The following is a 53,035-nucleotide window of genomic DNA, read 5'->3' as shown; positions in this document are numbered from 1 at the left end:
ATCTTTTGGCCATTGTGGATAATGCTGCTATGAGTATGAGTGTACAAATATTTCTTCAGGTCCCTGATTTCAATTCTTTCGGGTGGAATTGCTGGATCATATGGTAATTCCCTGTTTAATTTTGTGAGGAGTCACCAAACTGTCTTCCAGAGTGGCTGTCCCATTTTCCATTCCCGCCAACAGTGCACAAGGGTTCCGATTTCTCCACGTGCCTGCCAACACTAATTTAATACCCAGCTTTGAAGACGCTGTGAACCTGAGGTGGTTACCTATTGCTGCATAGCAAATTACCCCAAAACACAGCAGCTTAAAACGATGAGCCCTTATAGCCTCACATGATGACTACAATGGTGGGTCAACAACCTCCCTCCCCCAGCAGCCCCCCAACAACCACTGATTTGCTTTCGCCCACCATAGATTAACTTGCGTTTTCTAGAATGTTACATAAATGGAATGATACAGTGCATGCCGTGTGTATGTGTGTGTGGCTTCTTTTGCTCAGCAGAATGGTTTTGAGATTCGTGCCTGTTTTGCGTGTCTTGGTAGCTGGTTGCTTTCTATTGATGGGGGGTATTCTATTGTAGGACACACTTTGCCTTGTGTATGCCACCTCCCTGTTGATGGATGTTTGAGGAGTATTTTTATAAGTGGGTGGAGTCCAGATCCAGAAGAAATGCAGGATGCATTCAGTGTAGACTTGGAGGGACGATAGAAGGCAAGAGGACGCTGCCGGTGGGTGGGTGGGTGGGCAGGGCACCCAGGCTGCTGTCATGCCAGTGTCTCACCCAGTTGACACTGGGTAGACCTGGGGAGGAGGTGAGGCCTAGAATGATCCAATCCAGAGGGCAGTGCCCTGGGGGGCTGTGAGGGGGCACCTCTCCCTGGCAGAAGGGAGAGTTCGTGGGGAGGACGGGATCTGAAGATGGGCCTCCACTGGGCAAAGCCGGGCTGACCCCACCATGTTTTTCACTCTTCCATTCCTGAAACCTCAACTGTGGGCACAACTCCTCAAGGCAGAAGATCCAAACCCTTGCTTCCAGCCACACCCTAGTTAAGCTTCTCTTCCTTCCTCCCAGGACAGGTTCACCCAGGTGTCACGTGCCACCCTTCCTTGTCCTGTGTAGTAGCCCCCTGGGCTCCAGGTGGAGAAGAGCTGCTCCCCTGTGTGTGTGTAATGGGGAAGGGGTGGGGCAGAGGGAGCGGGTTCTGCGGGATGGGGCTCGGGGTGGCTAAGAGACTGCAGAGATGAGGCATGGAGGCTGCAAGCAGTGCGTGTGGGGGGACGTGGAGCTGCGGGAGGGCTCCTGGCATCCCTCGGCTGGTGCAGGGCAGCCGAGGTTGGTCATCTCCCTCTTCACCCTTCCACCCCCTCAGTCCCCTATCGAGTTCTTCCCCTGAGGCTCCTGCACGAGTTGGCGTTGGCGAAGTCACCAAAATGACGCCTCCCACTGGCGCCCGCTGGGCTGGGAAACCTCGGTCGGGATCGCCTCTGCACCTTCATACACCTGTTTTGACCCCCATAATCTTGGCCCCTCAAAGCCAGGCTTTGCCGAGGAGCCTTGCTGGCTTGATCTCACCTCTTCCTGTGACCCAGGGGGGTGTGGAGGATGAGGGTGCTCTGCCCTGCAGAACGCGGGGTCACTTCTCACCATACTCTCTCCCTCCCTCTCGTCCTTCCTTTCTTTATGTTCCCTCAACTCCGGGGTCTACCCCTAAATTCCCAGGGCTGCATTCTCACAGTAGTCCCCTCTTCAATCAGGTAGAGGGTTTCCTCGGGCCTGGGAGAAGCCTTCAGGTATGAGAGGGACACAGGCACCAGGGACCCTGGGGGGCCCGGCTTCCGTGGTCGTGAAGGCGGGGACAGGGACCAGGACCCGGAGCGGCCGGATTGGTCGATCGGGCCCGAGGCGCGATGGTCCCGCCCCCTGGTTGCCAGGGCCCAGCCTATCCGCGTCCAGGTGGGCCTTGGTCGCCAGGTGGTTGTGTGTGGGGGGTGCTGGGCAGGTGTGTGTGCGCGGGTGGGGGGAGGCCGGGTCAGGGACCCCGAGGACTTCCCTTGAACCCCCTCCTGTGCGGTGTCTGAGGTCCTCAGGCGCAGCCGCGGTCACAAGCCTCCCCGGACCGCCGAGAAGCCGCGCCTCCCCCCAACGCGCGCTCCTCCATTCCCAGCGCGCTCCCGCCTCCTCCCGGGTCTGCATCGCGCGCGCGCGCCCCTGTCTCCCCAGCCCGCGTTCGAGGGGCGGGCTCGGCTCCTGGCGCCGCCGCCCGAAGCCCCCTCCCCTCGCCTTCTCGGCGCTCTCGGCCTCCGCGGCGCTCGCACCCAGCCCCACCCCAGGCGACCCAGTGTGGAGCGGCGGGAGCCGGAGCCGGAGGTGAGCGCGGCGCCAGCAGGTGGAGGGGGCGACGCGGGCCGGGGCCCGGCTGGGGGAGGGGGACGGGCTCGGGACGCGGCTCTTTGTCTCCCCGAGCCCGTTCGCGGGCAGCCGGAGCCGCTCCTCCTCCCGGCAGGTGCCGGCATCCCTCGGGAAGGCCCGGGGAGGGCGCTGGGGGCTGGCGAGAGGACCAGGGCGTGCGCTCGCGTCCCCCTCATCCGGAGCCTCTGGCAGCCCCTTGTCCCCAAGGCTAGTCGTCTGGGTCCCTGAAGGGGTGAGGGGTAGGGGCGTGGATCTGGGGTCCTGAAAGGGAGCGGAGGCGGGAGAGGGGGGTGGGTGGGGCAGGCAGGGCCTGGAGGAGAGCGGTGGGGGTGGGACTTTAGGGACAACCATGAACAGCTGGGTTGGTGAGTGGGTGCGGGTGTGGGTAAAAGGGAAGTGGATCGAGGTTTGGGCGCCCGTGGGTGGCGACGCTGGGGAAGGGGACGCGAGGTGCCAGGACCCAGGTCCCTGCAGGCAGCATAGCGGTCCAAGACCTCGGATGCTGATCGGTCTGTTTCATCAGGTGCGGAATGGACAAGAGGGACAAGGCCAGGGCAGGGGCCGCCGCGCGGACGCCGGCTTCTCGCCCTCCTGGCCTTCCGACTCCCAGGCCCCCAGGGTCTCCTCGACCCCCTCCTCCCGTAACCAGCGCGGCCCTCCGAGTTCTGGGGGCAGCGGGAGCTGTGGGGCGAGGGCCCCTGGCGGAGCGAGCCGGCATCCGGGGAGCCGCTCTCCCCGAGGCTGCTCCCCGCGTGGGACCAGCGCGGAGCGCCGGGACAGGCCCCCGGAGCCCAGGTACCCCGGCATCTTTCCCCGATTCAGACCCCATCTTCTTGCCCCCCTATCCTTCTGAGGTTCCGGGATCCCCCTTCTTTCCGGGGAACCATGTTGCCTCGGCCTTCTCCCCGCAGCTTCCAGGGCCCCCGCTGCTGGGAGAGGGGAGCGGACCCCTGCCAAGACCCCCGGCCCAGTCTCTGTCTCTAGCCCGGGGCGCACCAGCGGGACCACCAGGTAACATGCCCCCCTCCCCCCTTCCCTAGGCAGGGTTAGTGTCACTATCTGGAACCTTTTAATTTCACACATCAATTTGGGCGTGGGAGCACTTGAAGATCACCGGGTGCAAATTGTATGAAAGCCATTATTGGTCCACAGAGAAGGCACATGTCCCATTTCACAGATGGGAAAGTGTAGAATTGGGAGATGAAACAAGGAGCTGGGGCTCTGCCCTTAGCATGGCCCCTCCTGTCCCCAGGCTAGGCCCTCTTGGGCAGAAGGGCCTCCGGCCCCCAGCTGAGGAACCTGCGGCCAGAGGAAAAGCCCCAGAAACGCCTAGAAGGAGCGCCCTGAGCGCCGGGGCACGGAGAGGTACGTGACCTGGAGAGGAGTGGGCTTCCTGGGCAGTGAGGGGGACCAGCCCAGAAGTATTGGTCACCCTTTGGCCTTCTGTTTTGTCCCCAGACTCCTCTGGGTCCACCCCAGGCGCCCCTTCCCCGACCATCTCCCGTCGGTCCCGGGCTGCGGGCGCTGAGGTGGGTCTCCCTCGGGCAGCTCCCAGTGCCCGGCCTCGGCCTCCCACCGAGGCCCCCAGGAAATCAGTGAGCAGCGCCCTGGAGCGCAGCACCGCGGAGTCGAGCCCTGCCGTCAGGAGGCGACCCAACGCCGGCGGAGGACTCCAGAGGCCAGTCTCGCGCCCCCTGGGCTCCAGCGCCACCCCTCTGTCATCCCCAGCCCGCTCCGGGGCCTCGCTGGGTGGAACACCGCGGGCTCTGGTGCATCCCTTGCAACCCAAGACGAAAGGGCTGCAGGCTCTGCGCCCCCCACAGGCCACGCCCCCAAGGAGGGGCGTAGCCCCTGGGCAAGACCTTTCTCCTCCTCTGGCCACACCCACTCCAGCCTGTGCCGCTGCACAACTGGCACCGCCTCCCCATATCACAGCCACGCCCCTCCCGGACGCGCTCCCTCTGTCTCCACCGACCACGCCCCCTTCCCAGGTCCTTACCAGTCCTTTGGCCACGCCCCTTCCACTGGCCCCTCCTTCTCCCTCTGCTCCACCCTCTCTGCAGACCCTCCCTTCCCCGCCGGCCACACCCCCTTTGCAAGCTCCACCCACACCCCTGGGTACATCCTTTCCGGAGGCATCTACCTCTGCCTTGGCCACGGCCACTGTTCAGGCTCCATTCTCTCCATCGGTTTCACCCCCTCTGCAGAGTATGCCCCCTACTCAGGCTTCCCCTGCTTTGCCCCCTCTTCTGACTCTCCCCTCTCCCTCGGCCACACCTTCTTTCTCGGCTCCTCTACCACCAGCCGCGCCCCCTCTACAAACCTCTCTTTCTCAAGCAACGTCTTTGCGGAACCCTCCTTCTCCCCTAGCCACACCACCTCTGCAGGGGCTTTCCGCTCTGCCCACGCCCCCTCCGCGGGCCAGTCCTTCCCTCTCTCCGCCCCCTCTTCGGGCCACGCCCCATACATTGGCCACACCTCCCACACAGGACTCTCCGCAGGCTTCTCCCTCTTCTCTGACCACACTATCTCTGCAGTGTCCTCCTCCTCTAGGCTCTCCATCTCCCTTGGCATCACCACCTCCCTCTCCTCTGTCCACGCCCCCCCTACAGGCCACTCCCTCCCCTCTGACCCTTCCCCCTATACAGGCCTCACCTTCCCTGGCCTTGCCACCTCTGCAGGCCCCGCCCTCTCCATTGGCCATGCCCCTTCCACACTCTCCACCTTCTCGGACCACGCCCCCTCTACAGGCCACTCCCTCTCCTCTGACCCTGGCCCCTATACAGGCCCCACCTTCTCTGACCTTACCGCCTCTGCAGGCCACACCCTCTCCTCAGGCCATGTCCCCTCCGCAGGCTCCACCTTCTCTGGCATCTCCCCCTCTGAAGACCATGCCTTCTTACCTGGCTATGCCCCCTTTGCAAACCCAACCCTCTGTGGCCTCCGCCGGTCTGCGAGACCCTCCGTCTCCCCTGGCCACGCCCCCTCCACAGGCTCCATCTTCTCTAGCCTCGCCACCCTTGCAGGCCCCTCCCTCTCCCCCTGCCTCACCTCCTCTGCAGGCCCTGCCCTCTGCCCTGGCCACGCCCCCTCTTCAGGCTCCACCTTCTCTGGCCTTGCCTCCTCTGCAGGCCCCTCCCTCTCCCCCTGCCTCACCCCCTCTGCAAGATCCCCCCTCTCCCCTGGCCACACCCCCTCCGCAGGCTCCTCCTTCTCTGGCCTTGCCCCCTCTGCAAGCCCCACCTTCTCCTGCCTCACTCCCTCTGCAAGACCCTCGCTCTTCCATGGCCACGCCCCCGCCGCAGGCTCCACCTTCCCTGGCTTTGCCTCCTCTGCAGGCCCCGCCCTCTCCCCCCGCCTCACCCCCTCTGCAGGCCCTTCGCCGTCCCCCGACCCCAGGCCCCGATGCCCCTCTCCCGGGCCCACGGCTGACCCTGGCGCTGGCCCCGGGCCCACCGCCGCCGCCCTCGCGCAGCCCGTCCAGTACGCTGAGCGGCCCGGACCTCGCGGGCCACAGCAGCAGCGCCACGAGCACGCCCGAGGAGCTGCGCGGCTACGACAGCGGGCCCGAGGGCGGCGCCGCGGCCTCCCCGCCCGCCGACGCGGAGCTCGCCGCCTGCCACCCGGCCGCCTGGAGCCGAGGGCCCGCTCCGCCCCTGGCCGTCCGCGGTACACAAGGTCAGCAGCCCCCAGGACCCCGCGGAGCTGTGGGAGGGGCGAGGGCGGGGATGGCAGGAGGGCGGGGTCGGAGGCGAGGCTTCGCAGCCCGGGGGCGGGGCAGTTGGGTATGGGGCGGAGCTAAGGGGCGGGGCGGGGCTCCCTCGGCCCAGCCTGGCCTCTCTCCCCGCAGGAGCGCCCCTGCCTTGGCCTCCTGCTACCGGGTCGGGCTCCGCCGACGGCCTGTGCACCATCTACGAGGCTGAAGGGCCCGAGTCGGCGACCCCCGCCCCAGGCGCCCTGGACGCGGGGCCGGGGCCTGGCGCCGGGGGTGGGAAGGCGGGGGCGGGGCCGGGGGCCGGGGCTGCCTCTCGGGGCGCGAAGCCGGCGCGCCTGGGCGAGCTGCCGCTGGGGGCGCTGCAGGCGAGCGTCGTGCAGCACCTGCTGAGCCGGACGCTGCTGCTGGCGGCCGCCGAGGGCGCCGCGGGAGGCAGCGGCGGTGGCCCAGGGGGCGCCGGGGCTGGCGGCGTCGCGGGGGGCGCCCGGACGGCTCTCAGCGACGCCGAACTGGGCCGCTGGGCCGAACTGTTGTCTCCCCTGGACGAGTCCCGTGCCAGCATCACCTCGGTCACCAGCTTCTCCCCTGACGATGTGGCTTCCCCGCAGGGTGACTGGACCGTGGTAGAGGTGGAGACCTTCCACTGAGCCAGAGCCTAGCCCCGCCCACCGCACCCACCCCTGGCTTAGGGCCCGCCCCTCCGGTTACGCCTGTCTTAGACCCCTCTCCCCTCCTGGAGTTCGGCTCCGGGGTGATCGCTCTCAGCCCCCTGGAGCCCTAGACTTTTGGCCCAGGCTCGCGACCCTCCCACACCGTTGACCTCGGTCCTCCCCTCGAGCCCCGCCCCCTCGGCTTAGGCCCCGCCCCGTGTCCAGTATAGTGTCCACCACGCACGCCTGAGTTTGCAATAAAGCTGGGACACTGCAGCCTGTGCGTCCTCGCCGTTGCCGCGGGGACCGGGACTGTGGGGCCTCCCGGGGGCCGAGCAGAGGGCAGGGCGGCGCGAGGGGAAAAGCACAGGCAGAGTTGGCGGCTATGCGCGAGCAGATCGTAGCTGTGGCTGCAGGCCTTTCCGCACGCCCGGCCGTGCGGCTTCTCCACTGAGGATGGGGCGCGTGAGGTGGAGCTGGGGTGGGACCGAGCGCTGCCGAATCTCCGTGCGTGAACGTGGGCGTTTTCACGTCCTGCTTCTGGTGGAAACGTTAGGCGCAGGAGGGGCTCCCCGTGGGGCCGCGTGACCGAGTGGACAAACGACCGAAGCTTTTCCCACACTGGGCCAGGGGAGCCGGCGCTCCTGGAGGCAGGGGGAAGGCACGTGGGGAGGGCTCGCTTGAGTTGGAGGCGAGGGTGGGGACCCTTCCTGAGGTCCCTCCTCACGGAGTGCACCCCCCCCCACCCCCGTACCTTGCATGCCCTGAGATGCGGGGGCGGCGATGGCGATCTGGGTTCCCTCCCAGCCTCCCAACCCTGCGCACACTGCCCTCCGCTCCCCTAGGAGGCTGCAGTGCAAAAGGCAGGCCTGCAGCTGGGCCCGAGGCTCGTTAGAAGGACCCGCTGTGGGGTGTAGGGTCCTCCCAGGATTCCTTGTCCCCGGGGGCCAGCTGCACCCAGAGAGGCCTGTAGACAAGGAGCAGCCCCTCCCAAGGCTGGGTGGGAGACCAGGAAGTCCTCACATTGCCCCCTCCTCTCCAGGTGTCCTCTCTAGGTCCCTCTGTGTCTCCCAACCCATGGGCTTCCCCTCTCCCCTCAACTTAGGGTGTCCCCCCCAAGCTCCTCACTAGAGCCGACCAATGTCGTCACTTGTCTCCCGTATCAGAATTCCTTGCCCTTCCTCCCACAGCCCAGTCACCTTGACCCTGGAACCCTCAAGCCCCAGCCAGGGCCGTCCTCCCCAAGGGCCCCCGCTGGGCCTTGCTCCCCGAGGGTCTCCTGCTTCACACCAAGAATGATGCAGGCCCGGCAGGGACCACGATCACCAGGGCAGGTAAAAGGACAGAGTGGGACCCGGTGCTGGGCCCTCGGCACTGTCACTGCCCCTAGATCCGGGCCCCGCAGTGCACTCTGTAGCCAGGTTTCTGTCAGACACGGATCACCAAGTCTTGCCTGCCCCCACCCAGACGCGGCCACCTCCCAGCCTCGGGTCCAGGGCGAAATCAGCCCTGTCCCAGGGGGGCACTGCCACCTCCACCCTGGGAGCCGGTGCTGGGGGCGGGGGCAACAGCATGCTCCCTCACTCCAGCTCCGAGTTCGGTGGCAATCCAGAGGGTCCCTTCCTAGTTGGGCCCTGGGGAGGACCCAGGTGTCCTTGTTTCCAGACTCTGAGACAAGCCCAAGGGATCGGGTTGACCCCTGACACACTGGGCAGCCGGGCTCTCAAGGCCAGCCCCCAAGAAGGAGCAGGGCAGAGCCTCAGATGTTCCCCCCTAGGACCCTACCCCTCCCTGGGGAGCCAGCTGGGACGGAATTACTCCCTGGGGCAGGAGAGACAGGTGGCAACTGTCGGGGTCTCAGTGTTCAATCTGTGAGATGTGAATGGTGCATGGGCCCATAGAAGCTGTCACGTGATGGGACAGTACACAGGACTTGGGTGTCCCAGTGCATAGCCAGCATCCTGCTGGCTGAGCAGAGTTGGGGGCACTTTGTGGGCCCACATTGGGTGCAGAGGGCAGGGCCTAGCTGGCATCTGGCTGCTCCCAATTAAGTTGCTTCCCCTAGGAAGCCTTCCTTTGCCATCCCGGGCTGTGTCCCCACCACCCCAGCCAGGACGCTGCCTCAGCTCAGATCAGCCCACTCACTGCCTCCACTGCCCAGCTCTGGTGGGTCTCTGCCCTGGCCTCTTCATGACCCCCTACACTGTGGTCTATCTGATGATGCCCCCCTCACCTAAGCCTGCCATGGCTCCCCAGTGCCCTCAGTTCAAAGCGCAAACTCTGGCTCTGGACTGGAGAAGCCCCTTTGTGGCCTGGCCACGCCCACTCTTCTATTCCTTCTTCACAGGCAACATGTGCCTCCTGCTGGTCTCTGCTCTGTCTCACCTTTAAGCGTTGGCCCTTGGAGATGGCTGACACCTGCCACCTCCTCCAGGAAGCCTTCCCTGATCTCCCTACACATTCATCTATTGGGCACTTGCCCCACTACCCTGCGGGACCCCCCCACCCCTCCCTATCTTGAGAGCCACGCTATCCGGATCCATCTGTGAGCCTAACATCTGAGGTCCACTGTGACTTGTGCCCCCATCCTGTCTCCCCCTTTCCCCCCACTTCTGCTCAGACTGAACCAACAAATGCTCTTCTTTCCCCTCCCACTCTGCACCCCAACCCGGTGGCCTCTCTGGCCCCCTGCTGGCCTGCTGTGACCTCCACCCCTGATTCTCTCAGGCTGTGGGAGGCTCCCAACGGCCAGGCCAGCCCACTCCCCTCCTCACTGCTTCCCTGCACAAGGGGCTGGGGACCCACAGCTGCTTGCAATTTGCCCACCCCTAGGCCTGCGTGCTCAGCATCCCTTGTCCGTGACTGTGTAAATACACTTTATTTTCCATCTTTCCCGCCTGGGCGACATGTGGAGTGTGAACAGGCAGTGTGCAAAATGGTGGTGGGCATTGTGGGGGGCACACGTGAGAGCCCGAGATGCCCACACTGGTCCCCAGGCTTTGTAACACTGAGGAGCGGGCGACCGGGGATGGGGACTGAGCGCGGATGCCCACCCTGGAGGTGCCAGGGAGACTGCCGTGACGTGGCTCGAGGCTCCAGGAGCACCGAGAGGGGCAGCCCCGAGGGTCACGAGGCCCGGGGACAAGGGTCTGGGGGGCATTGCTGGACTTTGGCACCGTTCTCGGCTCCGGCTCCGCAGAGACCACGGGGCCACCACGGGGAGGCTCCGGGAGGTACCCGGCTGGCAAGCCTCCTCCCCTGGGGCCTGGCCTGGGCTGGAGGGTGGGGCTGGGGACCCAGGGAAGGAGGGAAGTGGAGGCTGGGACGCCCTGGAGAGGAGGCTGGCCTGGGCAGATGGAGGGGGAGCCCCTCCATCACTGGCCATGCCGGGGTGATGGGATGTCTCACAGAGGGAGAGGGGGGCACTGGGGAGGGGGTCTCATGCCGTCCTCCCAGCCGCTCTGGGCCCCGAGCAGCAGGGCCAGCCAGTGCCCAGGCCTGGGCTGGTTCCTGCTGGCCACACACCCCAGGTGGCCCTGCACAGTAGGGGGGCTTTGGTTTCTGCTGCAGGGGCCACGATGCCTGCACCAGGCAGGAAAGCACAGCCTGGCCATCTGTCCCCAGCGGCCAAGGGTCCCCAGGGGCATTGGGGGGTGGGACTGTCCAGCCCAGAGCTGCCCTTTCTTCCTCAGGCCTCCTTTAGCTCCTGGGCCCTTCCCAGCAGGGCCACCCTTGTCCCAGAAAGAGGTCTGCTGGGGGGAGGGGACTTCCTGCCCATCCAGTCCTGGGACCCCTGGTCGACCCTGGCCCTCGCTGTTAAGAGGGGCGGGCCCTCCGGGGAACTGGGGCCGAAGGGCCACGACCAAGCTGGGTAAACACTGATGGGGAGGGTGGGCCTGCCGGGGACCCTGACGATCCTCGGACTCGGGCCCCGCCCTCTGCGCCCTGGCGCGCTGGGCCTAGCCCTCGGGCCGGGCGGAGTTTGTGACGCGCGGCCTGCGGCCCCCTGGCTCCGGGCACGCGGGCGCGGCCTCAGTTGTCCAGGCCCTGGCTGTAGGGCGCGGCCAGCTCGTCGGCGTCGCTGTCTGAGCTGCCCTCGCTGTCCTTGGCCGGCCGCTCCAGACGGCGGAAGAAGCGCGCGTCGCGCGGCGACAGCGGGTAGAGCGAGTCCTGCAGCGCGGCGCCCACGCCCACGCCCAGCAGCTCCTCGTCCGACGACGGCAGCGAGTCCTCATCCAGGTGCCGCGCCAGGCCGAGCCCGTCGAAGGCCAGCGGGTCCTCGAAGGGCGGCGGGCCCTTCAGCAGCCGCACCTGGGGCGGGACCGGCGCGCTGGGGGCGGGCACCGACCCTCCCACGGACCGAGTCCGGCCGCCGGGCCCCCTCTCCCCCGCTCCCCGAGGCCCCGACGCCCGGCCCGGCCCCGGGCCCCTCCCGCGTTCACCTCGGCCTTCAGCTCCTCGATCTGGTCCTTGAGCTCGCGGATGTACTGCGACGAGTCCGAGTGGTTCAGCTGGCCCTGGATGCGGCCCTCCTCCCTCTGCGGGCGGCCAGGGCGCGCGGCGTCACGGCAGGGCCCCCCCACCCCGCTGCCCGCCCTCGACCCCGGCCCGGCCGCTCACCTGGATCTCCAGCTCGGCGATGCGCTGCCGCATCTCGGCCACCGCCGCCATGCTGTCCGCCTCCCGCAGGCGCACGGCCATCACCTCCTCCTTGCTCTGGGGGTAGGGGAGAGAGGGCGGTTCAAGGGGCGCGGCGGGGCGAGGCGGGGGGCCGGCGGACGAGGGGCGCACCTTGCACTCGGCCTCCGCCTGCTTGCGGCGGCTTTCGCTGAGCTGCGTCTGCAGCCCCTTGTTCTGGGCCGCCAGGTACTGCAGCTTCTCCTGCAGCGCCGCGCGCTCCGCCTCCACGCGGTTCAGCAGGTTGCGGTGGATGTGGTCCTGAGGGAGGAGGGAGGGCCCACGGACACGGGTCACGGCCGAGCCAGGGCCGCGGCCATCCAGCCCCTCGCCCGGCCGGCCGGCCGCAGCCCACCTGCGTCTCGAGCTCCACCACGCGCTGCCGCAGCTCGCGGCCTTCGGCCAGAGCCTGGGCCTCGCGCAGACGCACGCTCATCAGCTCGTCCTGCAGCTCGCCCAGGACCAGCTTCCGCGGGGACTCCTTCCAGCGGCCGCCGCGCGACAGGTGGGCCTGGGGGGACAGGCGGACGTCAGCCTCCGCCGGAGCCCCGCCGACCTCGCGTTCGTCCGGCCGCCTGGTGCCCGGGGGCTGGGCCCGCACCTGCCAGGTGTCCGAGAGCTCCTGCAGCTGCAGCTTCAGCTCCCGCGCCGAGGCCACGGCCTCGCCCTCCCGCACCTTGAGCGCCTTCAGCTCCTCCTGCAGCCGCGCCACGTTGTTCTCGTCAGGCAGCGAGCTGTTCCTCTGCGGGAGAGAAGAGGTCAGAGCCCGGCATGTGCAGCCGCGCCTCCCTTCCCGCAGGGCCCGGATGCGCGCCCCGCGTTTCCTCTGAGTCCCACCTTGGGCGGCCCTGATGGGAGAGGGTGCACCCTGGACCCCGGAATAAACTGGGAACGTGGGCCAGGCTGGAGGGGAGCAGACCGAGATCCTTGTCGGTCAGATGGATGTGATAACAGCACTTGCTCTCTCCCCATAACCGGGGGACCTCCATAAATGTCACTGCCCATCACACCAGGCCAGCTGGGGGAGGGGGGCAGGTGCTCATCCACCCGGGAGTCCGAGATCTCTGCCGCTCCGGCACACGGCCAGACCCTGGACCCCCCTCAGCAGCCCTCAGAGACGGTGGATTCCTGAACCCTGGCCCCACCCTACCCCGGGCAGCCCCTCTCCCTCGGGACAGGCTGAGGGCCAGCTGAGGCCCTGCCCTTGCCTCCCAAGGGCCCAGTGAGGAGGGATTTGTGTTCCAGCCTCTCGGTGACCATCCAGCTTGCTGTACACGGTCCTCATGACCCCTATTTGGCACTGGGAGTTGGGGAGGGCGGAGGGTTGACTGGCTGCACATTCCCCTCCGAGATGGAGGGAGGCGGGAGAGAAGCCCTGTTCTCGGCTGGCCGATGGGGACTGAGAGGCCAATGGCCTCAGCAAGGCTGTGGCAGACACACCCCACCTGGGAGGGCACCCCAAACAGTGCAGGCTCCCGGGGGTGGGGAATGGCTCCTGCCAGCCTGGCAGTGGGTCCTGCTGCCCTCTGGTGGCCCAGGCCCTCCCTTCTCCTGGTGGCCCCGTGGGAGCTGAGTCTCTACCGAGTCGGCAGGAAAGCAGGTGAGGGGGGACCCAGGAGGCCTGGTACCCCCTGAGGCCTGCAGGCAGGAGAGGGTGGCCCCAGTCGGCTCCCTGGGTGGTGTCTCCATGGCCGGGGCAGCCTGGATGGGCTGGGTCTTGCCTCCCCTCCCTCCATCCTGGAACCCGGGGCCAGGGGGAGACACACACAGGTGTGTTGGCCTGTCAGGAAGCCCATGGAAGCCACCGCACTGTTGGCCCTGTGCCTGGTACATGAGGGTGGCTGTGCCCCTCATGGTGTCATGCTGCTTCGTGTGTGCTCGTGTGTGTGTGCACGCATGCGCGCACGTGCGTGTGTGTGTGTGTGCCTGTGCACCTCCAGGGCTTGGGAGGGTCTGGGGGTGAGGGGCCCAACTTCCCATCTGCCCAGACCGTCCCTTGGAGAGCATGGGGAGGAAGCAGGGGACCAGGGTGCCACAGAGGGGCCGGGGACTGCCGGACAGGGGGCTCTGACTCCAGGACACGTCCCACTGGTCCTGGCCGCCCCTTCTTGCGCCTCCTGAAGCACGCCCAGTCCCCCGGCTCCTCTTCTCTGAGCTGTCCCAGCAGCCGCCCGCCCCCTGCCGCACCTTCTCCATGTCGAGGACCTTGTCTTGCATCTCCCGCAGGGCCCCCAGCGTCTCCGTCTCCCGCAGCCGCGACTGCTCCAGCTCCGTCTCCAGGTGGGCCACGAAGTCCTCGGTGAGGCGCGGGTTATCCTGGGGCAGGCAGATGGCTGCGTCGGCCCGGGGCTGTGGCAGGACTGGGGCAGCCTTCCCGCCAGCCGGCTGTGGGCCCAGGCCTTGGACCCCACTGTAGGGTCCCTGGGCTGGGAGGAGGGCTCAGGCTGGGGAGGGAGAGGGGAGCGAGGAGGAACCCTGGGTCCCCCTGCTGCGCCGTCTGCCCTACTGGAGGACAGCTGAATGCCCTGGGGGCCCTGAGGCTCTGTGTCCAGGGGTCCTGATCCCGGCGCAGCTGGCTTAGCCCGGGCTCCTTCCTGGTAACACCACACAGAGGGACCTTCTGGAGGGGACCTTCCATGGCCTCTGGGTGCCCGGAGGGACGCCAATGACTGGTTCCCAGGATGGCTGGGGTAGGGGTGGAAGATGGGTTGTTGGAGGCGCCCTTCCTGCTGTGTGGTCAGGGGCCTAACCACACGGTGGGGGTGGGGTGGGGGCGGGTCTAGGCACTCCTGCCCCCCTTTCTCTGCCCCCTCCTCTCTAACCCCTTTCCAAACAGGAAGGGATGGGGAAAAATTGCTGGGCACACTTTCTTGCTCAGTGCCCAGGAGGCTTCTCAGAGGTACCCCCGTGGGGGGCTCAGGGGTGATGGGTGCCACCTGGGCCCAACAGCGGAGCCTGGCCGGTGGGTGAGGACAGCTCCTGAGGCTGGAGCCAAGTCCTCATCTTGGGGACTCTCTGGGAGAAACCCCCTTCCCCAGTGATGGGCTCCTTCCCTGGTTTCCTGCCCAGGCTTGCTGGCTGCCCGTGACCCCTGTGGGTCTCTGAGATCCATGGGTGTCAGACGGGTGCTGAGCCCCAGCCCTGCCAGGCTGCACCTCCTCCAGGAGGCTCTCCCAGAGACAGAGAGGGTGCTCAGGGCCATCGCCTGCACTGCTTCCCTCTGCCTGCGTGGCCTCCTTGCCTCACCCGTCTCTGCGTCCCTTAAAGGCCGGCGCTCAGGGATGGCAGGTGGCTGTCTGTCTGACTGGCCTGAGTGGGGGCATCACGCCATGGGTGGGATGGGCCCAGCCTCAGTTTCCCCACCAGCTGTGCTGCCTCAGCTGGAGGCGGGGCTACAGCACTCGCAGGTGGGGGGGCAGAAGGTGGACACTGCGAGAAATGATGAGGTGCTGCCTCTCTGTCCCCAGGAGCAGAGAAGCCACCGGAATTCCTCAGCCGAGGCCTGGGCCAAGTCCCCAGTCTGGATCGGGGTCCTCCTCAGCAAATGCCCCTCCTGCTTTCCACCCACTGTTTCTTGAGCACTCTGTGGCTTCTCCAAATCAGGGCCCCCCACCTGCCTGCCAGGCCCTGCTGGGGTCGGCCCCGGATGGCAGGGGCTGGGGGACCCTGGAGCATCTTTCCCTGCCCCTCCAGGGCATGCGCTCAGGCCCACACGCTGAGCTTGGGGCCTCAGCGGCTGGCAGGTCTTCACAGGAGGGAGGCAGCCTGCTGGGGACGCTGAAGGAGACCCCAAAGCTCCCTCTGGGAGAAGCGGACTCTTCATGCCGTGCTCCGGCAGGTGTGCCCTCCCACCGTTGATCAGGAGTTCACGACCTCACAACATACTTGGGCCGCCCCTCCCCCGACCCTGCCAACTCAGAGCCGGGGGCACAGACCAGAGCCTCTATTGAGGGCAAAGTCCTGGCCACGGGAGGAGGGCGTCCCCTCCCCTGTCCCCGGTCCTACCTCCTAGCCTGCATGGCTGACCCCCGGGGGAGCCCAACCGTCCTTCAGACCTTGGGGAGACGCCAGGGTTCCCCCAAGGAATCAGCCCCATGAGCTGCAGGAGAGGAGACCTGCAGGCACACCCTGGTTCCTGGGGCCCTTGCGCTGAGGCTGGGGGCCAGGGAGGCCAACTGCTTGGTCTCAATGCAGCAGGCCAGACACCCCACTGGGAGGTGGCAAATGGACACAGGGTTCCCCCCACTCCTCGTGTGGGGCTGGGGAGCATCTGTGCTCGGTTTTTCCTCCCCTTTCCCGCGCCCCCAGGAAGTAACAGGAGGGCTGATCCTGAGTCAGTTGCGCATGAGCCCTGCAGGTGGCGGGCGAGTGGCGAGGGGCGAGAGCGAGGGGCGTGGCCCCGGCCAGGCGGCCCCGCCCACCTGGCCTGGTACCTGCTGCTCCTGCAGCTGGCGGATGGTGCTCTGCGCCTTCTGCAGGTCCTCGGCCGCCGAGCTGCACTGCTGCCGCACCACCGCCAGTTCCCGCTTGATGACGTAGTTCTCCTCGGCCTCCTGCGCGCGTGTCACCTGCCCCTGAGCACAGCGAGGACAGGGTGTGGTGACTCTCTGCTCACAGCCCAGGCCCTGCCTCGGGCCTACCTCAGGGAGAGGCCCAGAGCGGGTGGAGGCCGGGCAGAAGGGAGAGGGCGAGGCCACCCGCACTCAGAGCCTGGGATGGGGTGCCCCACGGGGCCTGGGGATGTGGCTGGGGAGCAGGCAGGTACAGGACACCCGAGCAGCCTGGAGGAGACCCACAGGGGCCCAGGCTCTGCGGGGCTTAAATGGAGAATGGGGGCACCAGGATGGGGCTGCAGACAGCGCCTTCTCCTCCGGGCACCCCTCTCCGTCTGTCCCAGGTGAGGAGAAATGAGTCCTTATCCAGGGCTCTGCTGGTGAGGGTGGGGCTCTGGGGGCAGCCAGGTCCCAGAGGCTCAGGGCTGGTGCTTCCGGGGTGGGTTGGGAGGTGAAATACACCTGTCCCAGGGCCTTCTCCAGTCCTGGACCCTGGGGCCTCCACCTGCCTGGGACTAGGACCCCACACCAGCCTCGCCCCCTCACCCCACCCAATGTGGGCCCCCCATTCCAGGCTCGGAGCCACCAGGTGGCAGGCAGAAGCTTCCAGAAAGAGCCATTCACGATAAGGCAGTAGCAGAAGCAGGTGAGTGAGAGAAGATGGCAGGCCTTGCAGGTAGGAGCAGAGAGGAGCTGAGGGGCCAGGAGAGGTGTTGTGTGTGTGTGCGTGCGTGTGTGTGTGGTGGGGGCTCTGCGCAGCGCACACACCAGGGCCTACTGCTGATACACCCTCAGGGGCCCTGAGCCCTCCTGGGTCCCCACCTGTGTCCCCCGGAGGGAGGAAGCTTTCCGGACACGTGCGTGCACACACATTCACAGACACACTCACAGATGCACCCACACGTGCAACCCCCTCCCCCAGAGGAAGGCCTGTCTTCCCTGAGAAGCGGTCCCCAGCCGCCCCCATGCACAGTGCCAGGCCTGCCCCCCTTGCCCCAGGGATGGTGGCAGCCAGGGAAGAGGTGGCTTCTGGCTGTAGTGTGCGGGACAGGAAAGAGGTGGGAGAGGGAGACGAAAGGCTACAGTACCTGGATTAACCTATCAGCCAGAGCAGCGCTCTCCTACCCGGCGGAGGGGGTCCGAGCGACAGGGGGAGGAGCAGAGCAGAAGGCGCGGGGACAGGAGAGGGGGAGAGACAGACAAGAACCACTTGTCACTAACGCAATAGACTATCTCTAGAAGCAGGGAGACAGGAGAGAGACCGGAGAACCAGCAGGAGAGGACCCGGAGGAAGACCAAAGCCAGAGCCAGCTCCGTCCTGGAGAGGGGTCCGTGCGTGAGGGGGGAGGCAGGGTGCCACCCTCCGGGGCAGGGCCACCCCCCAGGGCTGACCAGGCTGGGAAAAGTGAGGAGCCATCCCCGGAGGGCGCGGGATGGGGGTGGCAGCACCGGCTGGGTGGCTGCCTTTTGATGTGGAGGTGGGACAAGAATCAAGGCTTTGGGACAAGGACAATAAAATCCTGTGGATGACCTGCTCTCTGTGGTCAGTGGAGGGTCATCTGAGATGGAGGGAGGGGCAGGAAGTGCGGCCTCCACCTTTACTCTCATCTTTAAAAACCCGTCAGGGGCCAGGGTCATGGCGGTGGCACCCCACCATGGAGCCTGGTGCAAGGCCGCTCCCTCCTCCACTGTCTCCTTTTTTTTGAGGGTGAGGCTTGCAAATTACAGGGTGGGGTGCCTTGTGGCCCAATTCCAGGGCACCTCCGTCAGACGGACAGTCCTATCTCCTTCTCCCCACCCCAGGCAGCCTGGAAGGACACACAAATGGACTGTGGTGTTTGCAGTTCACTGGGTTGTAACTCAGCCCCCAGCCGCGAGCCAGGTTTCCCCGGGGCCCCGATTATACGGCAGCTCAGATCTCAGCGGGGCTCGGAGGAGGGCCCGTGGGATTCACGCCAGCCTCCTCGGAGCCCGCTGGCTCAGGGTGGGGCCGTGGCAGGGGGCTGGCTGGCCCTCTGGGTGCTGGGTCCTGCTAGGGGCCTGGAGGGTTGGGTGCCACGCCCCTCACCTTCTCCAGGGTCTCAATCCGCTGTTTCAGGAGCCGGTTCTCAGTGCGAAGCCTCTATGGGGGGAGAGGGGAGAGCATGTCAGAACCCACCTCCCGCTCCTGTGCACACAGAGATCTGTCCCCTTAGGGCCCAGGCCACCTCCAGGCAGGACAGAGCCAATGTCTTACATTCTGGGTCAGTGATTCCAGAAATCAGGGCCAGGTCCCGTTCAGAATGGCCCATTAGATTTTTTTTTTTTAAACAAACCTTGGTTCAGTGAAATAATGTGCATGCTTTCATGGATAGGCACTGTGTGTGTGTGTGTGGGTGGGCAGACAGCACCCATGTCCTCTGTGAGAGTCGGTTTCTGCCCCAGGCTTGCCTGTCAAGGGCCAGTGTGACACCTACCACAGGGCAAAGGCCTCTGTGTTTTTGGGGGGGCTGCTGTCACAAGTCCCCACCCCTCACTGCTTTGCCACGAGCCCCAGGGTTACGTTCTCAGAGGACAGACTCCTCGCAGAGTTTGGGGTTCCTTGTGTGACCCACCACCAGCCAGCTGTACCCAGCAGTTGTCACTTCCCCTGGCCGGATGCTGGAGATGGTCTCCATCCTGCACTGACGGATTTGGGTGAGATATCTGTCGTTTCAGCTTCCCCCACAGCCTTCTAGGAAGCAGGTGAGGTTTACAGACGCCCTGTATCTACCCTCTACCTATGTCCCCCCTGAGAATTAGCCATGGAAAGAGTTGTGATCGGCAGAGGAGTGAGGGTCCTGCCTCCCTGTGGCTCACACAGAACATTTCCTGGTTTCTTCCGGGGAGAAAAAGCGATGGAAACATCCAGAACACTCCCAGGAAGCAACTGTGGTCAGAGAGAATGGCAGGCTTGCTTGATGGTCACTGACTCATGTCGTGGGTGGGGAAACCGAGGCGGAGTGGGCAGTGTCTTGCCCGAGCCTCCCAGCACAGGTCTCTGTCCCTCATAGTGATCCAGAACCAGAGTCCTGACCCCTGACCCCTGGATTGCTCTGCCCCCTTTCTGGCCTGAACCCACTGCTGCACCAGCACAGCCGTCCTTGGAGGAGCTGACGTGCCCTGACCACGACTCCCCTCTCTCCTGCTTCCTCCAAAGGGAAAACGAGAAAGAGCGAACAAGAACGACGAGAGGCCAGGTACTAATCGGGCTTTTTGTTTGTTTGTTTAATTTTCTAAATTTTTGATGCTTGGGCCTCCTGTGGCCTTGCTGATCCTGAAAAGACGGCCCCTGAAGTTCTAGCTAATTCCTCGAGAGAGTGAATAACCTGCCTGTGAGCGCACCTTCCACACGCAAACCGGCCAGTCCAGAGCCCGCAGCCCCAGCCGCCTCCTGTGTCTGACTCTCGCACACCACGCCAACATTCTCCCGGCCCTAAATTGTCCCAGGACAACGAGGGGCCACTCCTGTGGCCCCGAGCCCCTGAAATTGTTCAAAAACACCTTGCTCAACCTTGCCTCCCCTGCCTTGCCCATTTCTATTCTTGGAAACCACAGTAAGCCTCCTGCCCTGCTTCCCTCTCTCCCTGCCTCTTGACCAACCCTGGTGCTTCCCCATGCGGCCCTGCGTGGCGTGGCGTGCCCCCTCCTCTTGGGAACTCCAAGCAATAAACTCTCCTTTCAAAGGCAGTTGTCCCCACGTCTATCACCTTCCCAGACCTGATTAAAACAAATCCCAGGTATATTTTAAAACAGGCTAAAGGTGAAATATCAAATGGCAGGGCTGAGGGAGAAGGCATCTGCCTGAATCCTTTAAGTCCTGGGGGGTGCCTGGGCTCCTCTTGTGGGAAATTTCCAGGCTGGGTGTATGGTCCAAGGGTCTGCTGCATCCCTACCGACTGCTGGGCCCTCGTGGTCACCAGATGGGAACAGGGCCTCGTCTGTGCATGAGCAAGACTCACATATACGTTTGGACTGGTGCATCAGTCAAGCTGCCATTCCTGAGAAAGGGAGACCCTGAAACATTCAGGACACAAAACTGTGTCTGGAAAACCTACAAACAGGCCCAGGACAATGATGCCCTTTGCCCCCTCAGGTATGGGTGGCCAGTGACCTGGATCCTAATCTGGGCTGCGCCTCTGCCTTTCTAGAGGAGGTGGGGATAATGATGATGTGGTAGCAATAATAATAATAATTTGAACAGCAGAACAAGCGTCATCCCCATTTTGCAGAAGGGGTCACTGGGGCTCAGAGAGGTGAATTCACCTTCCTGGGTCACACAGCTGGGTTGTGGGAAGAGCTGGGATTTGAACCCTGGTCTGTAGGACTCCAGCCCCAGCCGCTGTGGGACTCTGCCTCGAAGAGGACAGACCCAGACTGTGTTGGGGTTTGTGCTCGTGTTTGTCTTCTCACCCCCACTGGACTGGGGAGCCCTCAGTCTCTGCTGTGACTCTGGCACACAGTAGGTGCTCAATAAATGCTTGTTGAGTGAATAACTAAAATCACATGTGGAGGGATGAAAGCAGAGGGAAGGAGAGGGAGGGAAGTCTGGGTTCAGGGGCTCTGCACACTCAGGAAACCCCGTGATACTGTGGTTTATAATGAGAAATACATATTTGGTGCCAGCCCTGCCCACATCCATCCTGGCACGGAGCTCCTAAAACCCTGGGAAGTTCCTAAGGGACGAGAGCAATAAAGGTGACTTCTGTTATGTTAATGAAATGAACTTCAGAAACTTTAGAAAGCTCCTAGGTCACCAAGAAGGGGGCTGGTTGCCAGGGGACCCAACCATGTGAGGAGAGGTTTGGACCGTTCAGCCCCACCCCCTGACGTCCCGGAGGGGAGAGGGCTGGAGGCTGAGCCAGTCGCCATGGCCAGTGATCTCGTCAGTCAGGCCTGTGTGATGAAACCTCCACGAAAACCCAAAAGGCTGGTTCGGAGCGTCCGGGTGGGTCGGCATGTGGAGGGGCTTGGAGGGTGGCGCACGGAGAGAGGGGAAGCTCCCCGCCCTTTGCCCAGACCTCGCCCTCCACATCTCCTCCCTCCGGCTGTCCCGAGTTCCAGCCTTTGGGAACAAACCAGGCATCTAGCGAGCAAACTGTTTCTCGGCTCTGACAAATGAATCAAACCCCAGGAGGGGACGGGGGGAACCTCTGATCTATGGCCAGTCGGTCAGAAGCACAGGTGACATCCTGGACTTACGATTGGCGTCTCAGTCTTGTGGGACTGAGGCCCTCACGCTGGGATGTGACGCTCTCTCCAGGCAGCGGTGGCAGAATGGAGCTAATTGTAGGACACCCAGCTGGTGTCAGAGAATGGCTTGGTGGCGTGGAGAGAGACCCCACATTGGAGTCGGTGACAGAATTGTGCCCCCCAAACCTACTGGGCCGGGCGGCCAGGCACCAGGGCAACCAGGGGCCATGAGTGGGAGCCGCACCCTGGCCTCCACGCCCTGGCATCTGGCCCCGGCCTACCTCGGCTCTCCTCATTTGCCCCTGCCCTGGGCGAGGGCGGTCTTCCTCCAGCCCCTCAGGCTCGCTGCTGCTCAGGCCTTTTGACGCCCTGGGTCTGCAGCCCTCTTTCTGGGTCAGCTCCACCCCCTCCCTTGCACATCTTACCCAGAGAACTTTCTCGAGTCACTCTATACTGATTAGGTCACTGTCCACCTTGTTCCCCGTGGTGGGGCTGGCTTGGCGGTGAGTAAAGGCACGGGGTAGGGGGTGGGGTGGAGGGAGGACCCCTCCGAGCCTGAGGACAAGGCGGTGTGTGGGGTATGCTGGGAACGGGCTCCCCCTAGTGGCCGCCCACCCAGCCCTGTCCCACCTCTGCCGGGACTTACTTTGATCTCGATCTGCTCCTCCATCTCCTTGCTCTTCATGGCTGCATACTCCTTCTCCAGCCTGCAGAGGGCAGGGCCGAGGTGGTCACCGTCCCACCCTCAGGGACCCCCCTTTCCGCCAGCACCCCGGCCGCCCGGCACTGACCTCTTCATCTTCTTGGGGTTGTACTTGACCTGATAAGCCTTCAGGATCAGCTTGTCTGGGCAGCTGTCGAACTGCCGGGGGATCACCCTCTGGAAGTACTGTGGGGACACGGGCGGTCACCGACACGTGCGCCCACTCCCAGGGGCCTGCCAGAGCCCCTGCTGTGCCCTGCTTCCCTGGAGGAGGGCCAGGGCACTCCAGGAGGGAGGGCCGGAGCCAGACTGCCGGGGCGTCCCATGTCACCAGCACAGGGCCCGGCCTGTTGGGTGCGAGCCTCTGTCAGGGTGTGTAGAGTGAGCCAACGAGCATGGGAGGCAGAAATGGAATCGGGGAGAAGCAGCTGCCTGCAGCCAGGACTTCAGCTTGCAGGGAAAAAGCAGGCTGTGGGAGCTCCTGAGGGCAGAGGCTGGGGTGGGGCGGGGGGTGGTCTGAGCACAGGGGACCTTCCTGGAGGAACGGGGCGGCATGCCACTGGCCCGGGGCAGTGAGAGGAGGCTGGAGAGGTTGAGGAATCGGGGTGGCCGGGAGCAACCCTGATGGAGACCCCTCAGTGGCCTGCTCGCCCGGGGCCCGGGGGCCTCCACAAAGGGTTAAGGGCAAGCCCCGGGTGGACACAGCTCGCTGCGGTTTGGGGCCAGGTTGGCCCCCGCTCCCAGCCCAGCGGGCCCCTCCGGCAGCTGTGGACAATGGACGCCCGTGTTCGTGGACACAACCGTGGCCTTTGTGCATTCTTCCCTGAAGCACCAGCTGGAGGACGCGGGGAGGGGGCAGGGGCCTGCATGATGGGGACGTGGCAGTGAGAAGCAGGCCGGCCTCTTCTCCGGCAGGCGGGGCAGCCGGGCTGGGGCGGGGTAAGAGGCTGCCCTAGACCCCGCACTCTCTCCTGTGCCCTTGCCTGGCCTGGTGGCTGGGCCGAAACCACACACAAGGCCTCATGGTGTGGCTGGCATTACTGTTTGCAGGAGAGAAGTTGAGCCACGTTAGGCTTTGGGGGACTGGAGCTGGGGGCAGGAGAGAAGGATGGGACCTCCCAGGGCTCGGCCTAAGCTTAGACCTTCCTCTCTTGCTGCTGCCAGAGCCCGTGTATGGCACAGCCTGGGGCTCTGCAGGGCCCACCCTGGTCCTCAGGGGACAGAGGGGATGGGAAAGGATCTGGGCGTTCAGGCACTCCAGGCCCACCCCATCTCTCGGGAGGGCTCCCCCTGCCCTGGTGGCCCTGGATGGGGGCCCATCCCAGCCGCCTCGGCTCTCCCGGCCCACCTGGGACATGCCCTCCATGTCCAGCTGCATCAGCTCTGTCTGGTTCACCTGCAGCAGGGCGAGGCCCACCCGGAACACGATCTCCAGGCCCTGCAAAGGCGAGGGGACAGTGCGTCTCGGGGCCTGCTCTCCCAGGGCGCCCTCTCACCCCTGCTCGAAGCCCTGGCCCGTCCAGGCCTGGCTGGGGTTTGTTACCAGTGTGGGGTGTCTGGGAAAGGATGGGGCGCCCGGGGGCTTCACCTCATACATGAAGATGTCGAAGACACGGGTGGCAACGGGCAGCGGGAAGGTGGTCAGGAAGAGCGTGAGGAACCAGGACGAGGCGTACATGGACGTGTGGAAGCTCTGGGAGCGGAAGTGAGTGTTCAGGTCCGGGAGCTGCTCCTGCGGGGGAGGGGGAGGAGGCTGGACGTGGTGAGGAGGGCGCAGGGCACAGCTGTCCCTTCTTGCCCACAGGCTCCCTCCACTCAGAAGTGCTGGGCTCAGTGCCACCGCCTCCAGGGAGCCTTCCCTGATCTGCCCTGGGCAGCCCTCAGCTCCCTTCCTCTGTGTGCCCTCAGCACTGTGTCTGGGTGGAGCTGATGTGCCCCAGAGCTCAGAGAGGCATGAGGCGGGGACACAGGCTGGGGTGGCAGGAGCAGCAACAGCTTGAGGGTGTGGGGTGTGCTCCCTGGGCAGGCACTGGCCCAGCAGCTCATGGGATCCACAGCTGGCCTGAGGGGATGCTTGTGAGGCTCGGTGTGGGGAGAGGCAAGGGGGTCACCCAGAGAGCGAGAGGTGGGGTGTGGTGTGAGCCTGTCACAGCTCCCACCATATCCTGTGACTGGCAAGTCACGTGTCCACCCCCAGCGCCCCCCGCAGGATGCACTGTGCCTGGCCGTGCTCAGGAGATGCCAGCTTGATTGGCCTGAACTTCCAACTGCTTAAAAGTGACAGAAACTGGGAAACTGAGGCTGGAGAAGGCATTAGGAGCCCCTGGATGTCCTTCACTGAGAGAAGGCTCTCGGGCCGGCCCCCTGCCTGCCCCAGCCTTTCCCCCCAGACCCGGGGGCTCTCTGGCGCCTCTATCTATGTCGCCACGGGAGGTGTCCACTCCCCAGCCTGGGGTGGGGTCCCTTCCTCTCTGTGGGCCTGGGCCACCTGCTTGCTGGCACAACCAGGTCCCCCTGAGCACCAGCACCTCCCATCCTCCAGGCCCAAGGAGCTAGGTTTCCACATCCAGGTGTGTCCCAGGGCTGGTCCCTGGAGGGTCCTGCCTCCTGCCTCCCTGCCCAGAGTCACAGAGTCCCACCTGCCACCAGCTTTCGGAGCAGGCTTGTGTGTGTGCATGCTTGCACGTGCCTGCACACTCCGGCTCTGTCTGCCGGGCAGGAGCGGGCCCTGCGGGGGCTGCTATTTATAAACAGAGAAGTCTGCGGCTCTCCGGCTCTCCGGTAATCAGCAGAGGCAGGCAGACAACACTCCCTCTTCCGCCACACACTTGCGGCAGCAGACAGGGAGGGGGCCGTGGGTGCGTGTGACGAGAGCCAGCCCCACCCCCTCTGCTCTAGCGGCTGGGGAAGCCCCACGCTCTCAGGAGCCCCTACAAGGAGTCCCTGTTCCTGGAAGCATCCTTCGGGGCAGTGCCCCAGGGCCCCAAAGGGACAGGAGTCCCCTTCTGAGCTGGCACTTCTGGACGCAGTCTCTCAGCCCTGGAATTTTCAGTCCGAGCAACGCATGGGGCGGCCGAGGGGGCACCCAGGGCTGTGGGGCGGCAGAGGGAGAGGCGGGCGCCGGCTGCACGCGCTCACCTGCAGCATGTACTCGAACTGGTAGATGCAGAGTCCCAGCTCGGCCATGCTGGGCTTGAAGAGCTCGCGCAGGCGGTACTCCTGCATCAGCCGCACGAACACACAGAAGGCCTCCTCCTCGGGCATCTGGGGGGACGGGGCACTGTGGGCGGGGGCGGCGGGAGGGCTGCTGGCCGCTCTTCTCATGGCCCTGTGTGCGCGCTTTGCCCGTTTCTGTTCTGTCTGTGTTCACTGAATGGGCCTGGGCCAGGCTGCCTGGACCCTCATAGTAAACCCCTGGCCAACACTGTCAGCCCTGTTTCACTGGTGGGAAACCTCCTGAGGCTGAAGTCACCTGCTGAAGGCCGCCTGGCAGGAAACTGGAGCTGGGCCTCGAACCCAGGTCTTGCCGCCTCCAGAGCCCTCGCTGAGGCACCCTCCGGGCCACCCCCAGCCATCTCTGTGCTCCGCGTCCTAAGCCTGCTGGGTTCTCTGGGGGAAACCCCCAGCCCCATTGACAGCACACTGGCTGACCAAAGCCCCTGCCTGAGTGCCCCATCCAACCCCGGCAGGTGACCCAGCAGGACGGCCTGCCCCTCCAGGCCCTGGATGGGATGGCGGAGAGGACAGGTGGCCAGCCCTGCTGTGCCCAGTCCCTGAGGGCTTGGCCTGGAGACTGTCAGCCGTCACAGGTGGATGGAGACGGAGGCTCTGTCCCCAGGGGGACGCTGGGTGGAGGGAATCCTGCGCTTCCGTCCACCACCTGGGGGCAGAGCCCGGCATGGCTGCCCCTGAGGGGAGCGGGCCCGAGGCCACCTACCTGCATGAGGAGCAGGCCCACGATGAAGGCGCTGCCTTGGCAGTAGCCCACCTCCCGGTCCACCAGGGAGTACGCCTGCGAGGGAAGGCAAGCGTGTCAGGGCAGGGCCCGCCAGGCCCCAGGACAGCAGGCAGACGTGGGACGCGCTTCTTCGTGGGAGGCCCAGGTCCCCTGGGCCTCACCTTCATGACGTTGAAGAGGACCTCCTGCCCCAAGCTGTCCTGGCCCTTGAAGAACTCGTGCTCCGGGTAGGTGCGGGCGATATCCCTGCGGATCAGCTTCTCGCACGGCGAGGACATCTTGAGGAGCTCCGAGTACTGGTTCTTGACGGGCATGTCCGTGGCGCTGCACAGGAGCTGCCACACGATGGCCCGGAAGTGGTGCGGGATGCCCTTGCGGATCAGCTCCTGGTGATGGGGGTGGGGCGGGGGGAGTGGGAGGTTGGGCTGGACCCCATCCCAGTGCAGCCTCCCCACGGCCATCCAGTCCAGCTGGCCCACGTCTCGCCTGTGGCCCAGAGCTCAACAGAGTCCACACTGCTTCACGCGCTGCCCCCAATCCATCATGGAACACAGCCGGGCGGGAAAGGAAGGGGCACATGAGATGCCAGCGCGACAGCCCCTTGCCCAGCCAGCCCCACCCTGCACTCCCCGAGGCACCCCAAAAGGGCCTACACATCTCTGCTGCTGCCCCTCTGCCCAGGGCAGACCCTGGTGCTGCTGTCTGGTGGTCAAATGACCAGGCTGTCTGTCCGCCGTCCCCGGTCTGCTCCGCCTGCCTCCTCCCCGGCCGCCCGCCCAGCCCTGCTGTCCCCGCCACCTTGAGCAGCTTCTCCTTCCTGCGCCGCCACTCTTCCCACTCGTTGGCGATCCGGCCCCACAGGATCCACGTGTCCTCTTCCAGGTGGCTCAGGTTGGAGGAGGCTGAGGAGCTGGACACGAGCGAGGAGCCGCTGTTCCGCCGGGAGCCATTCATGGAACGCATGGACTTGGAGTCGGCCTCCAGGAGCCTGGGCGGGATGGCCGGAGGAGTTGGGCCTGGGCTGCGGGTCCCTCCCGCCCCACCCTCCTGGGCTCCAGTGACTCCCTGGGGACAGGGGGCTGCTGGGCAGCCTGGCCCCTCCTCCTGGGGCTCCCAGAGGCCACCAGGAATTAGGTCTAGGTTGTTCTCACTGTGTGGCTCTTGCTGAGCAACCTTGGCTTCTCTGAGCCATAATCCTTATCCTTGGGCCCGCGGAGAGGCTGCCATTTGTGTGCCCCATCCTGTTTCCAGCGGTGGGCTGAGAACCACGTGGATTAGCTCAGGTAGTGTTGTAGCAGCCTGCGGGGCAGGTGGTGTTAAAATTTCCCCTTCACAGGTGAGGCGCAGGGAGGGTGAGCTGCTGGCTGGGGGCACCTAGCTAGGGAGGGGCTGTATGAACCATGTGTTTCTGATGCTTTGACACCTGGGGCCTCGCTGACCCTGGAAGGACTGTCCCTCCAGGCCTACAGGAATCCTAGAGATAGTTAAGGGCTCACAAAGCAACCAATCCAGAGCCCACACCCCAAGGCCCTCCTTAATGGGCCTCTCACACTCAGGGCCGCCCTCCCATGCCCTGATCACCCAGGGCCAGGTGCCAGACAGCTAGGGACAGAGTCCACACCCCAGAGCCGCTGGGATCGTTCAGACTAGCCCATCCCAAGCCTGCTTACCCTGCCTCGCTGTTCCTTCCCACGGAAACCACAGTAAAGGGTCCTGCCCACCTTCCCCCACCTCCGGCCCCTTGACCCACCCTGGTGCTTCCCTGTGTGGCCCTGCCCGGTGTGTGTGCCCCTACTTCTTGGGATCTGTGAGTAACAAAGTATCTTTTCAATGGCCATGGTCTGAGCCGTTGGCCTCGCCATAGCTGAATAGTAATAAAAATACATTTTAAAACAGGAGGAGGGCCGGGGAGGGAAGCGGAAAGGCCTGACCCCAGAGTCAGAGGCTTTAGTTTCTTCCTTCCACAAAGGCTGGATAAGCAACGGCCAGATTCCCTCGGCCTCTTGAAACCTCGGTCTCCTCGTCTGAGTGGGGGACCGTCTCTTCACCTGGGGTGGGAGGATGATGGGCGACGTCCCTCGGCCAGCCTCTGGTAGGAGCTGTGACTGCCCAGGGCCGGGCCCAGCTCTGAGTGGGAGGGGGCACCCGGGAACTTCTGTTTGGGGCCCAGCCGCACCCCGAGGCCCCTCGCCGGCCCCCAGCCCCAGCTCACCGGTTCTGCTCTTCGAGCTTGGCCAGCAGCTCCAGCTCATCGGGGCTGAGGTTCTCGGAGTCCGAGGTTGGGGAGCAGGTGGGGGCCGACAGGGCCTCCTGGGACGAGGAGTCGGGGCTCAGAGTGGGGCTTGCCATGGTGGGCAGGCTCACCGGCTGTGAGTGGGGCTGCGTCACAGATCTGTCTGGGGGCCGGAGACGCGCGTGGTCAGCACTGGGTAGGGTGCCCACCCCCCCCATTGCTCACCCTGGGGACACCTCCTCACTCTGGGCTTCCATCTCTGGTCTGTCCACTTGGCACACCCCTTGTGCCCACGCACCCCAGCCCAGCTGATGGCTGTGCCGGCTCCTACTCCAGATGCTGGCTACTGGGATTCCTGCCTGTGTGTAGTCCAGATGTCTGGACAGAGACAGGGGGACCACGGCCAGGACCCAGGCTGTCCTGTTGTCCCCGGGCATGAAGGCCAAGTCTTGACTCAACACTCGTGAGTCTTCAGCAGGGCCTGGGGCCGAGGCTCCTGTCACTTGGGGCCTCTGCTGGGACCTTGGGGGCCCTTCCTGACAGTCTTGGTCCCTGTCCCTGGCTGTGGCCTGCCCCGGGAGCCCCACCTCCGCATCTGACCTTCCCCGTCTCATCAACTGAAGTGGGCTGCTGGCACAGCCAGAAGCAATTATTCTCTACTGTTAATTGTCTGGCGCTGCCAATGGCCGGAAGAGTCAGCTCCCCTTGGGGTGGGAAGCTAGGGGCGCATCAAAGTGCTGGGAATCAGTGCCCTGGTGGACGCCGCTCAGATCGGGATCCGGATTCTGGCCTGCCGTGTGCTGGGCGGGTGCTGGGCCCATCTCTCCTGTCCCTGCTGGGGATGGTCTGGCCCCACCCTCCAGGGGGCTTCGAGGACACTAGCTTCTTGCCTTGTGCCAGTCTCATGAGAGGCAACTCAGCGCCGTGTGAAAGCAAAGGCTCCAGATGCACATGGACCTGTGTCTGAAGTGTGGTGGCCCCTCAACCAGCTGTGTGGCCTTGGGCCGGTCACTGGACTTCTCTGAGTCTCCATAGATGGAGGGTCCTGGAGGACCGACCTCAGAGGGTGGCTGTGAGAATTGAGTATGCTACTGCACCTAACGCGTGAGGACAGCGGGTGACACTTAGTGACAGCTTCACAAACGTCGGCCACTATCGTCCATGCTGGGCCAAGGCCCGGGTCTGGCTGGGAGCCAGGGCTCCGGGGTTCTGCTCTGCCCAGAGCAGGGGTTGGCATCACCCTGGTGGGAGGTTCTTGGGGTGGAGAATGGCTAGGGGAGGGGAGGCCCCTAGGGGCTGGGGGTGGTGTTCCTTCTGCTCAATCGAGCTTCTTCCTGGTCAGCCCAGGCTAGTGCCAGGGATCTAAGAAGATGGGGATCCCCAGGGTCACAGGGGCAGGAAGAAATCCTGCCCCTCCCCCCCGCCACTTTGGGTGGCTCCTCCAGGCCCGCCCACTCCCCTGCACGTTCTGGACCAGGAGTCCACCACGTGCCCCTGGGCCCCACCTGACCCAGCTCTGACAGCTCAGCTTGCAGAGGGGCCCTCACCTGGTCCCTGGAGCGGGGGCATCTGGTCCCCTAGGCAGCAGGGGGACAGTGACAGGATGACAGCAGACCATTTCACACCTGCCTGGCACCCTCAGGTGACTGGTCACCTTCCCCCAGCCCTAGCTCAGCCCCCAGCCAACACCTGAGGGCCCCCAGGTTGCCCGCACTTGATTCCAGCCCTCCTTCCCCCGTGCTGCCTTGTCATGGGGAGGGGCACCACTCTTCTTTCACCTCGTGGGGGCCCAGAACCCTCCTTTCCCAGGACTCTGTGGCTCCCCAGGGCCAGTGGTTCTGCCTCTGGCCCCGGGTCTGTTGGCCACCAAGGCCACTGAGGGCTCTGGCTTTTGGTGAGCGGTACAAACTCTAGGTGACAGCCCCCGGCAGAACCAGAAGACCTTTCTCTCCCATTGCTCAGCTGCCCAGGGACAACCTGCTCCCAAGACCAAGCCACCGTGCACCACCCAGCCAGGAGTTAATCATTCCTGAGAGAGAGGCAGTGGGGGCTGCGCCTGGCCTCACACAGAGTCAAAGTCTGTGGGCCACCGGGGCAGAGATGGGCTGTGGATGAGAAGAGCTGGCCTGGAAGGATCTCTGGGGAGAGGGAGGGGCTGGGAAGGCAGCATGGATTTCCCAGCTTCAGAGCCAGGAGATGGGGAGGAGGTGGTGGAGGCAAGGACCAGGGCCTCAGAGAAAGGGATGCATGTGGCCGTGGCCGTGGCTGGGACCACTCTCCCCTTGCTGAGCCCAGGGGCCCAAGCCTCAGAGCACGCTGGCCACCCCGGCCCCAAAGAACCTGAGAGAATGGCTCAGCTCTGGGTTTCTGATTAAAAAAAAAAAAAACCAACCCAGGGGCCACGCACCAGTGGAGTGTGCTCAGCTATTTATGACATATTAATGTGTATTTCACACAGGAAATCAAATTGCCTCAATACACAGGGCTGAAATTTGCAGTCCGAGAGGCAGAACCTTCTGGTCCCTTAGGAACTTTCTCTTGACTCATCCTCAGATTGTCTAAACACTGCCTGGCCCTGGAAGCCATCCTCCCGATGCACATGCGCAGACACACACACACATTCACACTCACACTCTTGCACACACACACACACACACACACACACTTCCTGCACTGACCAGATCTCGCCACCCCGGGAACTGAGTAGATTTGGGGTGGACACTGGCTTGCTGCCATCCTAGCTCTGTGGTGGCTCGCCTCCCTCTCTGGAGTGCCATGACTCTCACTGACCCAACCTTTCCTTCCCTGGCACTTACCACCTGAGGGCCAGGGGCTGTGCTAGGCATGGGGACGTGGAGTGGAACAAGGCAGATGAGACCCCACCTCCCCAGGGCTCGCAGCCATCCCCCCTCGCTGGACTGGCACCAAGATGCAGAGATGAGGCAGGGCCCCTTGAGTGCTGAGGGGCCACTGGCCTCTGAGACCCACGCACAGGCCCTTTAGGTCTGCGGTCCCAGCCTCTCAACGTCCCCACCTTCAATGCCCTTTGTTGCTGTTCCACCTCAGTCACCAGAAGTGGGGGTATTGGCCCCTGCAGAGTGGGCCTGCCGGCACCGCCACCCTCCATGTCCCTAGAGGGAGGCCCATAGATCAGGAGTCTGAGCCAAGCCAGGGGTGGGAAGAGACTGTGCCAGTGAGCTAGGGGTGGCAGGCGTAGGGGCAGAAAGGTCCAGATGCCCGGCATCTCCCACCTCTCGCTCCCTCTCCCTCTTGGGGGCATCTGGACACAGCCAGTCATGCTTCCTCCCACTTGAAGTCCTCTCCCACCCAGTTTCCAGAGGCTGGACTCCTGGCTCTCCTCTTGCCTCTCTGCCCAGGGCTTCCTAGTCTCCTGCATGTGCCTCTTCCGCCACAGGCCCTACCCGGTCCTTGGCCCTTTACGTCCTTGGTGATCTCACTCTCAGGCTCAAATGACCAAATTCATGTCAGCAATTATGCTACCCTCATCCTCAGCTTTTCCTTTCTCCAGAGCACCGGCCAAGATTGCTAACTCTTGAACATCTCCATCAGGCCCCACACCCCCAGGCAGGAATCACCACTGAGCCTGGAAAAACGGAAGAGTCAAGAAACTTTTTTTCCTCTCTCTTTTTTTTTTTTTGAGGAAGATTAGCCCTGAGCTAACTACTGCCAATCCTCCTCTTTTTGCTGAGGAAGACTGGCCCTGAGCTAACATCTGTGCCCATCTTCCTCTAATTTATATGTGGGATGCCTGCCACAGCATGGCGTGCCAAGCGGTGCCATGTCCACACCCGGGATCCGAACCGGCGAACCCCAGGCCGCTGAGATGCGGAATGTGCGCACTTAACTGCTGTGCCACTGGGCCGGCCCCAAGAAACTTTTGAGGAATTGGACCCACCTGCCCACCCACTGATATTTACTGGATGTTGACCTGGTGCTGGGCACCATGCTGATGGCCGAAGCCTCATGGGAGAAGACAGACACAGCCCCCTGCTCACCCGGAGCACGAAACAGTCATCCAAACTTTCCATTACAGATTGAGAGAAATGTCTAGAATAAAAGGGAGGGTGGAAAACAGTCAGGGAGTTCCTCAAAAAGTTCAACATGGAGTTACCATCTGACCTAGCAATTTCATGCCGAGGTACCTAACCCAAGAGCGTGGAAGACACAGTCCACAAGAAAACTTGTACGCAACTCTTCATAGCTGCATTATTCATAAAGGCCAAAAAGAAGACACAACGCAAATGTCCATCGACAGACGAACGGATAAACACAATGTGGTCCATCCACACAATGGAATATTATTCAGCCATGAAAAGGCAGGAAGCTCTGATATGTGCTACAACATGGATGAAGCTTGAAGACATCACACAGAGACAAAGAAGCCAGACACAAAGGCCACAACTGATCTGAGTCCATGGACACAAAATGTCCAGAAGAGGAAAATCTATAGGGACAAAAGTCGATCAGTGGTTGTCAGGTGCTGGGGCCTGGGGACACAAGGAATGGGGGAAACTGCCTACCGGATTTCTTCTTGGGGTAATGAAATGTTCTGGAATTAGACAGTGATGATGGTTGTGCAAGTTGGTGAATATGCTAAAACCCATGGAACTGTATACTTTAAAAGGGTGAATTTTATGTTGTGTGAATGTCTCAGTTAAAAAGATGCTAAAGGCTGGGCTGGGCTGGCAGAGGACCCGTGGGTGCCGGAGCAGGGGGAGGGGTATGACTCCTAAGACACTGGAGAGTTCCACAGGGGCCAGAACCCCGCAGGGCCTGTGCGCTGAGGCAGGGGCCTGACTGGGCTCACATTTTAGGAAGACTCTTCCAGTTTCCGGTGCACAGATGCTTCTGAACCGCAACACTCTCTTGAGTAAGCCACCCTTTCTCCTGCTGCAGGTGGGCCTATCAGGGCCACAGTGCCACCCCCCGCCCCCTCGCTCAGGCCAGGCCTGGTGCCACCCTCCTGGTGCTTGCCCACAACCCTTCAGCCACTCCCTACTGCGAGACGGAGCCTGAATGTTTTTGCACGGTGCACACAGCCCTGCCAGCCTCACCTCTACCCACATCCCAGCCCCACCACACACAGCCCTCCAGGAGCGCCTGCTTCTACCTGCCTGTGGCTTTGCACATGCTGTTCCTTCTGACTGGAAAGGCATTGTCCAAGACGTGGTTTGAGTATTTTTTTCTGTGAAATCATTCCTGTCGACCCCTCACCTCCAGCGTCCTGGCTCGCTTCTCTCCTATCTCCCTCTGAAAATACCCACCTCCTGCACCCCAGCCCAAGACACATCCTGTGGCAACGACTTCTACACACGCCTGCCTGCCCTACTGGTTTGTGAATGTTCTGAGAGCAAGCGCCTATCTTAGTTTTCTACTCTAAGGCCCCAACACAGCCTCTGGCACTTAGTAGGTCCACAACAAACATCTGCTGAATGAATGGAGACAAAAATTTCCACGCTGCTCAGCCAGGGGGTCAAGGTCAGCATCGGCAGTGACAAGTCCCCTTGAGAGCACGTGCCTTTGATATGATGAGACGAGAAGGGCCCTTCACCTCTGTGTTTTTCTCCCCCAAAACCTATCGCCCCAGCCTAACTATGAGAAAACCATGTGACAAATCCAGATGAGGGGACATTTTAGAAAATTCCTGCCCTGTCCTCAAAGCTGTCAAGGTCATCAAAAACAAGGGAAGCCTAGGAAACTGTCCCAGCCCAGAGAAGCCTAAGGAGATGTGACAATGAAATGTCATGTGGGCTTCAGAATGGGATCCTGGGACAGAGAAAGACTATTAGGGAAAACTAAGGAAATGTGAATAAAGTGTGCATTAGTTGTTTTTTGTTTTTTTTTTTTTAAAGATTTTATTTTTTCCTTTTTCTCCCCAAAGCCCCCGGGTACATAGTTGTATATTCTTCGTTGTGGGTCCTTCTAGTTGTGGCATGTGGGACGCTGCCTCAGCGTGGTTTGATGAGCAGTGCCATATCCGCGCCCAGGATTAGAACCAACGAAACACTGGGCCGCCTGCAGCGGAGTGTGTGAACTTAACCACTCGGCCACGGGGCCAGCCCCAGTGTGCATTAGTTTTAATAATAATGTATCAATATGGGTCCATTAATTACAACAAATGTACCGTCCCCACCTAAGATGTCACCAATCGGGGAAACGGGGTGTGAGGTCTGTGGGAATTCTTCGTACTAGCTTCTCAATTTTTCTGTAAATCTAAAACTGTCCTAAAGATCCAAGTGTATCTGGAATTTTGAAAATTAAAAAGAAAAGATTCGGTACCAGCATAGACAGAAAAGCAAAGGACAGCTCTAACACGAGAGGTGCCAGGGCGAGCAGAGGGTCACCCACGGGTCTCTCAACCAGGCTGTCGGGGAAGAAGGATCTGAACTTGCGTTTCTGACCCCAGGGCCTTTGCCCTAACTGATCTGCAGTGCTGTCACTCTCTCTGCATTCTCTGACTTTAGAAATAACATACGCAAAACCCAGAGGGTCGGAGGTGCTCAGTAGATCGCAGTCGTGATTTTTCACATGGAGAGCGAGGGAACGTGTAAGCGCCATCTTTCAGAGCCTGGCATTTTCGGAGGCAGGAATCAAGACCCCGACTTTCCTTTAATTTTGGCTCCCTACCTCCCCTCCTTGTCAGCCTCTGCTCCTCCACCTCTAATGGTTATGGGGACAGAGAATCATTTCTGAGTCGGAAGCTGTGAAGGATGCTGTGGGACCCCATCTGCCCAGCCTGACTGTCAGCGGGGGCCACCAGCCCACCATGGCCCTGCCTGGCTCCAGCTCCCGGGGAGACGGCCTGGCCTGGTGTCTCGGGTCCTCTTCCTTGGTAAGGGGTGGGCAACCGACGGGCGAGCTGCCCTCGGATAACCAGAATTCGGGATTCAGAGGCCACAGCGTGCTCTCCTCTTGTCCCCTGTCCTAGCCACTCTGGATGCTCGCACATCATGTACCGTCTTCCATGCTGTGTGTGTGCAGAACGGATCCCAGATCTCTTGGCCTCCCATGCTCTCCTCTACCACTTTCCCTCTTTGTGATCTTGGGGACGACGCACTCTGCCTCAGTTTCTTCATCTGAAAACAGGGCTAAAGGAGAGCAACTACCTCACGGCTTTTGTTGGGAGGAACATCTGAGCTAAACTTGTCGGGTACTCAGGACAGGAGCTGGCCCATAATATTTATTTCCTGCTGGATGGAAAGTTTCATGAGGGCAGGGGCTGTCCACCACACTCGGATCCCCAGCGTCCAGCGCACCATCAGGCATCGAATATTTGTGGTGCAAAGAAACAACCCTCCCCTCTCAGCAGGCCCACCCCGCATGCGGCCACCCTGTTTAAAGATTAAACAGGGTCAAAGTATAATCACCATTATTGGCCATAACAGCAACAGCAGCAAATACCTCCAGGCTAAATTCTGAGGGGCAACCACCCAAACTGCGGAATCCCTTCTGATCTGAATAAAAAAAACCCCCAAAAAGCTTACTACCCTATATGGTCAGCAGCCTCCTTTCTGCCACCGTAACAGGTTCCTTCCTGGCAAGTCCCTTCTCTCTCTAGATTTTGGTGGCCCTGAGAATGATAAGGAAACAAGTTAAAGCCCCCTTAAGTCTTTGACGGACAGGCGAATGAGAAGCAGCATTTTGCAAAGGCTTTTGGCTCTTCAAGGCCAAGACGGTCTCTCTTCTGAAGCCCGTGCCAGCTGTAAAGGCTCGCAGGGCCGGGGGCCGGGGTGAGGCGGGTCTGCCTGGCCTCCGGGAGCCCTCCAAGGCAGACGGATCACCCTCGTTCTGCCGAAGAGATCCAGGCCCTCTTTCCGTGGTGGGCAAGTAGGGAAGAATGTAGCCACTAAAACCAACCAAACATTGACTGTGCAGCTGCTGTGGGCCCTAACTCTCCTGGGACTCAACCATGAACAGACAGACATGCACCCTGCCCTCATGGGACTCATGGGCTGGTGTGGGGGACAGACCTCAGTGAACAATCTCACAGACACATCCTGGCACGCTGAGAAATGAAACGAAGGCGCAGGCGAACCATGCCCACAGGGCCCTCCAAATCTCCCCGGAGGGGTCACTCTGTTCCCTGGCCCCCAGGGGTTCGTCCTCCCTCCTTCCACTGCCTCCTTCCAGAGCACGTGGGCTCCAGATTTCCCTGGGCAGTGTGGGTTTGCTGTCTTCCCGAGTTCTTCCAACTATGGGTCCCTTAAGCTGGGGAGCATCCCCCAGTGTGTGCCCCGTGGGTCACACTTGGGCCATGAAGACCTATACGAGGAAGCCCACCAGACAGGACGTGGATGCACCACGCTTGCTGTAGCTTCCTGGGCCCCTGGCCAAGCACTCGGGCTGCCTGGAACGCCCTTCCCCGCCAGGCCTGCCCGGTGAGAGCCTCTCTAGGCCCATCCGTCATCCCCGCCCCGCCTTCCCTGCCGCCACGCCGGGCCCTTTCCTGTGCTCCCGCAGCACGCTGTGCATAATTCTGTCTCACACTTCCACACAGCAGGCGGCAGGACGTGATGCTAAGGGCACGGCGCTGGAATCCTCCAGGTTGCTTGGAGCATTAAATGAGATAATATGCAAATGGGGCTTGGCACTGAGCCTAGCACCATCAGTGTGGGCTACTGGTTTCAGCTCTCGTCTCATGACATTGGGACGGTCTTTGGCTGCGGGGCAGGGACCACGTGTGCCCTGCCTTCAGACCCCGGTGCCTGACTCAGTTCCTGGGACGTGGTCGGGCTTCACCCAGAGCAACGAGCATCTCTATTCTGTCTGAGGAAGCTGAGCTCATGTTCCTCCTTGACCTCTGCACCTATCACAAGCTCAGACACGGACCGGGCCCCCAGTCTCGGGTAAAAGCGGATTGACATCACTCACAAGCCCTGCCCGGGAGCCTTCTGGTGTTTTCCTAAGGGGTTCGCAGTCTCTTATGGGGAGCCTTCTGACCCCACTGCAGCCACACACAGAAGCCCCCTGGGGAGGTGTGGAGTTTATTTCCTGTGAGCCTCGTGACCTTCAGGAGTCTTGACCCACTACCCCTTCAGCAAGGGGCAGAAGAAACCTCTCCCTAGCCAGCCTCAGAGGTCTATGCAGGGTGAGGGCATTGCCAGCAAGCAGGCCCCTTTCTGCCTCTGTCCCCCTGGGAGGTCCCTGTGTGGCCACAAACCCCACAACAGACCATCTCTCAGCTCTGATTCGACAGGGCTTCCTGCAGGGAAGCTCAGCCACAGAGAGACGGCCACGATCCAGTGAGCCAGTGACTAATTACAACCCGGGGACCAGGGCAGCCTGTGATTTTTCTAGCACCCGTAGACGGGCGACCGGCCTCCTGGACCCCACTGACCCTTGCCACACGGTGCCTGGGGGACATTCAGGGCCACATCTTAACTTCCCCAGCCCCCCTGCAGTACAAAATACTGTTCTAAGGATTTAGCGCCCCATTTTCCAGATGGGGAAGTTGAGGCCTCGAGCCAAGATGTGCTTTTTCCCAGGGCCATCCAGGAGCGACGGGTGAATATCCACAAAGCAGCCAGGGCTTGTTTCTCTGGGGTTTCCTAGGCAGGCTGAGGCCACTCGAAGGAGCCCAGGCAGGCAGTGCTGGGGCTGGCGTGATCCAGATTTCGCCCCGGCAGGACCCGGTCTCCTCCTTATTCCCTGCAGTCCTGGCCACACCATCTCGCCAGTTCTGTGATCTGCTCCCTTCTCCGTCTTGCCTCGTCCCTGTGCCAGGGCCAAGCCACCTGCAATTGCTTTCTAACCCCCCGCAGTCGACCACAGGAGCCCAGGGGAACCCACAGGTTGGACCTGAGGGTGAGGGCTGTGGGGCGGCAGGGCCAAGGCGACGCGGAAAGAGTCGGGTCCACGGGTCGTCTAGCTCCATCGCGGCCCGGCTGAGGGCAAAACCAAGCTGACTACTCAGTCATGTTCCGCCTGAGCCTCTTCAGCACATTTTTCCCTTCTGCAAAGATTCCTTAACAAAGAGCTGTCTGCTCCCGGCAGGCCCCAACCCAGCCCCACCGGGTCCCAAGTGCCAGGAGAGAAGGAAGCCGGTGCATTTTGGCAAAACACACTGGTCGTGGGTGAGAGAACTCACGCCGGCTGTCAGGGGCTGCCCCTGGGCTGCAGCGCCGGCCCTGCCATCTGAGGCCAGTGGGCGCCATGGGAGCCAGAGGCTGGTCCTACTAGTCCGATCAGACTTCAGGACTGGGGCCGGGGGCAACCTGAACCCCCGCCCCTCCACCAGGGGGTAGCATGAATCAGGGGGCAGGCGGGAGTTCTGTCCAGGACACCTCAGTGTAGGAGAGAGAGGGGCCATCCTTCCCTTTGAAGCAGGGCGAAGCAGAGAGCGATGGATGAAGGGACAGAGGCCTGGGGAAGGTGTCCACAGGGGTGCTGGGAGATTCTGGGTCACTCCGCCACCCTCCAGGGCCCCAGTGGAAGGCCAGCTCAGAAGACTGGTGTGGCAGGGCAGGGAGGGAGCACACGACTCGGAGCTCTGCCTGAGCTGGGAGCTGTTCGGGGTCGGGGGGAGTCTCCAGGAGGACCTGGGCAGGTGGCATCCAGGGAGATGTGTGGAAGAGCTGAGGTCTCCTGTATGACAGTGTATTTGTGTGTGTGTGTGTGAATGGGGCGGGGGCTCCCAATTGCTTGGGTCTGTATTGGACGGCCTAAGTTTCTCAGCGTGTGTTGGGGATCCAAGTGTCTGATGTGTGTGTGTGTGTGTGTGTGTGTGTGTGTGTGTGTGTATGCGTATGTGTGTGTGTGCGGGGCTCTCAGAAAGACGTGTGTCTCCGGGTGGGGACGGGCGCTCAGGACGGGGGGGGGGGGGGGGGGGGGGGGGGGCGGTCCTGAGCAGGAGGTGAGTGTGGATTTTCAGGAAGCTGGGATCAAGTCGAGTCAGGATTGGGGGCGGGTAGGGAGCTCCTGGAGGGTGCTGGCACGACCCCGAGGAGGGATTTTTAGGGGTGCCCTTGGGCATGGGGCTGCCGAGGGTGGGAGACCGGGCAGCAGGCTGAGATGAGGCCTGTGGGCAGGAATCCTGATTTACCAGGGCCGGGGGAGGGGTCCCGCGGGGTCAGGAAGGGAGGGATGGGGCTCTGAGGCGGGTCTCCTTGGGGGTGGGGACAGGTCTGGGCCCAGAGACAGGATGGGAACTGAAGGGAGGGACAGGGTGACAGGGGGTCTGCAGACGGGAGGGGACCTAGAGGTAGGGACAGAGAGGGGGCGGGGGTCTTGGGGCTGCGGGGGGCGATGTGGGGGGCGGGACTGCGGGGTGGGGCCTGGGAAGCCCTGAAGGGTCCGGGGAGGGGTCCCGAGGGTCAGTGAGGGGCGCGGGCGGGGGTCGCGCGTTCAGGGCTGCCTCCCGGGGAGGGGGCGGGGTGGGGGATGGGGTCCCCAGGGGGGTCCGCAGAGGGACCCTGGGGGGTCGGGATCGGGGGTGGGCAGGGCCCGGGGCCCGAGGCAGGGTCCCTGCTGGGGGGCCAGGGGCGCCCAGCGCGGGTTCCGGGGCCGGGTGACCCGAGTCCCGCTCTCGCCCGGCCCCCGCGGGCCGCAGCGCGGAGCTGCCGGCCTGGGAAGGCGCCCGGGAGGCCCGGCCCGCGCCGCCTCCCTACCTGCGCCGAGCGCGCCGCCATCGCCGTGCCGAGCCTCGCCGTCCCGGGCCGCGCTGCCGGATCCCCGCCGCGCCGCTCGCCCCGCAGCCCCGGCCCGGCCCCCTCAGCCGCCCCCCGGGACCGCGGCCGCCGCCGGCTCCGCCGCTGCCATTTCACCCGCTGACAGGAGCCGCTGCCCCGCCCCCGAGGCCCAGTCAGCCAATTCACCGCCCCCAGGCACCCAGGCTCCGCCCACTGGCCAGGAGTGACGGGGTGTCTGACCAATCCGTGGCCATTCCGTGAGGAGGGCCCTGGCTACGGCCTGAAGGTTTCCGCCTCTGAGGAGAGAAGCGAATTGAAATTAGAGAAGCAGTGAAGGACGGGTAGTTTTGCCTATCGGAATGAGGAATCCTGTTGATCAACACCTGGCGGGGCCAATAACGAGGAAAGAGGGGTGTGTCTTTGAAGGAAGGCTGCGGCCCTGAGGAACCCTAGACAGACGCTGCCAAGCGTTTGGCACTAAGCCCCGCCCAGAGCCGGGCTTTCTGCCCAATAACTAGACGTCCCGAGACGGCCATTATTATCTGCCCCTCAAACCTCGGCCATGGCAACTGTTGGGCCTCTGTAAAGAAGATTGACAACCTAGAGAGCCAATGACACTGAAGGAGGGCGGTGAAGCGGCACCCTCTGGCCAATGGGGTTGTGAGATCGGTGTGCGGTTGGCCTCCCGGGAGGCGGGACTTGAGGCCTGGATTGAATGAAATAGGGGAGGGGCTGAGAGGGGGCGTGGCCTAAGCCAACGACGGGGCGGGGCCAGGTAAGGGAGATGTTAATAGGTTGTTGGGTCTGAGAAGGGGCGTGGACAGAAATGCCTGAGGCTGACAGGGAGGTGATGGGACCGCGTCTTCTTTGAGCCCGGCTCTGAGCTGGGGGCGGGGCTTTTGGGGATGGGAGTCACTCCGAAGACTCAGGCCGGACCCCTACCCTAGTCTAGCCCGGGTGAAGTCTAAGCTCGGGGGAGGGAGGATGCAGGGCCTAGGTCGGGTCTCCCTGGGGTCTCCAGCTTTGCTGAGCAGGGGCCCAGCACACGGGAACTGCTTATAAATGTTTGATGAACGAATGAATGAATGAATAAATGAATGGTGGGTCCAGGACTCTTAACAGGCAAGAGAGGGGTGAGAGTCACTCAGGCTGGGGAGGGGCATGTAGGAACAGTCATTGACGGGGGTAAGACTTAGCAAAAAGGACACGTTTCCACCTAAAGATGCGGGGATCTGGACGGGGTGAGGCAAGGAAGGACGTTGTCACAGAAGAAAGGGTGACATCGTAAGTTCAGAATGGGGGTTGAAAATGGGGAGACAGAACTGGGAATGGCAAGGCTGACACCAAGAGTGAGGAGTGTCCGAACCTTCTAAGGTCTGAGATCTCAACCTTCTAAATAGTAGAGGATTCTGTCTGGTTTTGGGAGCAATGACTGACATCTGTTCGCTCCCTGGCCCTGTCCATCTTTCTCTGCCTCTGTCTACACTCTGTTCTATCTACATTTTGCCCCTGTCTACACTCTCTCTGCCTCTGTCTATTCTCTCTGCCCCTGTCTACACTCTGAATCTGTCTACACCCTCTCCTGCTGTCTATCCTCTCTCTCTGCCTCTATATGCCTTCCCTCTCTCCTTCTCTCTTACTCTCTACATTGCGTCTATTAAAATTCTGGAACTGTTCAGAAAAGCCCCGAAACATATTTCTAAAAACTCGGATGGTAAAAATAAGCATAATCCATTCCTTCTCGCTCACACGCTCATATCCCCCTCCTCATTTTTTTTTTTCTTTTTAAAGAACAGATCTTTACTTCTCTCCTTTTAAAGCCATTTTATGTGCTGGGCATTTCATAGTCCTGTCAAAGTCACAAGATGACTTTGGGTTTGCGGAATATGAAGCTGAAGTGAAAATCATGGACTTGTCCCCTGATTACTGGGTGGGTCCTGGAGGGGGCTGTGGACCCCCATGGATGTGGTTAGAGATGGGGTGTGGGATGTTGAGTCAGGAGAGCAAGTGGGATGCCAGGACGTGGTGAGGGCCAAGCAACAAGCAAGGGACAACCCCTGAGCTGGCTGCCCCTGGTCCCTCAGCGTGGGGGACTGAGGAGCCTTCATAAAGGCCAAAATCTTGGGGTTCACCCCAGTTTCCAGAGGTTCTCCCCGCAATTGATCCCCTCAGGAAAGAACGGTTTGGTGTGAGCCAGAGTTTCTGAGGAACAGAAAAACCTGGACTAGTAGCCAGGATGTGGGAGACAGAGGGGTCTGCAGAGACAGAAGACTGGGTGGGGTTCAGGGCCCCCCCAGAAAGAGGTCATAACCAGTTCGTTTCTGGGGCCTTGCCTGGGAGATAAGTGGCCTCTGGTGTCTGGGGAATAAAACCCAAGACAAGGAAGATCCGAAGGACATTTGACCCTCTCATTCTCTCACTGCCATTTCCACACAAAAGATGGTTTTATTCTGGGGACACTTTGATTCCATTTTTATAAGAACAGTGGAAAAAAAATCCAACACATTTCAGTTGGAAAAGACTTTTGAATCATAAACTACATTTAGCCAATTAGATTCCTGGATCGCTTTTCTGTTTAGTGCAGTCAAACCATCCCCAATTTTTTTCAATGTTCATTTTTACTTGATTGAAATCATTTTCATCAGGAACGTTTCTTTTCATGTGATTTTTGCAGTAAACATTTGATTCATCGGTTGGGCTCTTTTTGCCCAATTTTTACCAACTGTTGATTCTACCACTGTGATTTTGTGTGTGTGTGTGTGTGTGTGTGGTTGTCATTTCTTTGGAATAGAATTTTGCATTTAAATTTATTAAAAGACTCTTCTCTCAGTATTTAGCTAAGTTTTAGCACAATCAAAATGTTTTTCTGGGTTAAACTTTGGACACAAAATTTGTTTGTTATGAATATTTATTAATGTGAGCTTGGACCTCATACTTTGTCTCATAGAAAGTGAAAAAGGCCACAATATTTGTAGCTCCTCCTATGAAGAGGCAGAACCTCTCTCCCCATGACTTGAATTTTTTTTTCTTTTGAGGAAGATTAGCCCTGAGCTAACTGCTACCAATCCTCCTCTTTTTTGCTGAGGAAGACTGGCCCTGAGCTAACATCCGTGCCCATCTTCCTCTACTTTATACGTGAGACGCCTACCACAGCACGGCGTGCCAAGTGATGCCATGTCCGCACCCAGGATCTGAACCCCGGGCGAATCCCAGGCTGCCGAAGTGGAACGTGTGCACTTAACTGCTGCGCCACCAGGCCGGTCCCTTCCCCATCACTTGAATTTGAGCTGGCTTTGTCACTTGTTCTAACCAACAGAACGTACCAGAAATCATGCTGGGCTAGTTCTGAGCATAGATCTTATGAAACATTGCAGCTTCTGTTATTTTTTCCTGGAAATTTTTAATTGTGGTAAAATACACTTAACATAACACACTTGCCGTTTTTTTTTTTTTTGTAAGGAAGATTGGCCCCTGAGCTAACATCTGTGCCCATCTTCCTCTATTTCGTGTGTGGGATGCCACCACCGCATGGCTTGACTAGCTGTGGGTAGATCCACGTCCGGGATCTGATCCCATGAACCCCGGGCCGCCAAAGCAGAGTGCGCAAACTTAACCACTATGCCACTAGGCCGACCTCAACATTTGCCATTTTTTACTGTACAATTCAGGGGCATTAAGTATATTCACAATGTTGTGCAATCATCACTATTTCCAAAACTTTTTCATCATCCTCAAATAGAACTTTATTCCCATTAAACAATAACTCTTCATTCCCCCTCTCCCAGCCCCTGGTAGCCTCTACTCAACTTTCTGTCTCTATGAATTTGTCTATCTAGGTACCTCATCTAAGTGGACTCAGGCAACACTGGTCCTTTTGTGTCTGGCTTATTTTACTTAGCAAATGTTTTCAGCTTCGTCCAAGTTGTATCAAAACTTGGTTCCTTTTTATGGCTGATAATCTTCCATTGTATGTATAAGCTATATTTTGTTTGTCCATTCATCTGTTGATGAACACTCTAGTTGCTCCCACCTCTTAGCTATTGTGAGTAATGCTGCTGTGAACATGGGCGTACAAGTATCTGTTTGAGTCCTTGCTTTCAATTCTTTTGGTATACACCTGGAGTGGAACTGCTGGATCCCATGGTAATTCTATGTCTAGCTTTTTGGAGAACCAGCAAAGTGTTTTCTACAGCGGCCGTATCATTTTAAATTCCCGCCAGCAATGCACGAGGGTTCCAATTTCTCCACATCCTTGCCAATACTTGTTTTTTATTTTAAAAAATTATAGCTATCCTAGTAGGCGTGAAGTGTTATCTCATTGTGGTTTTGATTTGCATTTATCTAATGACTAATAATGTTGAGCATCTTTTCACGTGCTTATGGCTCATTCATATATCATTGTTGGAGAAATGTCTATTCGAGTCTTTTGCCCATTTTTAAATGGAGTTGTACGCCTTTTTGTTGTTGTTGAATTGCAGGAGTACTTTATATATGATGGATATTAAACCCTCATGAGATATATGATTTGCAAATATTTTCTGTCATTTAGTAGGTTGTCTTTTCTCCTTCCTGATAGTGTCCTTTGGTGCACCAAGGTTTTAAATTTTGATGGAGTCAGATTTATCTTTTTGTTCGTTTGTTGCCTGTGCTTTTGATGTCATATCGAAGAATCTATTGCTAAATCCAGTGTCATAAAGATTTACCCCTAGGTTTTCCCTTAAGAGTTTTATGGTTTTACCTCTTATATTTATGTGGTTTTTTGGTGTATTTGGTATATTTAGGTAAAATTTTGAGTTAATTTTTAAATATGATGTAAAGAAAGGGTCCAGTTTCATTCTTTTGTATGTGGAAATCCAGTGGTCTCAGCGCCTTTCGTTGAAGACACTATTTTTCCAAGTTTCAAAAACACCCTTTGAGTGGACTTGGTATCATTGTGAAAAATCAACCAGCCATAGATGTATAGGTTTATTTTGGGCTTTCAGCTCTATTTCATTGGTTATACATCTGTCCTCATGCCAGGACCGCATTGTTTTTATTACTGTAACTTTGTATTAAGTTCTGAAATCAGAAAGTATGAGTCCTCCGGATTTGTTTTTCTTTTTCAAGATTCTTTTGACTTTTTGGAGCCTCTTGCAATTCAATATGAATTTGAGGATTGACTTTTCCATTTATGCAAAAAAAAAAAAAAAGCTGTTGGAATCTTGATAGGGATTGTGTTGAATCTGTTGCTAGCTTTGAGTAGTGTTGACATCTTGAGAATCCATGAACACACAGCGTCTTCTCACCTATTGGGTATCCTTTAGTTTCTTTCAGCAACATTTTGTAGTTTTCAATGTACAAGCTTTCCACCTCTGTGGTTAAATTTATTCCCAGATATTTTATTCTTTTAGATGCCGTCGTAAATGGAATTGCTTTCTTAATTACTTTTCAGATTGCTTATTGCCTGTATATTGAAATGCAGCTGATTTTGTGGTGTGGTTTTGTATCCTGCAACTTTGCTGAATTAGTTTATTAGTTCTAGTAGCTTTCTTGAGGACTTTTAAGGGCTTTCAGGATATAAGATCATGTCTCCTGTGAATAGAGAGTTTTCCTTTTCAATTTGGATGCCATTTATTTCATTTTCTTGTCTAATTGGTCTGGCTAGAACTTCCAGTACCATGCTGAATAGCAGTGGCAAAAGGGGACACTTTTCTTGTGCTTAATCTTAGAGGGAAAGCTTTCTGTCTGTCACCATTGAGTATTGGCTTAGTCTGTTTGGACTTTTTTTTTAACTTTTAAAAGTTTAACATGCCTCAGTTTATCTTTTAACATAACATTGTGTAAGTTTAAGGTGTTTGATGAGATGATTGGCTATACATATATATCACTAAATGATTACCACAGTAAAGTTAACACATCCATCACCTCACATAGTTACAATTGTTTTGCCTGTGGTGAGAACTTATTGTTTTTATTGAGATCAGCTTGGCTTGTAACATTGTGTGAATTTCAGGAATACATTGCTATATGTCAGTTTCGGTACATATCGCATCATGTTCACCACCGATAGTCTAGTTTTTATCTGTCACTATACACATGTGCCCATTTACCCCTTTTCCCCTCCCCCCACCCCTGTTTGGGCTTTTATAGCAAAACACCATAGACTGGGTGGCTTATAAAAGACAGAAATTTATTTCTCAGAGTTCTGGAGGCTGGAAAGTCCATGATCAAGTCTCCAGCAGATTTGGTGTCTGTTGAGGGCCTATTTCCCGGTTCATAGGTGGCTGTCTTATCACTGTGTCCTCACACAGTGGAAAAGATAAGGGAGTTCCTTGAAGTCTTTTATAAGGGCACTAATGTCATTCGTGTGGGCTGTGCCCTCATAATCTAGTTATCTCTCAAAGGCCCCACCTCCAAATGCCGTCACATTGGGGATTAGGTTTCAACAGAGGAATTTGGGGGGAGCACAAACATTCAGTCTATTGCAAGTATGATGTTAGCTGGGCGCTTTTCATATATGGCCTTTATTATGTTGCAGTGTCTTCTTTCTATTTCTAGTTTGTTGAGTGTTTTTATCATGAAAAAGTGTTGAATTTTGCCAAAGGTTCTTTCTCCATAAATTGAGATGAGCATGTGATTTTCCCCTTAATCCTGTTAATGTGGTGTGCTACATTGATTGATTTTCGGATGTTGAACCATCCTTGAATTCCTGGAATATATCCCACTTGGTCATGGTGTATAGTCCTTTCAATGTGCAGCTGAATTCTGTTTGTAGTATTTTGTTGAGGATTGTTGCATCTATATTCTCAGGGATATTGGTCTGTAGTTTTCTTTTCTTATAGTGTTTTGTCTGGTTTGGTATCAGGATAATGCTGACCTCATAGAATGAGTTTGGAAGTGTTCTCTTCAATTTTTTGGAAAAGTTTGAGAAGGATTGGTGTTACCTCTTTAATGTTTGGTAGCTTTCACCTGTAAAGACCTCTGGTCTTGGGCTTTTCTTTGATAGAAGGTTTTTGTTGATGGATTCAATCCCCTTACTAGTTTATACATCTGTTCAGATTTTCTATTATTCATCATTCAGTTCTGGGGGTTTGTGTGCTTCTAGGAATGTGTCCATTTCATCTAGAGCCTCCAATTTGTTGGTGTACAATTATTCATAGTACTCTCTTATAATTATTATTTCTGTAAAATTAGTAGTAATGTCTCTTCTTTCATTTCTGATTCTAGTTATTTGAGTGTTTTCTATTTTTTTCTTAGTCGACCTGGCTAAGGGATTGTCAATTTCATTGGTCTTTTTCAAGAACTAACTCTTGGTTTCATTGATTTTCTCCATTGTTTTTCTATTCTCTGTTCATATCGGCTCTAATCACTATTTTCTTATTTCTGCTGGCTTTCGGTGTAATTTGCTCTCCTTTTTCTAGATCCTAAGATGTAAAGTTAGATTGCTGATTTGAGATCTTCTTTTTTTTGTTTGTTTGTGAGGAAGATTGTTGCTGAGCTAACATCCGTTGCCAATCTTCCTCTTTTTGCTTGAGGAAGATTGTTGCTGAGCTAACATCTGTGCCAATCTTCCTCTGTTTTGCATGGGATACCACCACAGCATGGCTTGACGAGTGGTGCTAAGTCCATGCCTGGGACCTGAACCTGCAAACCCCAGGCCACTGAAGTGGAGCTGGTGAACTTAACCACTCCACCATGGGGCCAGCCCCGAGATCTTCTTTTTTGTTGTAGGCATTTGCAGTTATATTTCCTTCTGTGAATTGCCTTTGCTGCATCCCATAAGTTTTAGTATGTTGTGTTTTCATTTTCATTCATCTCTAGTATTTTCTAAATTTCCTTATGATTTCTCCCTTAACTCATTGGTTGTTTAAGAATATGTTAATTTCCATATATATATATTAACTTTCCAGTTTTCCTTCTGTTTTTGATGTTTAGCTTTATTCCATTGTGGTCAGAAAAGATTACTTTGTGCAAGTCCAGTTTTAAAAAAATTTATTGAGAGCTATTTAGTGGCCTAACAAATGGTCTATCTTGGAGAATGTTCCGTGTGCACTTGAGAAGAATGTATGTCCTGTTGTTGTGGCGTGGCATGTGCTATATATGTCTGTTAGGTCTAGTTGATTGATAGTGTTATTCAAATCCCCTATTTCTTTCTTTTTTTAAAAAAAAGGATTTTATTTTTCCTTTTTCTCCCAAAGCCCCTGGATACATAGTTGTGTATTTTTAGTTGTGGGTCCTTCTGGTTGTGCTATGTGGGATGCCACCTCAGCATGGCTTGATGAGTGGTGCCATGTCCACACCCAGGATTTGAACTGGTGAAACCCTGGGCCGCCGAAGCAGAGCACGTAAAGTTGACCACTTGGTCATGGGGCAAGCCCCTTAAATCCTCTATTTCTATGTTGATCTTCTGTCTAGATGTTCTATCTATTATTGAAAGTGGTACACTGAAGCCTCCAACTATGATTGTAGAGCTGTCTGTTTCTCCCTTCAATTTCATCTCCTTTCAATTTCAATTTGCTTCGTGTATTTTGGCACTCTGTTGTTTGGCGTATATATGTTTACAGTTGTTATATCCTCTTGAAGAATTGACCCTTTTATCAATATATAATGTTGTTCTCTTTCTCCTGTAACAGTTTTTGACTTAAAATCTATTTTTATAGACTTTATATTTTATAGTATATTATATATTATAATTATTATATTATAGACTTTATATTTTGATGTTAGCATAGACATTCCAGCCATTTTGGTTACTATATGCATGTAATATTTTCTGTCATTTCTCTCGCAACCTATTTTGTCTCTTTGGATCTAAAATGAGTCCTTTTGTAGACAGAATAGAGTTAGACGATAGTTGTTGTTGTTTTTATACATTTTATTGATCTCTGCCTTTTGATTGGAGAGTTTGACCACATATTTAAATAAATTACTGATAAGGAAGCTCTCACTTCTGTTTGCTATTTTTTTTCTGTATGTCTTAAACTTTTTTTTGGTCCCCATTTCCTCCATTACTGCTTTCTTTCGTGTTTAGTTGACGTTTTTAGTGAACTGTTTTGATTACCTTCTCATTTCCTTTGGGAATTCAAACAATCTGGTTCAAGTTTATACCAACTTAACTTCAATACTGTAGAAAAACTCTGGTAGTATACAGGTCTGTCATCCTCCCACCCCTTATGTTGTTGTTCCACAAATTCTCTCTTTATACATTGCATGCAAATAACATACATTGATAATTTTTAATGCATTGTCTTTCAAATCCTGTAGGAAATAATAAGTGGAATTAAAACCTTCAAAATATATATAATACTGGGTTTATACTTGCCCATGTATTTACCTTCACTAGAGGTTTTTATTTCTTCATATAACTTTGAGCTACTGTCTAGTGTCCTTTCATACCAACTTGAAGGACTGTCCTTAGCATTTCTTGCAGGGCAGGTCTAGCGGCCATGAACTCTCTCAGCGTTTGTTTATCTGGGAGTGTCTTAACTTCTTCCTCATCTTCGAAGGACAGTTTAGCCAGATACGGAATTCTTGGTTGACATTTTTTTTCTTTCAGCACTTTAAATATGTCATCATATTCTCTTCCGGTCTCCATGGTTTCTGATAAGAAATCGACTCGTAATGTTATTGAGTATCCCTTGCAAATGATGAACTAATTCTCTTGTTGTTATCAAGATTTTCACTTTGGGGGCCAGCCTGGTGGTGCAGCAGTTAAGCACACACATTCTGCTTTGGCAGCCCGGGGTTCGCCAGTTCAGATACCAGGTGCGGACATGGCACCACTTGGCAAGCCTTGCTGTGGTGGGCGTCCCACATGTAAAGTAGAGGAAGATGGGCATGGCTGTTAGCTCAGGGCCAGTCTTCCTCAGCAAAAAGAGGAGGATTGGCAGCAGATGTTAGCTCAGGGCTAGTCTTCCTCAAAAAAAAAAAAAAAAGATTTTCACTTTGTCTTTGTCCTTTGACAGTTTGACTATGTGTCTCAGTGAGGGTCTCTTTGAGTTTATCTTATTTGGAGTTCTCTGAGCTTAGATCTGTAGACTCATATCTTTCACCAATTATGGTATTTTCAGCCATTATTTTTTCAAGTGGTCTTTCTATCTCTTTCTCTCTCTTTTCTCCTTCTAAGACTTCCATAATGCGTATATTGGTCCACTTGATGGTATGTCAAAGGTCTCTTAAGATCTATTTACTTCATTCTTTTTTCTTTCAGCTCCTCAGATTCGATCATTTCAGTTATCCTATCTTCAAGCTCTGATTCTTTCTTCTGCCTGCTCAAAGAAGCTGTCGAACACTGCTAGTGAATTTTTAATTTCAATTATCGTTCTTTTCAAGTCAAGAATTTCTGTCTGGTCCCTTTATTATAATTTCTATCTCTTTATTGGTATTCTCACTTTTATTCAGACATTGTTTTCCTGATTTCCTCTAGATCTTTGTTCATATTTTCATTTAGCTCTTTGAGCATATTTACAATAGTTGTTTTAAAATCTTTGTTTAGGAAGTCTGATATTTGGACTTCCTCAAGGATGGTTTCTGTCAATTTGTTTTTCCCTTTGAATGGGCCATACTTTCCTGTTTCTTCGTATGCCTTGTGATTTTTTGCTGAAAACCGGACGCTTGAATATTTATAATGTGGTAGCTTTCGATATCAGGTTCTCCCTCTGCCCCAGGGTTGGCTGGTTTTTTGGCTGTTCTTGTTGTTTGTTTCTTTTGGGTTGTTGAAGGAGGTAATAGTGTGTTTGGTTAGTAACTTTCCCAAACTATATTTTGCAAAGGTTGTATTCCTCCATGTCTGTGGTCATTGAAATCTCTGTTCCTTAGCTTATGTTCAGGTAGTGTTTTGAAAGAGATTTCCTTGAACACCAGGAGCTAAAACAAACAAAAAAACCACCACAACAAAAAAAATCCCAGCTCTCTCAGTCTTTGCAAATTGATTCTGTGCCATAGTACTCTTTCGACACTTCGCCAGGTTGGCACTGAGCCTAAGGATCAGCCTGAGGTAAAGCATGGGGTCTTCTCAGGTCTTTTCTGAGCAAGCCTTTTGCCCTGGGCATGCACTTGACTTTTAAATGCACCCTGTACACATAGGTGTTTCTGAATGTCCTAATTTTCCAAAACCATGCTCCCCAGCTTTTGCTCCCAAGCCTTAGGCAGTCTATTGTACATTTCGACTAAATCTTTGCCCTAGACATCTATGGGTTTTTAGTTAACCTTGCAGTCTTCTTGAGCAGTGCCCACTGCTTTTCCAGCCTGAGTTGCAAGGAAGGAAAAACAGAGTTGAGTGCCTTGTGTCAGTCCTTCAGGTAGCTCCCGGACAAATTAGAGCAGACGTACACTATAATTTTTGAATAAAGTCTGCTCTGCTCCCTCCAGAACCAGGGACCAGGGTCTCACATTGGGAACAGAGGCTTCCCTTTTTAAGACCACCACCACACTGAGGAGAGGGTAGAACAAGAACAAGTAAAAATGCCACAAAGCTTCCCTACCATTTTGAAGCTGCCTTTTTAAACTAAAAAATATTTTTCATACTCAGTGTTTGCTTGGTTGCTGCAAAGCTTTGATTGCTTTTCCAGAGCTCTGGGAAATTTGGTTAGGTCAGTTTCTTCTTGTTTTTTGACATTTCTGTTGGGGGTTGATGAGAGCTCCCTACTCTGCCGTTTCGCCCAAGCTAGCCTGGGTGAGGAGAGGCTCATGACTCAGTCGCCCCTGTGGCCTCAACCACCAGCCAGTCAACTTCCATCTATGAGTGAAGCTGTCTGTTTCAGTTTTCTATTCTGGGGTCCCTAGAGTAGCTGGAGGCTGGGGTGTCTTCATTCGCATGTCTGCTTCCTGGGCTTGGATGACTCAAATGATTGAAGTCTCATGGGGGGATCTCTCTGTAGTCCCAGGGAATCTCCATGTGGTTCCTTCACATGACATCTCCAGCATGGCGGCCTCGAAGGGATTGGACTTCTTACGTGGTGTCTCAAGTCTCTGGAAGTGAGTCTTCCAGCAAGGAAGGCAGAGCCTTGCATGGTCTTTTATGATCTAGAATTGGAGGTCATATAATATTGCTTCTGCTGTACTCTATTGGTTGAAGCAGCCCAAGCCTGCCACATTCAAGGGGATATAGACCTCATCTCTCAATGGGATGGGTCATTGTCAAAATATTTTCAGTTAAGTTTTTAAAATACCAGACTTAGCCAACCCACCAGCTGACCACAGAGGCATGAATGAGCCCAGCTGTGCTCAGCAGAACTTTCCAGCTGAGCCTGACCCAAATTTCTGTGCCACACAATTGTGAAATAAATAAACTGCTTTTGTTTTGAAGCACTAATTTGGGGGGAAGTTTGTTAGACAGCAATAACTAACTGATACATCTTGGGAGATATATAGCCCTCGCCAAACCTAATGTCAGCTGATCGCTTCCTGGAGTCCTGCAAAGTGATACAAGTGAGCAGACCCATGGCCTCTATAATCCAGTGACCTCTCCCTATCTCTGTTCACCCCACAATCCATCACCCCTGGCTTTACCCGCAAGACAACTCTACCCATCACTGCTCCTTGACTAGTCTCCTTGATAACTCATGAACAGAACCCCTGAACATAATAAAAGAAATGTTGAACTGAAGCAATCCTTAGCTATTCCACTCTTGGGCCATACAGCTTACTCCATTCAGTCTTTTATTCTATGAATATTAATTGAGCATCTACTGTACATCATGCACTCTTTAAAACGCTGGAGAAATGATAGTTAACGTGAACAAAAGGGTCCACTAAGTCCCCTCTAGATTCCGGACCCACAAAAACTTGGGATAATAAATGCATGTGGTTTTAAGCCATTCAGTTTGTGGCAATTTGTTATGCAGTAATAGCTAACTTCTCTGTAGGGGGAGCCAGAGCTGGAACAAAGAAATGAAGGAACAATTTAGAAATAAATCACAGAATGATACAAGCTTTCCAAAGGGACCCAGGAAGAAGTTGGAAACTTGAACAGACCTCCTAAACATCATAGAAGATATTGGAAAGGAAAGAAATTAAACATCTAGTGCCTAAAACAGCAGCAGGCTAAGATTGTTTATAGCCTCATCCTAGTCTCCCCAAACCCTAGCTCCTGGCCATTCGGTTTCCATGACCAGTTGGATTTTCACATTTGGCCTCTTGGATCTTGAGTGGTTTCTCACTCACTTCTGGCCTTGGCGCCTCCTTCTGACTTTGCTGCCCCCTCGCAGCCTCAGACTGGCTGCAATGCTGGAGAAACTGGACGAGAGTCTATCCTTGGCTGCATTCCTTCCTCGTCCTCCCAACAGCAGAAGGG

The 53,035-nt window shown here is 57.9% G+C and overlaps 2 protein-coding genes and 1 long non-coding RNA gene across 8 annotated transcripts; 2 read left to right on the top strand and 1 right to left on the bottom strand.

Annotated features, from left to right (window-relative positions):
• Positions 1 to 1,670: 1,670 nt before the first annotated feature.
• Positions 1,671 to 6,908, top strand: PRR36 (proline rich 36). 2 transcript variants are annotated; one of them, XM_044753134.2, is made up of 6 exons: positions 1,671 to 2,372; positions 2,938 to 3,209; positions 3,326 to 3,425; positions 3,667 to 3,779; positions 3,963 to 6,092; positions 6,265 to 6,908. In XM_044753134.2, exons 1-6 carry the CDS (start codon positions 1,798 to 1,800, stop codon positions 6,774 to 6,776), a joined length of 3,702 nt encoding a protein of 1,233 aa, XP_044609069.2. In that variant the 5' UTR covers positions 1,671 to 1,797; the 3' UTR covers positions 6,777 to 6,908. The 2 variants fall into 2 exon arrangements, with proteins under 2 accessions (XP_044609069.2, XP_044609068.2); XM_044753133.2 differs by having other exon boundaries at positions 1,672 to 2,372; positions 3,873 to 6,092.
• A 1,069-nt stretch (positions 6,909 to 7,977) lies between these two features.
• LOC123278995 (uncharacterized) lies at positions 7,978 to 9,258 on the top strand. The gene is made up of 3 exons (XR_006516760.2): positions 7,978 to 8,113; positions 8,845 to 8,945; positions 9,127 to 9,258. It is a non-coding gene; the product is annotated as an uncharacterized lncRNA (long non-coding RNA).
• A 380-nt stretch (positions 9,259 to 9,638) lies between these two features.
• Positions 9,639 to 39,893, bottom strand: EVI5L (ecotropic viral integration site 5 like). Of its 5 annotated transcripts, none has more exons than XM_044753154.2 (20): positions 39,742 to 39,893; positions 28,094 to 28,273; positions 26,680 to 26,869; positions 26,043 to 26,267; positions 25,861 to 25,935; positions 25,062 to 25,187; positions 23,512 to 23,655; positions 23,272 to 23,361; positions 22,012 to 22,109; positions 21,867 to 21,927; positions 18,078 to 18,131; positions 17,098 to 17,130; positions 15,878 to 16,030; positions 13,644 to 13,772; positions 12,058 to 12,198; positions 11,812 to 11,967; positions 11,571 to 11,717; positions 11,400 to 11,495; positions 11,222 to 11,317; positions 9,639 to 11,090 (listed from the first exon to the last, which is right to left on the bottom strand). In XM_044753154.2, the coding sequence occupies exons 2-20, from the start codon at positions 28,228 to 28,230 to the stop codon at positions 10,812 to 10,814; spliced, it is 2,430 nt and encodes an 809-aa protein (XP_044609089.1). In that variant the 5' UTR covers positions 28,231 to 28,273; positions 39,742 to 39,893; the 3' UTR covers positions 9,639 to 10,811. The 5 variants fall into 5 exon arrangements, with proteins under 5 accessions (XP_044609089.1, XP_070347976.1, XP_070347977.1 ...); XM_070491875.1 differs by having other exon boundaries at positions 28,094 to 28,277; positions 39,742 to 39,883; XM_070491876.1 differs by having other exon boundaries at positions 15,890 to 16,030; positions 28,094 to 28,277; positions 39,742 to 39,883.
• Between the last annotated feature and the right edge of the window lie 13,142 nt (positions 39,894 to 53,035).

The sequence above is a fragment of the Equus asinus genome, chromosome 20 (assembly GCF_041296235.1).
Source record: "Equus asinus isolate D_3611 breed Donkey chromosome 20, EquAss-T2T_v2, whole genome shotgun sequence".
In the NCBI taxonomy this organism is placed as follows: domain Eukaryota; kingdom Metazoa; phylum Chordata; class Mammalia; order Perissodactyla; family Equidae; genus Equus; species Equus asinus.
The sequence above is the reverse complement of the archived record's forward strand: the minus strand, read 5'-3'. Positions and strand labels throughout refer to the sequence as shown.

What these genes read in the sequence shown, in the direction of transcription:
- EVI5L (XM_044753154.2), bottom strand. Translation starts at nt 28,230, where the DNA reads ATGGCAAGCCCCACTCTGAGCCCCGACTCCTCGTCCCAGGAGGCCCTG. An exon ending in TCGACATCTTCATGTATGAG is followed by an intron (nt 23,362 to 23,511) that starts GTGAAGCCCCCG and finishes TCGCCTTTGCAG; the next exon opens with GGCCTGGAGATCGTGTTCCG. An exon ending in AGGAGCAGATCGAGATCAAA is followed by an intron (nt 18,132 to 21,866) that starts GTAAGTCCCGGC and finishes CTCCCCCCATAG; the next exon opens with AGGCTTCGCACTGAGAACCG.
- PRR36 (XM_044753133.2), top strand. Translation starts at nt 1,798, where the DNA reads ATGAGAGGGACACAGGCACCAGGGACCCTGGGGGGCCCGGCTTCCGTG. An exon ending in GGCGGGAGCCGGAGCCGGAG is followed by an intron (nt 2,373 to 2,937) that starts GTGAGCGCGGCG and finishes CTGTTTCATCAG; the next exon opens with GTGCGGAATGGACAAGAGGG. An exon ending in GAGCGCCGGGGCACGGAGAG is followed by an intron (nt 3,780 to 3,872) that starts GTACGTGACCTG and finishes TTTTGTCCCCAG; the next exon opens with ACTCCTCTGGGTCCACCCCA.